Raw genomic sequence first — 72,089 nt, 5'->3', positions numbered from 1 at the left:
GAGTAACTGAGGCACAAACACACATTCTCACCTCCCCTGGGAGTGGTGAGCTCTGGCACCACTTCTCTGGCACCAACTTCTTCTCATAGAAGTTACTGAGCAAACTTCCCATTCAGGGCAGAATCAATCAGAAATAACTCATAGCAGAGACACAGCAATGTTATGGGCACTGTCAGGCAAGCTCTCTTGGACCTTGCTGAAGTGCTTAGGAAAATAAAGGTTTTACATGTAATTTAGTAGATCAAGACAACATCCTTTATTAATGAAGTTCAAGTCAGTGTACTAATCTCTTTATCATGGATCGATAACAGTTAAAAAATAATCTCTAAGATCTATCTGTAGCAATATATATAAAAAGTGGAAAAAAACCCTGTAACGCATTATTTTAAACATGATTTTTGTTTAAAAAAATTTAGTAAAAATTATGTTCAAAGAGGTGTCTAACTTTTCAAGATGAGTCCTTTATGCAGTTTTTCAAAAATCATGCCATATAAGAAGTACTTGTGACTGTTCTGAGTTTATTTGTTTAAAAATTCATAAACTAGAATTTCTTTCTCCTTGCTTATTAACAATCGCACTGCATACCTAAAATATTTTATATCTTGCAATGGAAATGGAAAATAACATATAAAACTTACTTTTATTAAAAAAAAATCAGAGTGGAAAGAGAACTGGCTAGCTCAATTGCATATAAAATTCAGAGGTAATTTCTTAATTTTGAGTATTACGTCACCTAACTACACAATAGTACGTATTTATGTGTAAGTATTTGCATTTAATTATGTTTTTTTCTAGTAGAATTGCAACTGCAAAACAGAATCACAGAATCACAGAATCACAGAATGTTAGGGATTGGAAGGGACCTTGAAAGATCATCTAGTCCAATCCCCCTGCCAGAGCAGGATTACCTAGACCATATCACACACGAACGCGTCCAGGCGGGTTTTGAATGTCTCCAGAGAAGGAGACTCCACAACCTCTCTGGGCAGCCTGTTCCAGTGTTCGGTCACCCTCACAGTAAAGAAGTTTTTCCTCATATTTATGTGGAACCTCCTGTGTTCCAGCTTGCACCCATAATAAACCCCTTCTCAAGATAAACCCTTTATCTTGAGAAATCTAAGGGAAATATTACTCCAGGTTTCTTTGCAGAGTATTAGTTCTAGTCTGCCTATTGAAATATGTGGATTTCAGGATTTAGCTTCATCAAATTTATCAGCAGTTTTATATATTTGGGTTTTTTTACCATGATGATTGAACAAGCTAGTCAGCTGTCATTCCTACACTATCAATACAAATGCAATCAAACCTTGAATGCTTTTAGCCCTTTTGTACAAGAGGAGGAAAGAATTTTGGATTAAATGTACAGTCAGTAGTAAATTCATAATATGATTTTCTACTGCTCATGCCCAGTCTATCTTGCAAACGCTGTTGTGAAAGAAATGTTATCTGAAGTGAAGCAAATGCATTATTTCCTTCAGATTTATCCCAGCTATGAAGTTTAAAACAGTTTGGGGGTATTCCTTTGAAATAGTATTCTATCTGTACCAACTATTTATACATGTCCTAGATTTTTCTAGCAGTGTCACGGTACAGAAATAAATGGCTGGGATTTCTATATTAAGCAAGAGAGCTAAATGTTCATGAATCAAAGAAATTTGACAAAACTCTTTGTCTTTCAAATCAGAGGAGGGAAATATGAACCCCAGAAAGTAAACTTCAGAAAATTAAAGGCTATACAAAAAGAACAGTGGTGAAAGATTTTGTTGTAAGCTTAGTGTTGCATTTGAAAACAGCCTGGTCACACAAAGTGTGATGGATTACTGGACTCAGCCTCTACTTTAATGTCTTCCTGTTTGATACTTGTGATCTGTGACTGGTACTGAGCAACTAAGGAACTTTTTCATTAGATAAAAAGACTCACAAACTGTGATCTATACCTACAATATTATACTTTGCAGGGAGGCATAAAAGGATTTTTTTGTCCTCTTCTGAAATTAGACTTCTTCAGAGTGTGTTTGTGTTTGGGTTCAGGGCCCAGAGAACTGCACAATTTTTTGTTGCTTCAGTCAGCTGCTCTGTCATTCTTTTCTTGCAACACAAAAACATGGCACAGCTTATACCAGATTTCCTGTCTCTGAAAATGTGGTGGACCATGTTCAGCAGACAATTCTTGGTTAAATATTTTAAATACATTTAAATAAATAAATATTTCAAATACATTTAAATAAATAAATATTTCAAGGGTGATTTTTATAAAGGCAAAGACAGATATTCTCTCCCTAACAAACCTTCCCTAGATTTTCTACTTGCTGTATTAGCAGGTAGATATTTCTACTTGTAGCCCAAGTTGTGACTTCTTTTATTTTCTCTCAACTCTCAAACTGAAGAGAGGTCTGTGCCAAGACCCTTTCTTGCCCCAAAGCTCTATTAGAGGATTGAAGAAAATAATTGGCTCAAAGACATGGCCAAGAAGAATTAAGACATCAGCTGGTGAGCCCATTAAAATGTCAGGCATTATCTCCCCTAAGTGACAGGAGAAGGCTGAAATGCTGCCTTTAATCTGTTAATCATTAATTTCAGAAAATGAGTCCGCAGTTCCCTGTCTAGCATGTCTGCGTGGAAACACACCTATCCGACTGGCCCTAGGCAAAGCATTTTTGAGGAGCACTTATCTCCTACATGACGTAATTCTTCGCCAACTCAGCTGATGTTCACGGCCACCCTCCAACTCCTTCAATCAGCAGCACAAACACCACTTCGCCACTTGCTCGGGGTTACCCATCACTCCCATCCAGGCGCTGCAGCAGCTGTGTGTGTCTGTATCGCTTCCTAAATCAGGTTGCTACAGAAAGAACAGTTTCCGAGAGGCATGTTTGCTTCAACAGCAGGGATGGAAATTAATCACCGCATGTGACACGTGTCAGCTGGAAGTTTAACAGGATGAAGAAAACATGGGAGATGACAGGAAGGAGCAGCGTGGGGATAAGGACAGGAATCCTTAACAGGAATAAAAGGAAGGTTATAATGGAGAGAAAGAGAGGGAGGGGGGAGCAGAGAAAGTCCAGCACTAGGTGAAGGAGAGGTGAAGATTTAAGAAACTACAGAAAAGCAAGAAAAATGGGTAGGAAAATATAGCAGAGTGTGACAAGTAAATTCAGAATTTATTAAGAAAAAGAAAATGGAAGAATCAGTCTTAGTGAGCCAGGTCCCAGCTTTTGGCCACATAAAACCAGCTTGCTAACCCCAGCTTTCTTCCTCTTCACTCCACTATGCCTGTGTCCATTTGCAGTCCTCTTTTCTCCCTCTCCTTCCCTGCTCCATAGCCCCTTGTGCTCTCAGACCCCGTGTCCCCCTGTGCTTCTCCATGGTGTTGCAGCCTGAGATGCTTTGTTCCATATCATTTCATGCTGCACTGTTCCTGCTGGCTCCATGCTCTCATGGGCGGAAGACGGTGCTGATAGATGCTGTGGTGATGCTATTCCATGTCAGGAGCCATGCAATCGAGGGAGAGGTTCACCAGAGGCCAGGAGGAGCTTTCTGGGGATGTGGGGACTGGTGATGTGCCAGTCTGGTGGAGCTGACTAGGGAGATGTACACAGGATTGGGGTAGGAGAGAGCTGTGGCATGCAGGGGGTGGGATGGGGTACTTCAGTCAGTGTGGGACCACTGTGTGGGGTGCAGTGAAGGAGTGATATGTGTGTTGTGAGGGACCCCACATGGGGTACAAAGAGAGGCTGCAGCGCAGGGCCCTTGGGGAGCCTGGCGTGATGCTGAAGCTCTGCTAGTGGCCAAGAAGGGAGAGACTCCGGCTGCTGAACATCTTATGCCAAACATAATTAAAAGCCTAATTTGATAAGCGATACAGCTCCCTTCTTCCAAAGAGTAGATGAATGGAAATGCTGATACCTGGAAAGCTTTTTTGGTAAGGAGAAAAGAATATAGTATATGGAGCTCCAAGCTATGTGACAGGAGATTTTGATGCGGTTCCCAACTGAGACACCTGTGCGACCTTTAACATTTTTCACTCTGTATAATGGCCTTACATACCTCAGCTACAGGGAAATTGTCAGACTAAAAACCCTTTTAATGACAGTGACCTGCTCAGGCAGTACGTAGTGAAAGCTGTACAGTAAAGGTAGACAAGTGAGAGTCCAGGTTCCAGTCTTGTTAAGGGAAAAGTGGTGGTAAAATTTAATGACTTTGGGTAATCTCTTCCTTTTTTTTTTTGTGGAAGGCAGTGAAGAAATGGATGGATGCACTCAGTCATTGTGCCATGTAGTCATACATAGACTGAAGAGATTATTTATTTAGGGAAGACTTTTTAAAGGGGAAAAAAAAAAGTAGTAGTTAAGCATTTGCCTCCTATCGAAATCTGATGCTTTGGATACCTAATTGCAGTTTGATCATCTGAAAATCTCTTTCTTTATTCCTATACAGAGGGAAATATGGAACAAAAAAGGATTTCTTTACCAGTTTTCCTGTCTTCATTTTCTGACAATGTTTGAAGATTCAATGCCTGTACTTTCCCTGTTACTCAGGTGATAGAGACTAGCTATCAAGACCAGACTTGGGGGTCAGCTATGCTGCATCTCATGGAACAGGGAGCAATTCCTTTGACTAGGGTAATAGGAAGCACTTTCAAAGGCAGACATACTCTATCTGGTACTGCAAGATATGACAGTGAACACCTCTCAGTGACCCAGAAACTTCCTCTCACTAGAATAAGTGACTAGAATGGACTCTAGAAACAGATAGTTAAAGCTGCCATCTATAACTCTGTAAATACCACAGTGTGCATTTGTATTTCAAACTCAGGTTGTATTTCTAAAATCCATTGCAATTTAAATTTTGAATGTGCATTCAGGCTTGGGAAGTTTACTCTCTCCTAAACCCCTTAGCAAAGTTACAAGACTCTGCCTGTGGTGACTAGCTAGGGTCAATGAAGATCTGTGTACTGCAGTGCTTGGGGACATAGTATTTAAACACTATTCTCCAGTGCAGTGAAGCTTTAATAAACTCCAAACATTGTCAGCAGACTTGGGAAATTGAGGATCCTGAATGCTAAATAGGAAAGAGGACAAGAAGGCAACAGACGTTAGTGTGTGCGGGAACAAAAACTCCAAAGTCTTGACAGCTATGGTATTCATAAAGATGTCAATATGTAAAAATGATACCTATTGTGCATGCTTTCTTTTGCTGTCACTTAACAAAATTATGCATTGCATTAATGGCAAGATTTTACACTAAACTCTGTTCAAAGGTTGACACAGTATTCTAAGACAAATATACCTTATAATATTTTTCTGGTAACAGTCTTGATTTCACACAAAATATTTGTTATACTGTGTTATAGTTCAGGCATATTATGATTGAAATGGGGCAGAAAGGTTGAGATTTTTGTCTGCTATGATTGTAATGACACTACAGTGTTGTGAATGCTTTTTGGGCAGGTTTCCAAAGCTGAAATGACAATTCTATTCATGTTTTGTTTTTGTTGTACAAAAAGTGAAACATTTATTTGGAAAAAAAAGCCATAAAAATATACTGCATATACAAATTCCAGCAAGCAGTGATTTGTGGAAATACTGTGTTCAAAGAAGACTTGCTGTATGTATATATTAAATTCAATTGATCATTTACCCTTCTTACACTTACAGCTGGATTCTCAATGAAATGCATGAAATTGTTTCCACTCTATGGAAGATGGGCAGACTTTTAATATGGAAGGTTATAAAAAATGCCAGTGTCTTGACCTCCACCCTGTTACAACCACCTTTTTGGAAGAGAGAACTCATTTCTGCAGGTGAATAATTCTGTTGAGGTCAAAGGCTCTTTAGAACTGTTACTGATTACTGGTATGTTTGCAGTGCCTGTGAGCACTTGTCATGGGCAAGTAATTGAAAGTGGGAATGCGAGCAAATTCAGAATAACTCTTGTCAAAAACTTTCTATTTGATCATTTCATCTGGTGGTGATGAAACATTTTGTTTTCAATATTTTCTCAACTACCTTTCTGAGCTGGAGCCTACAGAGGAAAGGACAAACCCATTTGGAATCTATGAAATCTCTGAAACAGAGAATTAAGCCATCTCTTCCTTCAACCCGTAATGTAGCAGGATTCTTTTGGTTTTGAGGATAGTACACTTTGACCATACTTCTTGCATTGTTTTCTAGATCAAACAAGTCTGGGCAAGCCTTGTACCTTAGATCCGTAAAGATGAAGGATCTGAGGCATTCAAGACTACTCTCAATCTATCATTTCCAAATACTGTCCACTCTTCTCAGCAGTTCCTTGGTTGCTTGCACTTCTCTAGCCATGTGCCACAATCATTGGAAGATTTTCTTCCTTTGAACAAGGACTGACTGTATATTTCTAAGAGATTTGTGGTAAAGGAATTGGGCCTATAGGTGAAGAAATGTGAACATTGGGCTGATAAAGCAGACAGCAAATATTCTTTTTTTCCAGTTATAATTTCATTATTCCATTTTCTAGGCTTTAGGACTGGGACAATCAGTGAGCGATAATCAGTGTCTGCTAAGATCTATTCATCATTGGATTTGTCATGAAATTTCATAACAAAGAAAGTATAACAGTACTCTATTAATCCATTCAGCAGGTTCTACAAAGACTTAGTGCTTTTGTTGCTGCCCTTTCTCTGTGTGACTCACAATTCTTACAAAGAATTGGTTCAGAGCCTGGCCATACCACTTTTTCAGAGAAAATCTAAGGGCATGAGAAGACACAAAAGCTCTTAGCTATAAATTCTAGACTTACGTGATGGGTGGGACTTCTTAAGAACGTCTGCTAATTTAGCTTTCATTAGTAAAAACACAAGAGTAGGGCCAATGGTCCACGGAGCCCTGTAACCTGTCTATATCAGTGCTGATACAAGATGCTACTTAGGGAGAGCATATGTGACTGGCCACAGTCTGTGGTATGCTTTGCTTGTACGTTCCCAGCTTCCAGAATGATTGGATTAGAGATTTTTGAGGGTATGTCCCTGTCTCTCCCCTTTACTACATATGTATGGACTTGTTCAATGTGTCTATCAGAGGGAAAATTCCATTTCCCAGGTATTAGCTTTTTATTACATTTATGTACGATGATTGTCACTATCAGAGCCTCTAGAAATGTAATATAATTAATAGTAATTTGTTATCCAATCCTTCAATAGGTTTTCTAATAAAGATGCAAAACTCAAATGTAGCACCTGCCTGTTTTCTAAGTACAAGTCTAAATGGAAATGGTTTTACCGCAAGCTTCGAGATCATGTTGAAAGAATGGTTTAAGTAGGATCTCTGCTATACCCAAACCAGAGATAGTCAGGTGTCCTGGTTTCATTGGGATTTGGTTTCAGTTTGTGGCCAGCCATGGTGATCAGGGCCATTAGCAGTTAAATGCAGGGCAGCTGACCCAGGCTGGCCCACAGGTGTATTCTATATCATTAACGTCAATCTCACTATAAAAGGGAGGGCTTGGTGAGGAGAGGTGGGCTTGTTTTTGTTCCTCTGTCTTCTATCTTTTTTTTTTTTTTTTTTATTAAATCTGTTTAATTTTAACCCAATGAGTCTCCCTCTTTTTCCCAATTTCCTTCCTCAGTTGGGAGAGGGACATTGGTTGATAGAAAAGCTATTATTGTTTAGCCCCGGGTGTGGGCTAAACAAAGACAACAGAGAAGTCTGGATAGGAACAAGGAAAGATGTAGAGTTCTATACTGCGAGATTTGTGCAGTGGATTATGAATGCTGGTATTCCTCTGCTCTGGAAGAGTCCTCAGACCTGATTTGAAGTCACTGAGCTAAGGGGCTCTTGTGAAGGAGCATTCCTCCCCATCATCCTGGTGTTTGTGATGATGTTGCTAGTATCATTCCTGAAGATAATGCATAACATGCTGTGGGTTAGACTTTGAACCATTGATCTCCACACTCTGAGCCCATCTGTCCAGTCAGTTGTCCACTGCATCATGATCTACTCATCTAATGTATTTCATTCCAAATTACCTTACCTAAGTAGTCCCTAGTTTCAGCCTCTTCTATTGTGTGTATCTTTCTTCTCCAGATCTTCCTGTGAGGCAGGGAGACATGGGAGGCCTGAGAACAGAACTTTCCAGTAAATAATGAGGCAAGAATTGCATCAGGTGCCTTTTCTGTTCCTGTGTTCCTCATCATTAGGTTGTCTGCCCAGGCCACCTGCAGGTTGATGCTCTCCTTGGTTTTCCCTTTTCCACTGATGTACTTGCAGAAGCACATATTGTTGCCCTTTCACAACCTTTGCCAGTTTCAGCTCCAGCCAGGCTCTGGCTTTCCCAGTTTCACTCCTGTAGCAATAATGTAATTCCACCAACTGTACTTAAAAAGCCTATCTCATTGCCCTCTCCCTTACACAGAATCACAGAATGTTAGGGATTGGAAGGGACCTCGAAAGATCATCTAGTCCAATCCCCCTGCCGGAGCAGGATTACCTAGATCTTGTCACACAGGAACGCATCCAGGCGTTGAACACAAAGGCAGAGATACTCTGTCTGGTACTGCAAGATATGACAGTGAACACCTCTCAGTGACCCAGAAGCTTCATCTCACTAGAATAAGTGACTAGAAATGGACTCTATTATTGCTCCCAAACAGATAGTTAAAGCTGCTATCTATAACTCTGTTGAAAGTATTTTAAAAATATGAATTTTAAGGCATATACTTTTACAGATTTCTCTCATATTTAGTCTCTCTTCTGATTTATTTCTTTTGTGTATAGATAGCTAAGGTTTTCTTACCAAAGCAACTATGAGAGTGTCTTGCTGTTTTGTTTCTTCTTTTAATCAAAGCAGACATTCTCATGTGCACATTTTTCTAATACTAGGGTGTTAAGGAGAAAAGTTTTTATGAATTTCAATAAAGCTTTGGCACTGAATTCTTCTACTATATTGGAATCGAAATATAAAGCTGGCTAAAATTCTGTAACTGTATGACCCACCCAAATGGGAATGCTGGAAAAGCGGTCAATGGCTCTGGAAGGTATTCTTAGAAAGCCTTGTAAAGCATTTCTCAGTCCAGAGAACTGTCATTTACTTTGATAGGAATACCATGTAAGTTGGATTAAATGATCAGCACTCTAACAGCTATTTCCACAGCAAAACACAGTAAAACTGAAAAGCAAGCCACAGACAGTGCTTCTGAAATTCCTATACTTCACGTCCTTCAAGGATAGGAAGAGTGTCAGGGGCAAAAATATGTGGAAAAGCAAACATAAATTCAAACACAAATCTTATTTTTAATGGAACAAAATTTTTATTTATTTATTAGGGTTTTTTCCTGTGTGATTTTTTGTTTATTTGTTTATAGCTGCAGATATTTACTAAAGCCTTGCTTTCAGCATGGCCATAATGCGAACACAGTTGTAGGTTTTATTATATGCCTGTTCCTACAGTCCCTCAAGCAGTCCACAAAGTCAAAGCAGAATTAATGCTTCCTTACTGCCTTCTTCCTTGCTGCCATGACCCTGAAGGAGGCAGGATCACAGCTCTGCTTTGCCTGTGTACACCAATAGACTTATTCTAATCTGTCAAGATAGATACACTCAGAAAGCTGAGGTAGCAACAGCACCATCATTTTCCTGTGTGTTCAGGCATCCTGTTAAGCATTCACTTTTACCTCTCTTACCTGTTATCTCTGTTGGGCAAGGCAGCTCTGCAGAGTCCTATTCTGTATGGGACTTTGTGCAAAAAAAATGATACTCTTAGGAAGATAAAACTTTCATTTATCTTAATTTTCAGAAAGTACCTATGTTCTATCCAAGTAATATCAGTTACAGAAATCAGCTGATCAGTATTGATCATAGCAAACTTGGATTTGATGTTGAGCACACATCAAAACCTCTCCTCCCTGAGATGCATTTGGTTCTGTATCTCAGTAGTCTTGAATCTCTGTATTAAAAAATCAGTCATCAGGTACAGGTGTCATTACATGCTTTAGTGTATCTTGTGCTGGCTTTAACGGCACATCTGTTTCAAGATTTCTCCATTATGCGTAATGCACTGTTAAGCCTAAATCAGACTGAATAACAAGTTCCCTGGCTAGGGAAAAGAAAGATCTCGAAAACACCATGGTAGTTACACATCCATTTCCTTTTTTATAGGAGTAAATCATAATGAAGCAGTTAAGCATTCAAAATGTTAAGCATTCAAAATATAGAAAACATGCAGTTTAGGTAAGATAACTAGGGGAGAAGAGAAAAAAAGAGATATCTGTTGCTCAATATACCACTGTCCTGCTAAGCAAGAACAATGAGACGATGACCATAAACATCTTAATTGCTCCCCAAGTACATATTACAGTGATGACCTGGTGGGACACCTCGCGTGACTGGAATGTGGTCATGGATGGCTATGTCCTGTTCAGGAAAGACAGGCCACTAAGGAGAGGTGGTGGAGTTGCTCTTTATGTGAGTGAGCAGCTAGAATGTATTGAGTTCTGTCCAGGGGTGGATCAGGAGCGAGGTGAGAGTTTGTGGGTGCGAATTAAGGGGCAGGCTGGCAGGGGTGATACTGTTGTGGGTGTCTATTACAGGCCACCAGATCAGGATGAGGAGGGTGATGAGGCCTTCTACAGGCAGCTGAGAGCAGTCTCGCAATTACAGGGCCTGGTTGTTGTGGGGGATTTCAACTACCCTGATATTTGCTGGGAGGCCTACTCAGCCAGCCATCCTCAGTCCAGGAGGTTCCTCCAGTGCATTGATGATAACTTTCTGATGCAAATGGTGGATGAGCCAACTAGGAGAGGAGCACTGCTGGATCTTATCCTCACTAACAAGGAGGGTCTGGTTGAAGAGGTGAAGGTTGAGGGCAGCCTTGGTTGTAGTGACCATGAGATGGTAGAGTTCAGGATCTCATGTGGCAGGAACAGAATAGCTAGCAGAATTACAACCCTGGACTTCAGTAGGGCCAACTTTGGCCTTTTCAAGCAATTGCTAGGGGAAATCCCATGGGACAGGGTACTAGAAGGTAAGGGGGCTCAAGATAGTTGGTTAGCATTCAAGGACTGCTTCTTCCGAGCTCAAGATCAGAGCATCCCAGCAGGTAGGAGGTCAAGGAAGGGTACCAGGAGACCTGCATGGTTAAAGAGGGAACTGCTGGGCAAACTCAAGTGGAAGAAGAGAGTGTACAGATCATGGAAGGAGGGGCTGGCCACTTGGGAGGAATATAAGTCTGTTGTCAGAGGATGTAGGGAGGCAACTAGGAAAGCTAAGGCCTCCTTGGAATTAAACCTTGCAAGAGAGGTCAAGGACAACAGAAAGGGCTTCTTCAAATACATTGCAGGTAAAGCCAACACTAGAGGCAATGTAGGCCCACTGATGAATGAGGTGGGGGCCCTGGAGACAGAGGATAAAAAGAAGGCGGAGTTACTGAATGCCTTCTTTGCCTCTGTCTATACTGCTGGAGGCTGTCCTGAGGAGCCCCGGACCCCTGAGGCCTCAGAAGAAGTCAGGATAGAGGAGGAATCTGTCTTGGTTGATGAGGGCTGGGTCAGGGACCAATTAAGCAATCTGGACGTCCATAAATCCATGGGCCCTGATGGGATGCACCCATGGGTGCTGAGGGAGCTGGCGGAAGTCATTGCTAGGCCACTCTCCATCATCTTTGCTAAGTTGTGGGCAACGGGAGAGGTGCCTGAGGACTGGAGGAAAGCGAATGTCACTCCAGTCTTCAAAAAGGGCAAGAAGGAGGACCCGGGTAACTATAGACCGGTCAGCCTCACCTCCATCCCCGGAAAGGTGATGGAACAACTTGTCCTTGGTGCTGTGTCTAGGCACATCAAGGATAGGGGGATCATTAGGGGCACTCAGCATGGCTTCACCAAGGGGAAGTCATGCTCAACCAACTTGATAGCCTTTTATGAGGACATAACCCGGTGGATAGATGATGGTAAAGCTGTGGATGTGGTCTATCTCGATTTCAGTAAAGCGTTTGACACGGTCTCCCACAGCATCCTCGCAGCTAAACTGAGGAAGTGTGGTCTGGATGATCGGGTAGTGAGGTGGATTGTGAACTGGCTGAAGGAAAGAAGCCAGAGAGTGGTGGTCAATGGGACTGAGTCCAGTTGGAGGTCTGTGTCTAGCGGAGTCCCTCAAGGGTCGGTACTGGGACCAGTTCTATTCAATATATTCATTAATGACTTGGATGAGGGATTAGAGTGCACTGTCAGCAAGTTCGCTGATGACACAAAACTGGGAGGAGTGGCTGACGCGCCGGAAGGCTGCGCAGCCATTCAGAGAGACCTGGACAGGCTGGAGAGTTGGGCGGGGAGAAATTTAATGAAATATAACAAGGGCAAGTGTAGAGTCCTGCATCTGGGCAAGAACAACCCCATGTACCAGTACAAGTTGGGGGCAGACCTGTTGGAGAGCAGAGTAGGGGAAAGGGACCTGGGGATCCTAGTGGACAGCAGGATGACCATGAGCCAGCAGTGTGCCCTTGTGGCCAAGAAGGCCAATGGCATCCTGGGGTGTATTAGAAGGGGTGTGGTCAGCAGGTCAAGAGAGGTTCTCCTCCCCCTCTGCTCTGCCCTGGTGAGGCCGCATCTGGAGTATTGTGTCCAGTTCTGGGCCCCTCAGTTCAAGAAGGACAGGGAACTGCTAGAGAGAGTCCAGCGCAGAGCTACGAAGATGATTAAGGGAGTGGAACATCTCCCTTATGAGGAGAGGCTGAGGGAGCTGGGTCTCTTTAGCTTAGAGAAGAGGAGACTGAGGGGTGACCTCATTAATGTTTATAAATATGTAAAGGGCAAGTGTCATGAGGGTGGAGCCAGGCTCTTCTCAGTGACATCCCTTGACAGGACAAGGGGCAATGGGTGCAAGCTGGAACACAGGAGGTTCCACTTATATTTGAGGAAAAGCTTCTTTACGGTGAGGGTGACCGAACACTGGAACAGGCTGCCCAGAGAGGTTGTGGAGTCTCCTTCTCTGGAGACATTCAAAACCCGCCTGGACACGTTCGTGTGTGATATGGTCTAGGCAATCCTGCCCCGGCAGGGGGATTGGACTAGATGATCTTTCGAGGTCCCTTCCAATCTCTAACATTCTGTGATTCTGTGATTCTGTGAGCACAGTAGATGATAGGAAACCATGCACAATGAAGCCATTATTCTTCGAATATATAGTAGCAACAATAAAACTCACAACAGTAAGCCTAAATTTGCTTTGACTGTTAATTGTTTTGCTTTCTCCCTCCACCCCTCCAGTTCCCTAAGGTCTCCAGGCTACTGGAAGGACCAATAGGTCTGCAGTTTCAGCGATGGTCTTTTTCCTAATATGGCCCATCTGTGCAGGGTAGCGATAGGTTGTCTCACAGCATCCTGAAGTGGGAGAGTGATAACTGTGCTTGGTAGCATTGTTAACGATACAACTTCTTAGGCAGGATAACTGCAGAGATCAGGGATAGGCACTTCTGTCCTTTAGCCTTCTGCAGGGGTGTAAAAATTCACCCCCATAAAACAAGGCGTCTCAACTAAAACTGCAAAATCCTCGAGCTTCATTCACTGTGAGGTGAAAAGACTTCCCACTGTTATGTAATAACTGTTTTGCTGCCAAACTTCTGTGGTTCCCTTGGACAACACAAGGCAGAAGAGAGAATCTAAGGCAGCGTTTCACCTACTCTTTCGCAAGTTTTAGCAGCCTTCAGGCACGTGCACCAGCATGCTGTACATGGGCAATAAAAATGCAGCAAGGTGGTTGCCAGGGTTACCACAACCTGTCAAAAAAACAGAAAACAAAAGTGAAGGAGCCACGCTGCCCAGTGTAATTCCTGTCAAGCACGTTGCCTCACATGCTGCCTTAAGCCGCGATAGAAGACAAGGGAAGTCTTTGACAGGCATGCAAAAAAGAGAGCTGTGTCACAGTTTACAGCTTAGTGTAAGAGGCTACTGATCTGCAGATTGGAAAGACACAGAATACCCATCCCTACAAGTGACATCACAGCATTGTATACCTGAACAGAACTATCTATCTCAGCTAGAGAAATAATTCTCTAAAAAAAAGTGTTAAACCACAAACATAAAGTCTAGAAATCAATAACCAGAGAGGTTAGTGTTGCTATCTCTTTTTTTTTTTTTTTCTTGAGAAGTATTAAAATGCCATTCTTATTTTGTAAACCATAATTGCATTTGCTGTGCCTTGGCTGCATTGCAACATTAATATAGAGAAGTATTCTAGACAAGCAGTCAAAAAGATAATAAGCCTTCATAAAAAGAAGACTCTCTCTTTATCCATCATTGCCACTGCATCACATAAGAGTAGGGGAAAGACATCTTAATTCTTCAAGGCAACAACTCCCTGATACTGACTTCAGAAATTCAGGAATAAAGTGGCAAAAAAATTGTCACCTACTAAGGTGTTAATAAAACCTCCAACCAAATCCAAACTGCTGAATCACCGCTTACCTCTGTAGAGCACTAAATTAGACCAGTGAATCCAATTGTCTCTGCTGACTTTAAGGGGACCTCAATGACTAGCTTGCAAGACTACAGAACAGACATCTAAAGCCGTGTGAGATGAATCTCACACTGAGACTTTAAAAGATGAGTAAAATCTAGTTGATAAGGTAATTTGATATCTGCCAGTCCATGACATAAACCACATTTCTTTAGCTTACAGAAAAATATAAGATTTCTGTTCTAAATATAAATTTTTGTCCCAGGGAAAAGTTCAAATTATTTGTAATTTTACAGGACTTAAAGGGGACAAGGATAAGGATGGGTTGATACCTTGGTATTTCCTTGATATATCTTTCCTTCTTTAGAAATCTTGGACCTCTTCCTCCCTGTGCTATCCTAACCTGATAATACAGAATTTTTTTCCACCTGTTTCTGGAACAGATGTAAATATTGTGTAACCAAAGGGAAAAGTGCCATTCCCTCGCTACAGACGTTTGCTTAACTGACAGAAAAAAAGACAACAATATCTGATTTTTTACTTAAATTAATGAAATCCAAGAGTGACACTGAAACGTCTTTTATTTCTAAGGCTTCATGAAAGAACTTTCCCTCTCGTACTAACTGATAGTGCCTGGTATAATATTTTTCTTTATTTTTCTCCAAGCAGCAGTTAGCATGATAGATGAACACAGGAGGAAGGAGAGAAAATGACGCTTTCAGGAAATATGATGAACAATACAATCGCTCCATGCCTTCAGGAAAAGAAAGTCTATGAAGTTCCTTTTCTATTGTATGTATATTTACTGGCAGCAGATTGAGCAACTTTATTTTCTCTTTAGTTTTCATTTCGAACTTGGGAATATTTGAAGCTGGGAATGTGACTGAGAGAGAGCACTGCACAAAATACAGAGGCATGCAAAACTTACTGCATCTGAAGCTCCCCAGAGATCTTTGTCAGAGGCCTCTATCTGGGAGAAAAGCACAAGAGATCATATCCATACTATATTGAAGGTCAAATTGGCCATAGACTGGTAGATTTTTCAAAGGGGGTTGATATATGTCTTCCCTGCATGATAATTTGTGAAATAGCTTCCTGAGATGGTGCAGCTAAGGTATTTCTGAAAGCCCAGCCAGTACCTGAACGGACATGCACAGCACTGTCGTACGTATGTATTAGTTCCTTGGAGTAAGATCACATGTGCCCGACATAGTTCAGCAGTATGTCACGCACTTTGAACATAAAGACTTTCAGTAGGAAACAGCTGCTCAGGTACCATAGTTTAGCAAACAATGTTGTTGTTTGTCTTACAGCAGTACTTCCTGAACAATGATCACCTCAGCTTTTTGAAGTAGCACCTGCCAAATATCTCACATAGTTGTTACCCTCATGGTTTTCATTTTCTACCCAAATATGAATGCTCCTTTATTTTTTGTATTTCACCCCTTGTTTGCTTGCTTGTGTTAGAAAGTTGCAATTTTTTTCCATTTCCATGGCCCATTTTTTGACACTCCCCTGAGCCTTTGAGTCATTCTTTAGATGCTTTGGCTTAGAGCATTATAAAGATAATGTATTGATATATTGATCCTTATGATACTTTAAAAAAATGGCTGCCAAATTTCTTATTGAAGCCACACAGCGGACTGAGCCCTCTGTTTTGTTTTGCATTTGTATCATGTCCTGATCTCAGAGCATTTAGGTGCTATATCTCAAAGCAAATATAATGCTCTTCTCACTCTGCTGCCTTCCATTTTACTATAAAGTAGCTATAGGAACAGATCAGTTAAAAAGCTACTTCTACTTGCCAGAGGTATCTTGATGTAGTGTAGTACATTTGGAATTAAAAGAATTAGAAATATATCAAAGAGGAAAACAATCACCATGTCATTGCTGGCAATATTAGACTCAAAGGCCATGTCTATGCTGGTAGATTAATCATAGCCAAGAAACATCCCCATGCATTGGCCTGCCACTGTCTCTGTTTCTAAGTTGTTGGATTGGTCCATGATATTATCAGCTCACACTTTCTTAGACACGTCTCAGGGATTTGGAACAGGTCAGGAATCATTCCCCATAGGCAGGTTGGAGGAAGCCATCCAGTTTTGGAGAGTGTGTTCAATAGTATGAAACTGGGCCAGTTCCTGCCTCATCTTTGTGCCAGAGATGTGTCTCAGGCACATCTATTTACCAATAGAGACATCATCAACGTGTGTGCAGGAGAAAGTCCTTGTTCTTTAACTTTCCTTACAGCAGCTTGAATGTGGCAATGCCTCTTCCAGATGGTAGATACGGTGTTGTTTGATACTCTTGACCAACCATACTTAGGAGAAAAGAAACTTCTGATATAAACCAGTTCTGACAAACCTTGACAGGCAAATTATCCAGGAGAAGAAACAGGAACGTTCAAGACATTACTATGTTGTTTCTACTTTGGAAGCATAATGACAGGAAATTATCAAATATATGTCACGTCACTACTTGCAGCTTAGGCCAGTTGAAAGAAGAGTATATATTCACCAAGATTTTTATTTTTCCTTTCTGAAAGCAAGCTGGACTCTGGCTCTGTGGCATTTTAAGAAAGGTACAAAGCTTACCTATAAATGGCATTTTTCTCCTTTTTCTTTGTCCAAAGATAGCAGGGAAGGTCTTCCAGCAAAAGAGAACGACCTTTATCTTTAACATTTCATTTAACATTAAAAAAACCCAGACGGATTCTTCCAACCAAAAAGTTGTTCCCGAGCAAGAGACATTTTTTAATCTCAAAAGATTTCCAAGTGATTATTTTGCTCAACTGTTTTCTGATCATATTACTCATGTACACGTTGAACTGAACAAACACTTTAACTTTTATTTGATCTAAGTTACACCTGAATTTGTCAACTGTTTCAAAAGAGTGCAATATAAGCTAGGGGTTTGGCACAGAATTTGATGAAGATTTCTGCAGAGAGCCTAGATGGAACTTTGGCTAATAGCAGGAGCTACTGCACTGTCTTCACCCTCTTAATACCATAATTCATACCCAGCCAAGGAAATATGTATTATATTGCAGATAGAAAGAATATCACATTTAAGATAGATAGAGAACTCAAGAGGAGGATGAAGGTCACTGATGAGACATTTAAAGTTCTTCTCTAAATAAGTAATCATGCACTTAAAAAGTCTTACTGGAAAATTAGGATGTCCTCTGGAAAAGACAAACAAACCATGGCTATTGAAAGATACACCTAAGTGTGAATTTTCTAATTCACCCTCTTGTGATATATCATTATGTGCAGGTAATTGTCTCCTATTGTATTTTTGTTTAGTTTTTTAGTTCCTACTATAGACACTTGATTTTGTATTTTTTAGATTCTTTGTGGGAATGATAAGTTAACAAATTATAAAACCAGAAAAGGCTCTTCACTGCAGTATAATTTTAAAACTCTCGGGGGAAAATAAATAAGAAAATCCCCTTTTAGTAGTGAGGTTTGACAAAACCTATTCCACTTTTCACACATTCTTTGAATATTAACAAAAACTCAACAGTATGCTGGAGTTCAATAAATGCAAAGATATAAAGATATGAGAGATTGTCCGTGTTCTTAATTCACCACTCCATTTCAGCCTCACTGTTCTAACTAGATTTTTCATGGAGATTTTGAAGATCTATGTAAATTGGCTCCTGGATTGAAGGATTGCAACATATACTGACTGGTGAATATCTACATCCTGTTTAAACAATCTTGAAAGGCTGATTCTGAAACGAACCATGAATTAGCCCTACCATTTTCCTGTTTATTACCTCACACAACCAACCTCTTAACTCAGTGAATAGTCACCTGTTTTCATTTATTAAGCATATAAGAGAATCTAATGTTGCTAGTTCTGAAAGTTAGTTTCTTCAGACTGTTTCAGACATGACACCTTCTGACATTATAGAAAGAGGTGTGAAAAATCCTCCTTTTCATGCAGTTACCAATTTTCATTCCTTTGCGTGGAATAAATGACTGAAGAGGGAAAAGGGTGGGAAAATTGAAAGAAGGATAATCAGAACTTGGGTGCCAGGCTTAAGCAGTTCTGTGGAAATATTTGCACCTGTGATTGCTTCAGGGAGGTGTGATCTACCTATGCTCATTAAGAAAAAAAAAAGCAGCTATATTTACTGGAATAATTATAGGAATATATGGCCCTTCTGAGGCCCAAGAGCTATGGACCAATGTAATAAATCCCACACAGTGAGGAAAAAAGCCACCAACTCTTGAAAAACTGAGGTCTTCTTTTCATTGCATGAACATTTAAAGACAATTTTCAAGTGACAGACAACAAGGCTGAAGTGTTTTTTGAAAGTGGCTACAAATGTTTATTCATGGATGCCTTGCAGTCTCCACAGCTATGCAGGGAAAACAGCTTATACATATGCAAATAGCACTGAACTTTGCATTTGTATGTGAAATTACCTGATTGGCATTTCAAATCACTGTATCTCATGCAGTTATGAGAGTTGTTCAATTGCCTCCATTTGAAAATTCAGCCTTAGGGCACATTTTTGCTAAAAATAAGAGTATATCCTAGTGTCCTCTGTCAAACTTTGCTTTCTTCCAAGACTCTTTAGCAACACCCTATATGCTATTTGATTGCGATCGTCCCTGTAGAGAGGTAATTGTGTTACAATTGCAAGGCACGTATTTCTTTTGATGTAGGAACTCTTTACAATAAAAATCATTAAACATAAATGACACTATAATCCAGCCTTGGTTGCAATAAATTATTCATTTTTTCTTGAGTACCTGGATTCTAACAATTTAAGAACTTTCCCTCTTCCTGCAGAATTCTCTGCAGTTTCCCAGTGCAGTTTCTTGGTCTTAAACTTATAAGAAGGACAGTTCATTAATTAACAGAATGTAAAATTATCTTACCAGTTTATATCTTTGTCCTATCAATTTATAATATGTAGAGATTAGAGAACATTGACATCTATGGTGGGGTTCACTCACATTGTCACATGTCTAAGCTTAGGTGCCTATACTCAGTGGAGAACTATGGTTCTACGAAGGTGACCACACTCAGGTCTCTAGAGCCACTTGAGACACCATGGGGTATCAGTAACCTGATACATTGCTGATAAATATGGCAAAGGATCAGTGGGAGGTCTGTTTCCTTCTGTAGAAACAGCTGGAGTCCAGGCAGGATGCCCTATCCTAGATAACTACCTGCCAGCAACTGAATCAAGTTTATCAGCAGTAAAATCAATGGAATCTGTAAAGGAACTTAGCTGACCAAAGATGGTGCCTAATTTCTCTGAGTGAGCAGTCATTTTTCTACATACCATGGCTGTATTGACCAGATCTTCAGTGATTGTAATGGTAACTTAAGCATCCTCACATACCTGTAGGCAAGGAAAAGCAGGTTTCTCCCTCTGACAACTGAAATCCATCCCCAATGCCTTTGCAAAAAATCTCCAAAATGAAGCTGTCAGATAAGAAATGCAGACAAAGAATTGCATATTAATGACCATTCACGTAGTTGCTTTCCTTTTCTTAGCTGCATTACAACTATCTGTCTTTACTTGTATCTCACCAAATGTCAGCAGTCAAACACAAAGGATGAAGTAAGCATTAATTTCCTCAACACTGTATATACATCCATTCTCAGGTTTTCATAGAAATAAAGAATGACTTTTATCTTAGTGCTGTTACATTAGATTTGGCTACAGCCCCTCTGAAGCCTGATCCAAATAGTACCCATGGCCCAAGATCTTCACATCCAACTTTTTCTTAAGTCATTGAAAGTCAATTGGAAAGAGTACTCAATCTACTCCTAGAGACATTGTCGTAGAAATATCTCTTCTTCAGCCTAATAGCTCAGTGAATTATCACTTTTACTATTTTATGCAAAATATTTTTATTCACAGATGTCGAAGTACAATATGAAGGTGGCCAAGCTTTATCATGGAATGAGTCATTAAAAAATATTTATTTAATGATTTTCGCCTCTCTTCTTAATTTATCAGTAAAGAAGTCTGCAAAATCCTGTAGCTTCTAAGTTATTTTATATCAACTTCACTCCCAAGCACTCACATACAGCTTTGTTTTCTTTAATTATAGGAGCTTCATTTATTAAGTCTGTGAGTCCAGGAAGACTATGCCTATTATCTTGCTCCAACAACTTGATCCTCAAAGATTAAATTACAGGTCTTTTGTGAGGATTTATATACATGCTTAAAATTTGTGGCAGCAGTCATACCTTCTGAACTTTTCAGTCATACTGTGTTCTACAAAAAATATTTCTTGGAAGTTGTCAGGGGCATTTTGCCATTTAAGAGTAGCTCCTGACCAAGCTTTTAACTTAGAGGACTTCAGCAGAAAGAACATGCAGAGACTCAAAGGCTGGCAAAGCATGTTAGGAAGTGTTTAATAAGTGGCTTTCCTTTAGTAGAAAAGGATTAGGGAATAGAGGAGCTGAGGGCGGATAATTGTCTCTGAGACGCCAAACAGCAATCAGTAATTGGTGTCAAAATAAAATTGAGTATAGACCTATGTGAACTGAAAATATTCTCAAGCTTTCCTTGCTACCTGCTAATTGGACTCTTATTGTATAATGTTCACTAGAGATGAACATTAAGCTGCAATCCACTCATGAGTTAATTCAGTCAGCAGAAGTCCCTCTTAGGAGTTCACAGAAGTGCCGTGAGTACATCTATCACTGCTTCTTACACCCCAATGTCAATCCAACTACATTTAGCTGTTCTTGGACTGGAGATTATTGTTCCTTTTTAACATAATTCATTTACTTAAGTAGGATGATATCACTTAAAGAGTTGTCTGTTAATCAGGTTGAAGAATACAACACAATTTGGCACAATTGTATCTGTCTGTGGTGTTTATCTATATGTTTTTTTATTGATGTATTACTCGTGGTGTTAGTATAGTTCCAACTTGCTTGCCAATGTTACTAAAAAACCATCTTTTGGGAGTCATTACTGGGACACTACAAAAATTGTCTCTTCTGGGACATCTGTCTTCTGCCCAGTTTTCTACAGGCTTTTCACTTGTAACAGACTACATATCATCTTTGGACATTTAAACATTCCTGTTGTCTTGTATTTTATGTTGGAATACAGTACAAACTACCTTCTGAGAACTATCAATGGGATCATTTGCATGGATTTATTTGTACTCTCTACAGATAAGGGAGATTTTTCTGCTAGTGAATCCCAAGTTAGGGTCAGTGCTGTTTTGCTGCAGCATGAGTGAAGATGGTATCAAGAACTACAACAATGCAATTGTTGCAGAAGTTAATATCACACTTGGAAGTCTACACTTTTCAAAGGAAAGAAAGATTTCCAGGTATTTCATAATATCCTATTACCTTAGAGTGTAATGAAATTGAGTATTTAACAGAAGAAGGGGTAGGCCTCACTCTCATAATAGTCCATTAGTAGTTAAAAACGTGCTATATTTATTAAAGAAGTCTTCCTAGAATTATGTAAATATTGAGTCAATCAATGTGTGTATTCATATAAGAATTGCACAAAATGCCGTTGATATATAGTAATGAAAAGTGAGAATTTGGCTCTGTATCTGAGAGATCAGTTAGTACACTATTGTAAGAAGGCAGATTAAATTTGTACCATCACAGTGTTTTGTTAAAGTCTTTATTGAAAGAATATTCATTCTTCTGATATTCTTGTTCATCTTCCTGTTCTTGCACTTGTCTTTGTCAGAAGAACAAGACATCTGAATTTCAATGCCTGACATGGGCTTATGAGGTATCACAGCATAACTAAGATGTGCTGCTTTCACCTTTTCAAAATTCAGTAGTTTGGCTGTCTGAGGCTGTGGTTCTTTCTGGCAGCTGTTAACACTTCAAGAAGAGAAGAGACCAGTCAATCAAAGTCTAGAATAACTAAAAGGTCAGAGGAGTCAATACATTGCTGTCCTTCACAGGCTGTGTGAGGTTCTAAAAAACCCATTCATGTGACACAAACGGAGAAAGTAACTGTGTGATTCATTGACACATCATGAAACATAACAGAAACAGGGAACAGCACCAGCTTAACCATTTACATTTCGCTTTTACCTTGGCAATATTATGACCCTCTAAGGCTCTAACAGACAAATGGACAGATAAGTGGTGTTCCTGGTAATCATAAAAATGGGTTGGTTTCCAGTTATGAAGGCATTTTTTTCTTGTTTCCTATTGTTTCTATCAAGTTTGACTATTGCCTTTAGAAATACAGCTTCAGGCTGGAAGTTGTTCATATGCTATGATGACAAGGCTTGAGTTAGTATCTACACGCACCATCAAGTTCCACAATGATGGGAAGCATTTCAAAGTGCTTATTAAGGCCATATATATTTTCCGTCTAGGGCCTTTTCCTTTAAAAAAACTAAAAAATATTCTGTAATTTTCTGACCCCAATTGTGATTTTGTGGTATCCCCAGATATTCCCAAACTCTTAAGTCATCTCATACAGAGAGCTAGTAACATCTGGCCAGCCTCCTGAGCAAGCTTGATTTCCATCAGCTGAAAGCCCCTGGGTGCAAAGTACATTGTCACTGTTGATGAGGAAAAATAAAAGCAAGAGGCTTAAACAGGGAGAATGTTTTCGTGCTAAGGCCAAACTTCGCAATCTTTCTGCTACCTTCTCCAGTCCCTACTTGGTTGTAAACTCTAAGTACTTGAAAACACCCATAGGAAACAAAGAGCAGCTGACAGTGCCAGGGAAAGGTGGCTCCCACCCTTTCCAATCTGTCTGTGCTTATGCATTCCCTTCTCAGTTTCCACACAAGGACAAGGAGCAAGTTGGTAACTAGTTGCTGCTTGTGTGTTGCCCCAGATACAGGTTACATCCAATGCCCACTACAGTGTGAAAGGCATCACGAGACCCTTGCTGAGCCAGCTGAGCTGTGCAGAAGAGTGTAGTGAACCACAAAAGAAGCAGAGGACAGGTGGAACAAACACCACAACATAATAGAAGAGGACACTAAAGAGGAAATAGAGTGCAGAAAGTCACATCAGAGCATGCCATGTGCCTACCCAACCTCCTCTGAAGACAGTGCAGCACTTGATGAGGCTTAGCTATAGCAGCCTAGCTCCAGGTCAAGGTAGATGCCTGCAGCCTAATATTGTGGAAAGTTTAGGGGGAGGTAAATAGGTCAACAGTGAGACAAAAGAAGGAAAACTGTGAAAGTGTGAAAATAGAGACTAACTTTTAGGCATTAAAAATACTCATATTTTATTTGTATCAATTGTACCTAGTTATTGCAATCAAGACTAGTTTTCTTGAGCTAGGTCCTGTGTAAATCCATTAAGAGTTTGATTGTATCCTAAAAGAATTGTATTAAAAGACAAAGTACATGGAAACAGGGTGCTATAAGGAAAGTAAATAATTTGTCAAAAGCTTCAGAAGAAGTCTGTTAGAAAGCAAGAAATGCAATATCTGTAATATTTTCTTCAGAAGTATAGTACTTGATGGTAAATAAGGCCTTAATATTTGAACAGCTGTCATTTGTGTCACGTTAGGTACTGTAACTATGCAATTCTGTAATGTACTGATGCTGGCTGTTGTTATTTCATTGGTGTCAAAGTTAGTGCCTACTAGTTGTTTAGGATTGTCCAATAAGGCATGCAGTAAGAAGGAAAAAATGTAAAAAGAAAGAGACACCATAATTCAGTAAAGATCCCTGAGAAAAATCTGTTAAAATTCACAGAAAAGTAGCAGAAAACTCCACTTTTGAGGGATTTGCAATGATGCTAAAGGACACAGGAAATAAACAAGTTAACAGTCTGCTGCAACTGGCAAGAACCACAAAGTCTGGTGTCACCCCTATCAGCCAAATTATTTTGCATTGTTGTCTGCAGAGTAATGAAGTTTACAAATTTCTGTGTTTGCACAATGTTATGCTTTCTGTTGATTCAAAACCTTAAATTTTTGTGTTATGTGTTTCTTGGACTCAACCAGTGCTGGGTGTTTCTGGAGGTTATGGCAAAAGTGGGTGTTCAGACAGGATATGAAAAGGAAAAGGGTAATAAGGAGCTCTGGAGTTGTCTGAACAGAAATTTCTATGCATGGAAGCAGCCCGAAGAAGTATTCGGAGAATATTCTGGAAAGTGCTGTCACAGGGTTAAATAGAGACTTGTTGATGGCATGGGTAAGATTGAAAACAATTCAGGAAAAGTGACCAAAGCAGACAGTTTGGGAGTGTCAGAGCTGTGAAGATCCCTCTTGATGTGATGACAGAAGAGGAGATTGGAGAAAGTCAGAGCAGATACAATGTCCTAATAGTCATTTCAGCAACATGTCTTTAGCAGCACAAGAACCATAAGTGCCTCCTCAGTAAATTCTGAGCTTTCACACCAATCTGACTTAATTTCCAAGGGGTAAGTCTCTTGGGGCAAAGTCATCAACTTTGCTCCAGGGAAAGAATGTCTTTTTTTTATTGCTGTTGGAAGGAGAGATTTGTCTTTATGAAAAAGGGGGCCTGCCCACACTAGAGGAAGCTAGCAGACTGTGTGAAAAGGGCACCAAAGGAACCACTATCAGAGTCTAAGGACCGGGTAAATAAAAATAAAAGGCAGTAAATATTACCTACTACACATAGAGTAGGAGGAATTACTTCAGGGTGTTATACAAATTACAAATGATTGCCCTAAATAATTTTTCCGTGGTGGAGCCATGGCAGTATTACCTTCTCTACTCTCAGATTATTACATTTTTAATTCTGAGCTCATGTTCAGGATCTCTTCCGACAGCAAAGCACCTGCTACCTGACTACATGATAAATGAAGCACCATCATCTTAAAACAAGCTGAGCTCATTTGATGACATTTGCTGGCAAATGCAATGAGCCCTTCATTGTAAAATCTCCTGAAGTTTACTTTTCATTTCTTACCTTTATTCAGCTGTGTGAGTCTGAGATAGAAATTTGTAAGGTGGCAGCTTTTGAATACATATCAGTATGGTTGCTTCTCTTCACAGTTGCACAAAAACGTGCACACAAGTGCTTTTGGAGAAAATCTGTTCATGTTGTGTGAGGTAGAGGCATCACATTACTGAGCTTATCCTGGGCTTTGGGGATGTTCTTTCGCAGAATTTGAGACTTTCATAATCTGTGTGGTGGATCTATGGGATATATTGTTGGATTATTGAGGATTATTAGATCTTGTCTTGGCTTTTGCCATAAACAGGTTATTTTAACGTCTGTAAACATGAGGCTTCCACTGAAATTTACATGTTTTTACATGGATAACCATAACCATAACATTCATTTATATGAAACTGAAGAAAAATGTCTTAGGAATATAAATTCAAACCTGAAAATCACAACACTTAAACAGAGCTAAGAAGTCACTTTTCATGCAGTCACGCTACTATATACTTAGTAGCCACTGTCAAAACTGGGACAGTGAAGTAAGTGAATCATTGCTTTGTTCTATAATGACAAATTTATACTATTTTTCCATTTTGAAACTGCTGTGCAGGCTAATCTTTCCAAAAAGCAAAGCTAAAGTAACGGCTCCAATGTTACACACACTGCTGACAGAATGGTGTGGTTCCCATTCTCACAATATTGCTGAGCAACTACTTATTAGAGTGATAACCCCTGTTTCTAGAATTATACATAAAAATTAGGTTGGAAGGGACCTCTGGAGATCATTTAGCCCAATATCCTGCTCAAAGGATGCCTGAATTCGAATTTAGGTGAGGTTGCTCAGAGCCATAACAAGTTTTAAAAGCTGCAGGTGGACATTCCAGATTGATGGAATGATCAGATTTTTCACTTATATCATTCACACCTCAGATAACTTGCATCCCTTCAAAAATATTGCTCCTTGGAGATAAGTGCTCAAATAACTCAGATGTTTGTTAATCAACACCGAATCAGAGGAATAAGCTAGGGAGATCAGAGGTAGACAGACGCCAAAAAGTCCTGAGGAAGAAGGTGCAGATGAGGGCAGGGACAGGCAGAACAAAACGGGAAACTACCAGGGAATCAAGGAATGAGAAGTAAAATTTTGCTTTTATTGTCTGCACATACATACAACCTGCACTGCTGCTGGATCACTAGATTTTTTTTAAATGGGCAGACTGCAGGATACATATATCAAAATATGGTTTTCTGAATAACCAAGGCAGACCTGTGTCTGTTGAACTGTGCTAAATGTTTAGGCTATATAAAAAATGACTGTGGTCAAGAACACCTCTCACCTCGGTTCCTGTCCCCAGCTCCTTTCCCATTCTCTCTTTTTGAGTGAGTTTATGCAGCATAGTGACTCTGGGAGTTACTAAGGCAGGTTTGGATCCTCACTGAAGGAGAAATAAAAAAGGCAAGTGGATGCTGTGATTAAAACAGTGAGAGGGTTGGTATCTGCCAGCACAGGGACCAGCTCCCACCGCTGGGACTCGTCGAGGGAGAAGGGGTGTGGTGACTGCAGCCAAGGAGGGGTGTAGTCACCCACAAAGCCTACCTGTCCAGACTATGGAGCTAAGAACCATGACCATGAAGGATATCGTCATTGGAATTAGAGGAGTTACCAGCTTTAAAAGAAACCTTTAAAGGTTCCCCTTGAAGAAAAAAATGGTTTTGAAGCCAAGAGTGAAAGAGCTGGTATGGTATTTCAGAAAGGAGTCCCATGGGAGTGCACATGGGAGGGAAGAATTATAATCCATTTGGTTAAGCAAATCCTGGGAGCTGACTCTAACTGAACTTCTGAGTGCTTCCATGTTTCACAATCATTTGATCACTCTGTATAAATAATCTTATTTGAATTTGTAAAAGGCAGAAAATTTAAAGACTGAAACTCCATCCTTAACATCTGTCTCCTGCTGAGCCTTTTTATTTCCTCCCACATGGTACTTTGGATCAAAACACTTTGGAAAAGATGAGCAAAAATATCTGGGCATGATGACGAAGAAAGAGATGCCTGTTCCCAAACTGACAATCAGGACTGTGTGTTTTTGTTCAAACAAAAGACATATTGGCTACTGTGAGACTCAAGAAGCAGCCTCTTAATAGTCTGCAGGGGCTTTTGAAGAGTGTATAAACATGAAAAAAGGCAGTGACTTTGTTTAGTGAGCTAGAAATAATTCAATGGTACAGATGAATCACGTTACTTTGGCTGTAAGAGGAACAGAGGGGGTCTTACTAAGGAAGAATGCAATCAAAAGTCTTTTGCACTGAATTTTACTAAGCTGAAGCAATAATATTATTTTGAAACAGGTAGAACGCAAGTTTATATGTCACTTGTGCCATAGTATTATATGCTCCTCTGCCCAGAAAACCCCACAGTAGTGTTTGCTTATACGTTTGGATAGTTTAGAGTTCAGTTAGGCAGTACTTGGCATTTTTTTCCAGAAGGCAATGATTTTTACCCCCCAAAACTGCCTAGTAAATATTAGATAACACTTCTGGAAGTATCTAATTTTAATAGTTTACTTAGTACAGCAAATATTATTTTCTTATTTTCTTATTTCTGTTCTTGTAAAGGTAATGATTGTTTTCAGTCCTCCCCTTTTTCAATATTTACATATAGAACTAGTGTATTACCATTTCTATGGGAAGTAAAAAGTGATGTATATGAGTTAACAGTAAGATTCTCTGAGATGTGCCATTGCATGTTGTACTCAGCTGACCCTCGTGATGGAATAATCTCACATAATTTTATCCATTTAAAAGCTAGTTCGCTGGTTGTGTATTCTCTCTCTGGAGTCACTGGATAAACATAGGCAATTCCAGGTGACAATTAATCTAAATTAATCTAATCTATTTTAGACACTTATCCTGTGATTAAATTATTGTCTCCAGTAGTACCTCTGAGAATAGAGGGATTCGATATTTCAGCCTTTCAGACATCTATATTTAGGTGAGGTGAATCCCTTCTTACGGCCTAATGTGTCTTTTTATTTTCTTTTTCTACACTCCCATTTTATGCCTCAAATTTTCCACTTATAATGATTGAAAGTGCAGGAAACCATGGATCCATGATAGCATGTTTTTGACATGCATAGTCATGATAGTCCAATATACCTATGCTCTCCTTTCAGGAGTTATTTAGTTCGTACAATAATTTGCATCAGAACTTGCCACTAAAAATATTTACCTGAATAGAGCATACATTTTAGTATGCACTAACTCTTCAACACTTGCCTTGCAATGAGCTCATTCTTTATTTTTCTTTACCTTTACGCATATTTTCCGTTATTTCAGTCCTTGCACTCTCAGTAGGTAAGGCAGGAGAGATGAAAGAGGTGCTTTTCCTGCTGCTTCCATGATATTTTTGAGCAGCTGTGAACACTTTTGCATACCACTTTCTCTGCCTGATAGCAGAGTCAGTGTTAGCTGTTGCCAGCTCATCTATCTTGCTGCCTTGCTCTTGCACAACAATGGGGGTTTCATACTGTTTTCCTTTTTCCTGACCCTGACTATTCATCATGGAGGTGGAAATAATGGCCCTAATGGCTATCAAGTCCCTCCCCTGCTTCCCCCCTCATGCTCAATGTGACTCATTCTCTTGACCACGCAGACACAAAAATGTCCCAACGGCAAGTAACTGTCCACTCCTAAACTCACTTGATTTTGATTCTCTCCCTTTTCTTCCTCCATCCTTGCCTCAGAGCAGGAAAATTACAATGAAAAAAGCATCAACCAAGTCCAGTGAGTTTCCATTGTCCAGGATGTTCTTGAAGCAGGCAATTTCCCTCCCCCGCCCCTTATTATTCATTTCATTTGGATGATTAAATAAAGCAGAAAAGGTTATTTTGTTGGAAAAGAGCCTGTATTAATTGTATAAAAGCTGTCACTGTTCCGTTTTGGCCTAGCCTTCTCCCTGGCTCCCAGTAGCTAGCTGCAACTCCTCTTTCACTGAATTTCTATCTTCAGGCACCTCTCTAGTCCCCAAGATTTGTATCTTTTTTGCTTTTCAAAAGCGAGCACCACATCACTGAATCTGGAGCCATTCCCCTGGCTGTGAAGCCTTCACAGTTGTTTTGACATTGCCAGCTTGATGAAGACTGCTTTCTGTTGTTTCTCCTCTTGTCTGCCATGACAGTGGGAGGTGCCTGAGGCTGGGGGAGCTCGAAGGTAGCACACCTCACACTGGTACCTCCTTTGTGTGAGAGGAGGGATGGTCCTGCTCCAGGGAAATGGACTTCCCTGTCTATGAGAAATGAGAAACCGTATTAATTGTTTGACTGACCACCACTGTCTCCTTGTTTACTTGCACAGCTCTGTCGGTTTGCAGTTGTCTGTGCCTGCTCCACCAGCTCTGTTGAGCAGGGATGGTCTTTGTGTGTACACAACTATTGATTAAATACTGAGCTCTTTAAAACAAACACATTAGTGAATGTAAAGACATCAAATAAGAAGTTATTTTATTTTGAAATGCTGAACATTTTTTAAGTGTGAAATATCAAAACAAATGACTTGAGATAGTTGCATAGTGCTTTCACTCTCTTAAAGCAGAATAGAACTCATAGGGCAACAGAACCTGATGTTTACTAGTTTGCCAAAACTTTTGTAATTACATTTTGGAGAAGAAAAATTAGTCTGGCTCTTTTGTTCCACTCAAATGGTAATGATGTCATTAGAAAAAAATAACAAAAAATAACTTTAGGAAGTATTTTAATAAAAATAGAAATAATTACTGTATTGGATGTTGGCTGGAATTTTCTATCTCACTAGATTATTTACAATTTAAAGACATAGACTATTTAAGAGGTAGGTAGCATAGAGAAAAGATATACTCTTCCATCCCCAAAATTATAATGCAAGAAGCAGATTCATAGATGGCTTAGCAGAAACGACAAGAACATGGATAAATATATTGTTATAAGTTCCAGGATACTTATATATAACTATATATATATATATATAGTTATATAACTATATATATAACATATATAACTATAAGTTCCAGGATACCAGTTTTGGTTGCTTTTTTAATTTACTAACTTCAGGATGAAGGAGAGCTGCATCATTAAGGAGAGCAGTGTGCCCAGGTGGCCAAGAAGGCCAACAGCATCCTGGCTTGTATCAGAAATAGTGCGGCCAGCAGGACTAGGAAAGCGATTGTCCCCCTGTACTTGGCACTGGTGAGGCTGCACCCCAGATGCTGTGTTCAGTTTTTGGCCCCTCACTACGAGAAAGACACTGAGGTGCTGGAGCGCATCCAAAGAAGGGCAACAAAACTGGTGAAGGGTCTAGAGCACAAGTATTATAAGGAGCGGCTGAGGGAACTGGGGTTGTTTAGCCTGGAGAAAAGGAGGCTCAGGGGAGACCTTATTGCTGTCTATAACTGTGGGGTTCCCACGGGACAACGGTCAAGTACTGAACAATCTATGTCCAGACATGTCCAGGGGGTGGTAATGGGGTGGTGATGAACTAGCCAATCATAATACAGAACGAGGGTCTTGGCTATGAGACCAACAAGATATGGGGGAAGTTGAGGACCTTGGCTATGAGAAAAATAAGATATAGGGAAGTTGAAAAATTAGAAAAGAATGCTGCACCTGCAAGATATAACTTTTTAGCATAAGCCAATCAGAACTAATATAGAGGCGTGTGAACAAAGCATACTAACCAATCATAATAGAAATGACATGTACACAGAGTGTGTACAAAAATAGAACAGTATAAATGTACCCTCAATAGAATAGTATAAATGTACCCTCAGATACGTAAATAAACGAGATCTGCTTAACGATCATATTGGTCTGCGTGCATTTACTCCGTGCCCTCTCGCGAACACTGACATATAACTACCTGAAAGGAGACTGTAGCGAGGTGGGTGTTAGTTTCTTCTCCCACGTAACAAGTGATAGGACGAGAGGAAATGGCCTCAAGTTGCACCAGGGAAGGTTTAGATTGGATATGAGGAAAAATTTCTTCACTGAAAGGGTTGTCAAACATTGGAACAGGCTGCCCAGGGAAGTGGTTGAGTTACCATCACTGGAGGTATTTAAAAGATATGTAGATGTGGTGCTTAGGGATTTGACATTTATGTCTTGACTGGTGTATGTAGTGGTATGTAGATATTGCCTTATTATAGCCTTATTATAGTAATGAAGGCAAAGACCTTTCCACAGCTTTCTCAAGTGGTTGACATATTGCCTCTGGCCATGGAGTTGTTTGCAGTGCCAACACGCAATCTATAGATGGATCAATCAAGCATGCTAATATGCAGTGTTCCCGTATAGAGTAACTGGACTTAGCCTGAGAATAATAGGTTTTAATGATGTACATTTGACATATTATGAACTTGCTTACCATCCCCCTTGCCAAAGAGGAATGTCTGCTCTCCTGCTGCTGCATGGCATTGGCTCTCTGCTGGGACAGGGCAGAGGGCATTTGAAGGTTTGGCATGACCTATGAAGACAAAAAGGGGGGAGCAGCCCAGCCACACTTCTGTTCAATCATTTCCCTGCTACTGGAGTGGAGGGCAAGGGGGTATACACGAAAGCAGAACTTCTTTTTGTTTTGGAGGTAGTGGTGAACAGAAATATGGTCTTCAGTTTTTGGTCATTGTAACTACAGAAGGTCTGTTCTGAGGATGAATCTGAGCAAATTTAGTTAACTAATGTCTTGCTATGATTTTGTGTTTTAATTTTGATGTGAATGGAAAGGGAAAAAAATTTAAACACTCTCCAAAACTTTTGACAGTATAAAAAAAACAAATGATGAAAATGTAATTTTTATCTTGCACAGAACTTTCAATCCTGAAGATATAAATATTCATTTCTCAAATAAAATGACTGTGAAATAAAATTCCAAACAGTCTATTTAAAATATTTCAATCTAGCTTTCCGGCAGCAAGTTAAAGAGAATGAATACAAATCTCAATTAATTCAAGCATGCCATTTTGAAAACATTTTTTGAATCAACATATTTTCTTTTCTGTACTGGGGACTCAGTTAATCAGGCAAAATAAAATTGTGGCCTAATGACTCTTATACTGTATTTTTTTCTGTTAATGAAATTTATATGATAAGGTTACTCAGATAAATTCAACATAACCAAAGATGAACTATTCTTAGTTCTCTTAATTTGGTAAGATTTGATGTTTGGTTTTGATATTTTTAAATTTATTTTTATTAGACACTGATAGTCCAAATAAATGAACGTGGCTGCTCGAAAGAGTTTACTTTCAGCCTTCCAATAGTTGTTTTGAAATTTTCTCTTGTTTTTTTTTCACAGTTTTCATAGTTTTCACAGTCTATGAATTTGAGTTATAATGCAATGTAAGACTTTATTTATTAAGGACATAACAGAGATTAATAGAATGCTGGACAAGCTACAACTGATAAGAATTTTGAAAGCTTCACTGTAAAATTGAATGAAGTGGAGATAGAAATTGAAGACATGGAGATAACAATTGATGGACAGAGTCTATTTCAACTGAGAATACCAAAGAAGACTGTACAATGCTGTGAAATTGAATTGATCACCTGGAAAATAAGGTTAGAGTAAGAAATATCAGGTGTGAGAGCAGGAGAAGCTGATCTAATCTTTTCTGAGAGGATTATGAGGGCCAGAAAGTGGATATCTTTCAGCTTTTTTAATGTATGCCATACATTGCCTCTCACAGCTCTAGTGTCATCAATTAGACAACACACTGACATGGTGTTTGTACAGTGTACCTCTTTTGGCCTCCAGCAGACAAACTAACATTAAAATGTGTATAGGAAGCTGAAATTAAAAATGGCCTAGTTTTAAGCAATTAAAAGTGGTGAAATTACAAATTAAGTGAGGCCTATTGGCTGAACCAGAAATCAGGCAACAGAGCTCTAATGGAATATTTAATACCATATTGTCAGCAAAAGCCCGTATTCGACTCTAAGAAAGCCAGAATAAGAATAATTCCCTACTTTACACTTTTCTACACTGTGTCAAAGTTTAACTTGTTAAGGTTAACTTGTCAAGGCCTTGGATTCATGCATTTCTTCTGCCTCCAGACATGCAGAGCATATAGATAAGAAGATGGCCTGTGTATGGACTGCAAAAAATGACTTTGATTCAGCCTCTGAAGGGTTTATTTTCTATAATGTAGATGATGATTGTCGTTGCCTTTCCTCTTAATTCTTAACTGCTATTGCCACAGAGCTCATTTAGCTGAATTTGTATGATGTGATAAGTTAGTATTGCATTTAGTGCCATAATTATCATGTCTGATTAATCTTGCTCATTCTGCAAAGTCGTGCAAGTTTCTTACCGGAGGGCATACTTGCAAGTTTTAATATTCATGTACAAGGCAGCTGACCTGAAGATTGAAAATAATTAATCTGGACTAAAGGTGTCTGTGGCAAATTAAAGACAGGTATGCTGGGATGGTTTCAATATCCAGTGTTGACTGAGGCGGGATGAAGAAAGATTTAGTGTGAAGTCAGAGGGCATGGTGATTGCTAGAACTGTACCCATCAGTTCAATACCACCCAATGAGATTTTAAACACTTTACTTTCAAATTTGTCTGAAATGATACAGCACTTTTTTTGGTCTATGCCCAAACTCACTTAAGCACCCCTACAGATGTAATTTGTTCTGGCCATGCATAGGCTCTCCAGACAAAAACCTGCTGAAATGAGCTCAGTGCAGGATTTGACTAAATAAAATTCAGTAATATAGGCAATGGAATTTTCTCTAGGTGATCACAAAGGTCCTCCAGCCATCCCAACCTAATCTATGTGCTAAAATAATCATTAATCTATCAACATTATCTGGTGTTGATATTTCTATTTTTTGCCATTTGGTGCGTCTTTGCATAAATTCTAATGAACATGTGTGTTAGTATGAGAACAGAAAGAGAGTATCTTCCTCTTCCATCTGTATTACTGTGTATGAAGTGGGGAATTCCTAACTGTGCAGGCTAATTTCAACTCTGTTTTCACTGACAAGAAGAAAAAAGAGAGAGATAATCAAAGTCGTAGTTTACACTTACAAAGCACTGGAGTGTTTTCCAATGGAAGTAGCATTGCTTGTAATATAAAACACAGGCTATTTATTAAGCCTGATTTTTGTATTGCATTTTAGTAACCTTATTCATTTGGACAACACTAACTCCTGAACTTCTGGTAGGTGTACTCTGAGCCTATATGTAGACTCTCCTGGCTGAAATTTACTCAGAAAAATCCAAACAGCACCAAATTTGACCAGAAGGAAGGAACTAGGACATAATTGCTCAGTAGCTATGTGTTTGTGGCATCCTTATGAGTGCATTGCTCACTAGCAAGCCTACCTAGACTAGCAGAGAGGAGAAAAACTGATAAATAGCAATAGGAAGAAAAGCAAAACCACAGGCTAGTTGTGAAGAGGTTTTGATGTGTTTTCTTCATTACTGTGTTTTTATGAAGAGTGAGTTACCTGAGTATTGCTACATGTTGTTTCACTTTACACTGCTTCTGCTCTGTGTGTTTTGAATGTATTTCACTCCTTTTTGCAGGATTCTCTTGGAAAACAGAAAGAAACTGCTTACTGTCCCATTAGTATTTATTTTATTTTTATGACGAGAATTTTTTGACAGTACTTATTACTCTGTTTAGTTTTGATTTGTTTATTTTGCTGTTTGCTTGTGAAAAATTAGGCTTCTTATGCTCAAATGGTTGACTTACAAACTTTGTGCCAGTTACAAAATATATGTACCAAAACAGGAAAACATTTGAATCTCTAATGCTGTAGAGAATGGTTTCTATGTTTTTTCTGCTCCCCATTTTAAAGTACCAGTGTATACAGGCTTACAAATTATTTTAGTGATGGTTTTATCTGTATTCGTTTTCTGTGGCTGCTAAAGATTGAAAATGTCTCCAGACAATGATCTTACAGGCTAAGAAATTCAGATTGACTGCAGTAGTAAATTTCAAGATCGTCACTCAGATAATTTTCTCTTCTTGTTACATAGAAATATAATTCCTTTTTCTGAGGGTGCAGCTATAGATCTCACACACATAATATCACATACAAAACATAAGGTGCTAACTAGGTATCAGTGTTCGCGAGAGGGCACGGAGACACCGCACGCAGACCAATATGATCGTTAAGCAGATCTCATTTATTTACCTATCTGAGGGTACATTTATACTATTCCATTGAGGGTGCATTTATACTATTCTATTTTTGTACACACTCTGTGTACATGTCATTTCTATTATGACTGGTTAGTATGCTTTGTTCACACGCCTCTATATTAGTTCTGATTGGCTTATGCTAAAAAGTTATATCTTGCAGGTGCAGCATTCTTTCTTATTTTTCAACTTCCCTACATATCTTGTTGGTCTCATAGCCAAGGCCCTTGTTCTGTATTATGATTGGTCAGTTCATTACCACCCCATTACCACCCCCTGGACATGCCTGGACATAGCTCGTTCAGTACCTCGTTCCCACCATTGTCTCATGGGAACCCCACAAATCCCCCTTTTTGTTTTTGAACGAGCTATGTCCTGTCTCGTCCTTTTTGTCTTTGTTTCTTACTCAAACCCGGTTCCCTGTGTCTCGCAAAGCCCGGTCAGAGAATCCCAGCCTTGGTTACCCATAAATCCTGCTCTCTGTTGTTGTGCCAAAAAGGCTGTATTGACCATTCGTTGTACAGTTCTCTGCAAACATGCAAACAAACAGGGTAACACAAGTAGGATAATGCCTATTATAAACATTCCCATAAGCAGACTCTATCTACAAAACATGCAGTTTACTTCAGAACATACTGTTATTCTCTATTATTCTAGCTGAAAGGAAAATTACTGACAGGAAAGCTGATTCTGTATAAAGGTAACACAGAGCAGGCCTTTTAGAGCCTACTCTGAGGCCTACTCTTGCTAAACCGTTGCTAAACCATCCGGTATCAATTTCCCCCTTTGGAAATAGTTAGATTTATTATCTCACTATTTCCATATACTCTTCTCAATGATTGTCTTAACACAACCCACGAAGATCCCTATGATAACTATAATCACAACTATATAAACTATTCCCTCTAATAATGTGGCTAACCATCCTTTTAGAGACAATCCACCTAATTCTTGCAGGATTTTGTTGAACCAACTATTTCCTGCTGCATCCCTGATTGCCCTGCTGTCTTCTGCTACTCTGTCGGATCTCCGGATCTGGATTCCACCTCCACATATGGTTTAATACATTTGATCGGAAACCATCATACTCCTGTGCCTGTAGAGACAGAAGCATAACCTCGACCCATTAGTAATAGTTCCCCTGGTCCTAACCACTCGTTAGTACCTGTTTCCCTATACCACACTTTGCCTTTGTTTTGCACATATCTTGCTCCCTGTCGATCTGCCTCCCAATGTATTACAATTGGGGGTCGCTCCTTATCTCCTGCTAAAGTTAAATGGTTAAGTACATAAACAGCTTTTGCAAGTCTCTCAGAAGGTTCAGTCACCTCTCCCCCTTTTTGTTTTTGCAGAAGCTGTTTCAATGTACTATGAGCACGTTCCACAATCGCCTGACCTGTAGGCGAATGAGGATCCCAGTGACATATGTAATACCCCATAGTTGACAAAACTGATGAAAAATCTGTGAACAGTATGCTGGTCCATTATCAGTCTTAAGTTGTTGTGGAACCCCAAGACTTGCAAAGCAAGCAAGTAAATGTCGTTTGACATGACAACCTGTTTCCCCAGTTTGTGCTATTGTCCATATTACATATGAAAACGTATTAACAGATACATGAACATATTTGAGTCTTCCAAATTCTGTAATGTGAGTAACATCCATTTGCCACAGTTGCAACGCACTCAGTCCTTGAGGATTTACCCCTGTTCCAATTCCCATGCCAATTTTCTGACAACTAGGACAAACACTAACTAATTCACGTGCTTGTGCCATGGTGAGGTGAAATTGTTTCGCTAGCATTTTTGCTGATTGATGAAAGAATTGATGGGATAGGCGCACTTGTTCAAATAAATTTGGTAATATTTGCGTATAGGACACAAGTGTGTCTGTTTTATTATTGCCAATGCTCAAACCTTGATCAAATTGATGACTACGAATGTGAGTAACAAAATAAGGTACCTCTCTGAGGTTTATTGCCTGATGCAGCTGTAGCAAAATGGTGTAAAGTCGTATATTCTTCACTGGTCGTATAACAGCTCTCTCAATTCGATTTACAATGTCTGCTGCATAAAGAGAGTCTGTTACAATATTTACAGGTAAGTCCTTCCAATTTAAAAAGACCTGGTATATTGCAAAAAGTTCAAGTGTCTGCAATGAGTCCTCAGTTTGCCCTGAGAATTTGTAATGTTTCCATTGTCCATCCTCTTGCCAGGTAATAACTGCTGAATGTGATCGCTTTCCTGCATCAGTAAAAACAGTTAGTCCAGTCACAGGTATCTCTGATCCGATAGGTTTTTCTTCCCAATCCTGTTTGCAAATAAACTGTAGCTTTTTATCTCTTGGCAAATGTGTTACCAATTGTCCAGTAAAGTCCTGTAAGGCCATTTGAAAAAGAGTTGACTGATTTGTTAACCACTGTAGATATTCCTTTCTCATAGGTAAATAGATAGCATCTGAGTCTAGTCCGGTAATGTCTGTAATCCTTTTATGTACTTTGATAAGCAATTGTGCTATTGCTTCCACTCTGGTACAAATTGTTGTTTTAGGATGAAAAACCAAAGAGTCCACTCGAGCATTGCCTTCTGCAATAAACCCAGGCAAATTAGTATGATTTCTTACATGTAAAACATAAAACAATGCAGTTCAGATTTGAATTTCTTGCCACAGAGCTCGCAGCAATTCAAAAACACACTGATTACATGTATTGTCTATAACAGATCTATCCAATTGTTTTACAATGCCAGCTACATATGCTGAATCAGTAACCAAATTAAAGGGAATGGGAAAATTCTGAAATACTTCTAATACAGCTCGTAATTCTACCACCTGAGGTGAACCGTTTTTTTTTGTACTACCATAGATTCCCACTTGCCGTCAGAATACCAGACAAGGCCCGCCTTGCCTGTGTTCCCAGATCCATCTGTAAAAATGGTAATTCCATCCACGGGAGTGTCTGTACACCACACTCCCGTGGCAATTGGAAGTTCCGCACTCAACAACCTGTCCCGAGAAATTCTCCATAGCTGTTTGTAAAGCAAAGCTATTAGCCATACACCACTCAAAATACTGAGCTGCAATAGGAACAGTTAGTGATGCAGGATCTCTGGCCACAAGCTCCCAACATCGCATCCGTCCTTTGATGAAAATCTGTGCCAATAGCTCTGTAACGAATCTGATCATTCTGAATTCCATTGACCAATTATTGCATACAGAATTTGCCTATCAAACAAAGTGATAATTTGTATTTCCTGATTCAAATCAATACGATGTACAAATTTGGAATGTAGCCTGCTTTCTATTTCTGTAATCAGTTGCTGTATCTCTGAAGTAGTGTGTCGTGGTGCTGTTAAAGTTGTGTCCCCTGCTAATAATTGGAATAGAGACTGCAATTGTGACAACGTAAGCCCCAAGTACGGCCGCAGCCATAACTTGAGCCTTATGTTCCACAGTACCCACTTTTGCACATGCCTTTATCATAACATTCAAATCTGTTTTTCCAGGTAAAGCTTCAATGATCTTTTGACAATCAGCATTAGCATTATCCCTGTTTGCCACAGGTCCAAGGTTTGGCAGCCGCACAGGTTAACCCCGCGTGGAAACACCAGCCCTGCGCTCTGCAGCTGGTTGTTATCAGCTGACCTTGAGCATTATACTTAGACCTGCACAGCTTCACAAAATGCCCTAGCTTCCCACAGCAATGACACATCAAAACAGAGTTGTCTCTCCCACTCAGCTTCAACTTCTTAAGGCAGTTTTTCTTAAAGTGACCTTCCTGCTCGCATGTATAACAACAATGAACTACCTTAATTGCCGCCGCAAAAGTTTTTGTTAAATGCTCCATCTGAAATGTAGTGGTTCCTATTTTCCCGCAAGCATCCATTAGTTCAGTTAAGGTGGCATTACGATTTGCCATCCCTGCAACAACTTTTCTGCAGTCCTCATCTGTGTTGTCCCTCGCTAACTGTAGTAACAATGCTTCTTTTACAATTTTCCAATGTAACTGTTGCCAAATATTTCTTCCCTCAGGACCCGCACCCACAATCACCGGATATGCTTGTGGAACTATAACTCCTAATAACACATCTCGAATGACCCCTTTCCATTTTACTCCTCCCCCACCTTTCCCTGTATACGCGGGCGGACGCTGATTCTCTCCCTCACCTCCACATTACCAGATGGACGCAAACATCCCCCCCGCCCTGATCTAAAGGTGGAGTAGGGATTTGCAAAGGAGGTTGAGGTGGCCCTAATACTTGTCCCGAACACAGAGGGGGGTTTTGGGGAGACATAGTCACGTGTCCTGAGGCGTTGGCTGTATGATGCTGCTGCAATTCCGTCTTTAATTCTTCCAGTCGTCTACCAAGCTCTGTCATGTCAAGTTCATGTCCATTTCGTGATGGTAACGGTCCTTTAAGTCCTTGTGACTCTGGTACTGCTGACTCCGTAACTGGAGACTTTAACGGTGGTTGTTTAGCGCTGGAATGTAAACTTTGTTCAACAGACTCAGGAAACGGCGAATCCGGTAAAGGTGGATACGAAACAGTTTTACCCTCCTTCTTGTCCTCCTGCTCAGCCTCATCCGTAGAGAGATCAATGAGAGGGAGGGGGTTTCGGAGGGGGTTTCGGCCAAATCTCCTGTTCAGCGTCTGAGTCAATTAGTCCAAAACGAGCTCGTGTTTTAGGGCGCACTATCAGTCCTGATGGATCTGTATCTATTTTACTTGCTCCCTGCTCCTCAGCTTTTTTCGGAGCCGTCCGTACCCACGGTGATAAAGGAGCTGCCACCGGTACAGCCACCGGGGCCATGGGAGGTGTTGGTCCCGCAAACAGTGAGGGGGTAGTAGGCGCCTGTGGTCCTAAAGCCATAAAAGCTGTATGTGTGACTTCTCTCTCTGCTTTTATTCCCTTTAACGCTTCACTAACCAGCTTCCATGTAGCAGACAATTTAAAGGCTTCCTTATCACCACTTGACACCGCATTCCAGAGAGAGTCACCAATCTTCTCCCATAAAGGCACTTCAAAGACATCATTAAAGGTTGTAAAATGTCCTTTGTCTTTTGCCCAAAGCAGTAACTGCTTTAACGCAGCTTCGTCATATTTAATTCCTCTCTCAGAGAGTATATGTTGGAGGAGTTTCACCACTGTCACTTCTGTCTTGGTCAGGGTAGACCCCATTCCTCCCCCAGCTGCCTGGGAAGCCCTACCCAGGTTTTCCTTTGCTAGCAACACTCGGGCTTACCGCATCCGTTCCTGCCGGTGCGAAAATCCAGTGCCGGGGCAGCACTCTACAGCTGGCTTCCTCTCATCCCCCTTTCAGTCCGCTGTCCGCTGCTTCTCCGCAGTCTCCGGGCCGAAGAGTCCCTGTCCCGGGCGCCACTTACCAGTGTTCGCGAGAGGGCACGGAGACACCGCACGCAGACCAATATGATCGTTAAGCAGATCTCATTTATTTACGTATCTGAGGGTACATTTATACTATTCCATTGAGGGTGCATTTATACTATTCTATTTTTGTACACACTCTGTGTACATGTCATTTCTATTATGATTGGTTAGTATGCTTTGTTCACACGCCTCTATATTAGTTCTGATTGGCTTATGCTAAAAAGTTATATCTTGCAGGTGCAGCATTCTTTCTTATTTTTCAACTTCCCTACATATCTTGTTGGTCTCATAGCCAAGGCCCTTGTTCTGTATTATGATTGGTCAGTTCATTACCACCCCATTACCACCCCCTGGACATGCCTGGACATAGCTCGTTCAGTACCTCGTTCCCACCATTGTCTCGTGGGAACCCCACAACTAGGAAGAAAATTCTCACTAAAGTTCCCTAAAACCTTTCTTCTTGTGCCCAGTGGAGAAGAACTGGCTACGGGGACATTGTACCTCCTTCCCATCTGGCTGGTGCAGAAGTATCTAAGATGGTTACTCCTTAAGACTTTCTGGAAAGGGAAGATACTTTGCTTTACCAAATAGGGGGAATATCTTTGTTCACAAGGATAGGACAGTACAGAACAGCTCAAGACCTGCTTGTCAGCCTGGGTTCTTGAATGCCTCTTGAACTTGAGGATTTACAAAAGCTAATAAAGAAAGCTAATCTAAAATACATATGTGCGGTATTTTGTGACTATTTCACACAGCAACAGGGCTGAACTAAATATTGCAAATTTAAACTGGGGTTAGAGATCTGTCATTTTTTAAAAATTCAGTAATTTTAACCTTGGTTCATAAAGTTTTCATGCCTACTTTTAGGTGGGATCTGAAACAGAAATGCAGAGTATTCAATGACACTTATTCTCCTAAAATCATGAAACAACGGGATTTTCAAAATTCTTCAAGGCCTATTTGTAGACAGTGGAAATATGAATACCAGTTCAGACAGCCATCCCCTGCTCTCGTGCCTGAACTTCTAAACCTTTGGCGATTAAGCTATTACTATCTTAAATTAGTCATAACAAATCAGTCCTGAAGGTTGATAGAAGTTGAAGTCACCATTTTGAGGGAAGAATGGATACCATGAAAAGAAAATGGGTATATCAAACCCACTGTACATCACATATATTGTTAGTATTCACTGTTACACATCTTTTGCTCAATAGCCAAAGAGAAAAAGCTAAAAAAGTAGCACAAAGTTTTAGAACAAAATTATAATGTGCTAGATTAGTTTGTAACAGTCCACTTACCTTCAGATTTTATTGTAAGATGGCAGCATTTTAGCAGAATGCTTTTAACTGAACATTGGAATTCTGTGCTGTGAACTGTGAAACATTTATTTTAAATATTTATTGCTCCATTAGAAAAAAAAATGGTGGTAGATGTGTTTTAGAAATTGTCAGTTCAAATAATCAGCTCTGCCTCTTTAACAAGGAATGCACTATTGCAAAAGCAAAATAATCTGCTGTGTGGCTGCCAGGATGCTGAACATGGCACTTATGTGGGGTGGGAGCCTGTAGTGACACTCGTACACTGTCAGGTTCCTAGCCCCTTAATTCATCGTGGTTTGCCACTGTAAGGGATTTGCCATAGCATTTTCTGAATAAGAAAGCACTCAATATTATAAGGTCACGTTCTACCCCTTGTTATATTTGTGTCAGCACTTCGCTCAACTCAGAGCAAGACAATATTAGATCCATGATACACCTTGCATTGTATCAGGGGTTATGCCAAATCCTTGATTCAAATCCAGTTTTAAATGCAAGAGCCTTTGGCAATAATGTTGACTTTTCAGAAAACTCAGATCACTGTCAGTGACCCTAGCAAGACTTCAGGGTTTGGCGTCTCCACTGTGGCACCAGGGATGGCCCCTGCTCCCATCTCTGAGGGGGTCATGCACTGTGAGGAGACACTATGTACGGGAGGAGATGCACTTTGAGGTTGCTGCTATTGTGTAGGAAACCCTGTCTGTCCCAGTGTATCATCTCCTCTGCTCATATACTGGTCCTGTGCACTGGGATGGAGTGTGGTTAAACATCGGTTTGCTCTGATAAACCCCCACTAATGTAATGGCCTTCTGGTAAGACAGTGCAAGCTGCTGCCTCTGAGACTATGCCTCAGGCCAAACTTCTGTGGTTGCTTCTCAGTAGAAAAGCTGAAAGAAAGCCACATTTATTATTCACCACCAGTCATACCAGACTGAGCTATTGGTGTCCTTCTTGTGCCAATTAACCTGGATATAGTTTCCCTTCACCTTACTGAAGCCAAAATTTGTTCTTCTGTTTGGGATGTAATAAATTTGTAAGGCAAATAAATCATAAATACGATAGCTATGCATGAGGTTTTCAGAGTTATTTAGTGCATTTTTTGACAGCAGATTATTTGTGATATCCCTCTTTTAATCTACTTGGGTTAGGAGCTATAACAACCTATAATTAAAAAGCATAAAGCAAAAGGCCTACAGTTAAAAAGTATTGTGTAAGATATTTGTTATGAAAATAATAACAATAAAAATCTCTGAGTAAATGATAAAGTCTCTTGTGTATGTAATAGGTTCTTGGTTTGATAAGCAGGAAATGAATCTAATTAAACATAATGGAAATACATCTTTTACCCCTGGAACTCTGTCAGTCAAAAGGTGAGAAATTTGTGCAGACAATAAGAACAGTAGCTAAGAGAAAAGATTGAAGCAAATCTATTAATAAATGGAATGGAGCTTATAAAATCCAGTAGCGGTGCACAACCTGGCATAAAGGTTTATTGAGTTCATGTGTTGTCTTTACTTCCCATCCCTTCCTCCCTTCCTCCACAGATGCTGCATGTTATTTTAAAGAACTATCATAAATAATGAATGAGTAATTCTCATGCTGAAGGACTTCTGATCTATTTTTAGGTGTAAAACTGAAATATAAGAAATTCAGATAAAATCACATGGGCCAACGTTCATTTTACCTAACTTTAGGCACTGACACAATGGACACAGACTCCAGAACATCTAACATTAGCTAGAGTGAGTGGAGAAAGGAGGTTAGTTTCAGAGAGTGATCAAGACCTTAGGTGGGGTAGGTGATTATAGGATATATCTAGCTCTTTCCATAGACTCTATGAGAAGACTGAAGTCCTAATGTTCATGCTTTGCTTAAGCATTTAAAGTAAGGTAAACCGAGTACTCTGGTCTAACTTAATTTTGGACTACATGTATGTCTCTCTATTCTCTCAGTAGTCATACTCTGATTGTCCTTAAAATACTATTTCTTCATAGAATATAACGTATGTAGGATCATTCTCTGAATACACAGAAGTAACTTGGTTATACAAGGACTTTGAAATTAAGGGAACAAAGAAGACATATTCAGGGGACAAAGTGGTTGGAGGGAAGGTGGGATTGATAACATAATACTCTACATATTTCCCTCATTAGTAGTAAGCAAAATCTATGGTGTATCTGTGCAAAATTTGAAAAGAAATGTTGATGACACTATGGCTTCAACTTCTTGAAAATTTCTTCATTTCTTTTATCATGACCATGCTTTTCTGAACGAAGCGAGAAATCCATCTGTTCAGGCTTCCTATCAATCAATAACCAATATCAAGTCTTTCACAGCAAGGTACAATAAATTTTTGGTGGACCATTACATACTATTGTGCCCATGGATGAACTTTCCTCCCAATTCAATTACATATTGTCTCATATTTTCATGCAGTCCTAAGCTTTTGTTGTTGTTGTTGTTGTTGATGATGTTAAGGCAGAGCATCCCAGAAAATTTGAACAGTTGATGTCATTTTCCTAGCAGAGGAGGCTGCAAGTTGAGAAAACATGAGAACACGTTGGGTTTTTAAACTTAGTATCATATTTTGAGGAATAGGAGAATGTCAGATGTGAAGTAGAACTCACCTCTCCCTGTAAGTCTTCTAGGACTTTCTCAATAATTTGAGACAAGCTTTTCCACATGCAAATCTCAAACAAGTATGATTCATAGAGGAAGTTAGCAACTGTCACTGTTCATGTTTCTGCTGTTCCATTCAAGCACTTTCTGTTAAAAAAAAATCGTGTTCTGTATACACTTGAAATAGACCTGCTCAACCAGCAGAACTAAATGTATAATAAAAAGCAAAACCATATAGACAACAGGTTGTCTGGTCACTTCAGTATATCTAATGTCCACAACAATGTTACACATTAAAAGTAGCTCCCATTTTTAATGCATTTTTTGCTTATTTGCATTTCTGATGCACATATACACTTTTTGCAATCTTTACAGCATTGTCTATGTATTTACAGGTTACTCTTGCCTTTAATCTCAACACTTCAGAAAAAAATTTCTATTATTTCTATGTCTATATGAGGTAGGATGCATGTAGGTAGGTGGTGTTACAAAAAGACGTGTTTGTCACTTTCATCCATTTTAGGTACATATTTTTGTCTGGCATAAATTATTATGTCATCATAGACTTTACTTTTGATGAAGTTATTTACTTCACCTGGGGCTGTTGCTTTTATGTTGTTTTTTTTTTTTTCCCAGTGAGCTGTTGGCTATTGGTAAGAGTATCCATCGTAATTTCACTTCATGTGTATATCTATACATAAGGAAAATATCAAAATGTCACCAACCATTCAGAACTGCAAAGCCAGAGCATTCAATCTTAAACCTATGGTATTTTTTTAAAAAAATTGCTTTACAGTCTTGGATTGTAATGTTCATCTTCAATACTTTTTATTTTCTTATTCTGAGTAGCAGAAGGTTCTGCCTTCAGTTACAGCACAAATGAAGAATAAATGGATGTTAGAAGCTGGGCGCAGGAAAGGAGATGAATTTACAGAGCATAATGAAATAATCATTTTGATGGAAGAAACCCACAAAAAATCAGTTCATATTTCCTATTGTTAAATCTATGAATGTGGGATTTAAACCCTGTTGCTCTGTCTTGAATCTGCAGAGATTCCTTTAAGTTTTTATATTGAGCTTCATTGGCCTTAGCATCTAAAAGCCATAGCCCATTGCGGAAAAATTGAGGAACACTGTGGCAATGTGACTGATTTTCATTAACTCTGCTGGTAGCAGAGTAAAATGTATAAAAATCTCCCTGTTTGCAAAATTGTAACTGGATGATCAACTTTTTACTCTGGTAGTTCAGAGCAAAGGGCTAGCATGTCTCTTGTCAAATGATACCAGTATACTCAGAATCACAGAATCAGCTAGGTTGGAAGAGACCTCTGGGATCATCGAGTCCAACCTTTGACCTAACACCACTGTGTCAACTAGGCCATGGCACTAAGTGCCACATCTAGTCTTTTCTTAAACACCTCCAGGGATGGTGACACCACCACCTCCCTGGGTAGCCCATTCCAATGCCTAATAACCTTTTCTGTGAAGAATTTTTTCCTAATGTCTAACCTGAACCTCCCCTGGTGCAGCTTGAGGCTATGTCCGCTAGTTGCCTGGGAGAAGAGGCCAACCCCCACCCCACTACAACCTCCTTTCAGGTAGTTGTAGAGAGCAATAAGGTCTCCCTTCAGCCTCCTTTTCTCCAGTCTAAACAATCCCAGTTCGCTCAGCCGCTCCTCATAAGACATACCCTCCATAACCTTCACCAGCTTTGTGGCCCTTCTCTAAACTCGTTCCAGCACCTCAAACTCTTCTCTGTCCCCATTATGACAATCTAAATAAATCTTGATATCATACCAAAGAGGGCAATCTGATATCAGAACAGAAGCACTGAAAAATTCAGCTGGAAAATACATGAGTACCCTTTCACAATGCCATGGTAAACAGTTCCCCCACTACCTGTAGAAAAGTTCAGAGAGTAAAGAAGAAATACTCCACTATGGTGGAGACGAAGCTATCACAGGTATCAGCTTAAAGCATTAGAAACATTAAAGGTTCAGATGGAGCCATGATTTTAAACTCACTGGATGTTTCTTGAGTTATTAACATCCTAAATAAACTTCAATAAAATTTATGTTATATTAAATAGAGATGGGACTCTGGAAAATGATGCCTAGTGTGGTACCTGTATTGGTAAGATATATTAATATGCCTTTGGGACAGTGAGAGCATACATGACAACGGATGTGTTTAAGCCTGTGCCTGGGACAGAAGCTGGAACTTGACTCTAGCAGGGATTATTAATACCCCCCCTAGCTAAGGTCTTAACAAGACTCACACAAATCACAGGGAAAAAAGTCTTACACATTCACAAGTTTTTGACAAGTCAGTGAGACAATGGGGATCAACAAACCTACAGCACTGAGATGGAGGGTGAAGAGCTTCTTCTGGTTACTTTGTAGAACTAGAAAAAGATTGGTGTAACCTGTGCATTTCAGTGGCTTCTGCAATAGCAGTCAATAAAAATGGTTGTTGTACAGTTGTCATGTTTGGCCTTGAGCTGAACACTAATATAGGTTCTTCTGTGGAGCTCCTGGAGTACAGTAGGGATCTTTGCCATTGGATTTATTCAAAAGTAACTCTGAGAAAAGCCAGGACTATCTTGTAGAGAATTTGTGAATTTGCTCTGATAAAGTGAAATGGCTGTAAAGTGTAAAGTCATGTGGAAAAACTCTTAAGAGAGTAGATTTAGTATGGTTCTGCAGTTTTAAAAGACAGGAAAAGATTCTAAAGCTAGATAAACCTTGTGATGGACTCTATACAGCCCTGATAAATTACGTGCTACATGGATTACAGTTTAGTCCATTTTTTCCATAGGGACCTCTGCAGGAACCATAAGGTGAAGAAAAGTCCATCTTGCTTCTGTCACCAAAAGCCAGGAATCAACTTGGGCAGCTGGTACTGTGGGAAAAAAAGTGTCACAGGATGGATATACAACAAAGACAAAACATGCAGAATTTGTCTCCTCAAACATGCCTAAGAACAATCTTTCATGACTTTTGAAATAAAATCGTGAAAGAACAACAACACAAAAGCTCTGAAGAAATCTGGATGGAAGAAGAAAAATAATTTTTGTGATAACGTGAAACTATCTTGATGGACTCTGTGGGTATGTAAATAGTTAAACTCATATCAGACTGAGAAATCCCTCACTAACCTCAAACTTTAGCCAGCTTTTCTTACAATAGCTTTCCTGATGGTGAATTTCCATATCACTGGAGCTTGCTTTAGTTTCAAGGCATAATAAAGGCTTCCTTGTGCATATTGGATCATATTTCTGGCAATGTTATAAGTTGCATAATACTTATTGCAAATAATAGAAACAATTTTCTCATGGAAAACATTACCCCAGGGACTATAGATTGCTGCAGTTAGATTTATCTGTAAAGTCTTTCCTCCCTGCAAACTAAGAATATTTCTGTTTCCTACAAAAGTCTGAAATTTACCATTCTACAAGGAAACAGCTTGATCAAGAAGACAGTTATAAACCATGGACAATGTATTAAACTGCTGAAAAAAGCTTTCTGAACAATAGGATTATTATGTTCTGAGTCTGTTACAAGTTATTTCAGCCTCTAGGTAATGAGATCCAGCTTTAGCAGGACTATCACAGCACACAATAAGGAAAGTCCAGAGAAAATCAGGGCTCTAGGCTGTCACACAGAATGACAATCGCAGAGCAGAGTCAGCTGGACCAATGTGAGGGAGTTAGGGTTGAGTAAATTGAGAGTGCCAAAAAAAGTTACTTGAAGGCAGGTAGGAAGTGACTTTAGGAAGTGCTCTAGAGAGTAGTGGTGGTGCAGCCCTGCAGCAAGGATAGAAGACCAGGGTGATGACAAAACAGTTCAGACCTTGTAGAATGGGTGTTCCACCAGGAACACATTAAAAAGAGTAAAAAAACTGCATACGGGAGACAATGGAAGACTTAAACTGATTATACAGTATAGAGGTACAACAGCTGTTTTTTTTTCCTCTTTGAAGTGCTTACTCTTCAAGGAATGGCTAGTTCATGTGTGAACTGAGAAAACAGTGGATATAACAATGATCAGAAGTGCTGATGAATGTAGTCTTGGAAATATTGGGAGTGAATAAGGAAAGAAATAAAACTTTTTCTAGAGTTCTGCTATGTCTAAAGAAAATCATTAATTAAACAAGTTGGCTAAGTATATATGAGGAAGGGACCTGCAAGTGAAGAAAATCTTTTATGTGATAGGTTTTTATCTGCTGATTCTGACAACTACAGCTTCAATCGAGAATGTTCTTTCCCCTTGCGGGAAAAGCTATTCCTACCTCTGCTAGGAGAATTTTGTGTGACATCTCTGTGAGAAATTAAAAGCTTATTGTCCAAATGGGACAGGAAGGAAGAGATTGGAACCACAAATGTTTGGAATGATTGGAATTTAATAATAATGCAATAATTAAAAATACTTCTTGCCTAAATAATACATTCCATCAGAAAATCAGAAAGCATTTTTTTCAAAGAGCAGTGAAGCATTTTTTAACGTTAAGAGGTTAAAGAGATTTAACCTTATTTACCTCTAGCTGGCACTGCCAAGGAAAAAAGGTGTTGTAAGACATCTTTCTGTAACCTAACTCTCTGAATCTTTTCAGGTGATTTTGAACTATGTTTTTCCCTTTCAGAATGCCCTGCTGGCTAAGAGGCACCAGATCTCCCCAAATTCCCAGGCCTGTCCTGCAGCTAATTATGTGGAAGGTAAGGAAGTGTCTCATATCTGCCCTCCCCAGGGATTCACTGTCTACTGTCACCCAACACTGCCCATGAGAGGTCCAGGGACTGGCTTTTAGGCTCCAGTTTATTTGCCTACCCCTGTATACCTATTTAATTAAGGTCTCTAAGGCGCTTACCTGATCAGGCAGATCACGCAGCCCAGGAGCTGTGGGATACATATACTGTCCAGAATGACAGTTGAAGGCCAGGTAGGATACTGAGAGCATCATATAGGGCATTAGGTCTACTCTTGAGCAACCAGTGCTCCTCGTTCAAGACCACAGGGAGCAGCATCCTTTAAAAAACCTCTAATTAACATTTGAAGGGTTTGTACTGAGCTTCCCTAGCATGTTCAGTGTATCTATTGTGATGAGGCTAGTGTGGTTCTTTGCCAGTTTTTGGAGTTCTTCTATCATGTTTATATTAGAAACTTTATATCAGGAGAAAGAAAAGAAAGTACCTGAAGAAGAAAAATGTTCCTGCTTAGCTCTGCTAGGAATTTTTCATGTCTGTGGCACTTACAGCAGTTCTATTGTTTTGAGTCCTCATGTTGTAAGGAGATAAACAGTAGAAGTCAGTAGGAAACCTTTGCTACCCTGAACATCAGAGGTTTACAAATGCTTTTCAAACAGATTTACTGGTGAGACAAAGAATCACACAGAATCACACAGAATCAACCAGGTTGGAAGAGACCTCAGGGATCATCGAGTCCAACTGTTGCCCCTACACCACCCTGTCAACTAGACCATGGCACTAAGTGCCATGTCCAGTCTTTTCTTAAACACATCCAGAGATGGTGACTCCACCACCTCCCTGGGCAGCCCATTCCAATGTCTATTGACCCTTTCTGTAAAGAAATTCTTCCTGATGTCCAACCTGAACCACCCCTGGCGAAGCTTGAGGCTGTGCCCTCTTGTCCTATCGCTAGGTGCCCGGGAGAAGAGGCCAACCCCCACCCCACTACAACCTCCTTTCAGGTAGTTGTAGACTGCAATAAGGTCACCTTGGAGCCTCCTCTTCTCCAGGCTAAACAACCCCAGCTCCCCCAGCCGTTCCTCATAGGACAGACCCTCCAGACCCTTCACCAGCTTGGTCGCCCTCCTCTGGACTCACTCCAACACCTCAACATCTTTCTTGAAGTGCGGGGCCCAGAACTGAACACAGTACTCAAGATGCGGCCTCACCAGTGCTGAGTAGAGAGAGACGATCACTTCCCTAGACCGGCTGGCTACACTATTCCTAATAGAGGCTGGGATGCCATTGGCCTTCTTGGCCACCTGGGCACACTGCTGGCTCATGTTTAGCCGGCTGTCGATCAGCACCCCCAGGTCTCTTTCCACCGGGCTGCTTTCTAGCCACTCTTCCCCCAGCCTGTAGAGCTGCATGGGGTTGTTGTGGCCGAAGTGTAAGACCTGGCACTTGTTCTTGTTGAACCTCATGCCGTTGATCTCGGCCCATCTATCTAACCTGTCCAGATCCCTCTGTAGGGCCTTCTTACCCTCCAGCAGATCGACACTCCCACCCAGCTTGGTGTCATCTGCAAATTTACTGAGGGTGCACTCAATCCCTACGTCCAGATCATCTGTAAAGATACTGAACAGCACCGGCCCCAGAACTGAGCCCTGGGGAACACCGCTAGTGACCGGCCGCCAGCTGGACTTTGCCCCATTCACCACCACTCTCTGGACTCGGTCATCCAGCCAGTTTTTAACCCATTGAAGAGTCCACCCATCCAAGCCCCGGGCAGCCAGTTTGTCCAGGAGGATGCTGTGGGAGACAGTGTCGAATGCCTTACTGAAGTCTAGATAGACTACATCCACAGCCCTGCCCTCATCTACTAAGTGGGTCACTTTATCATAGAAGGAGACCAGGTTGGTCAAGCAGGACCTGCCTTTCATGAATCCATGTTGGATTCATGAAGGTGCAGTTCATACCCTCCTTAGCACCACTGACAGCCGGATATACTCTTCCTTTTCCCCTCTTATTTCACTTCATTCCACAGTTTCATGCAGCCCTGAATTTCCTAACTAAGGTAATCCACATTATTTTTTTTTCTCCCCACTTCCCTTTCTCAAGGAGAGTACCTACAAATAGATTTGCTGATGTTGAGCAAATACATCCAGAAAGGGGACTCAGCAAAGAGAACAGGCAGCATCAGTAGGGAAGAAGCTGCAATGCAAACAAACGTGACTTTTAGCTCCATTAGCTTATGAGAGGGAAAAAAATCAAATACACTATATAGGAAAGCTCTCATTTCCAGACTAGTAAATCAGTAACTAAGTATTGCAATTAAAGAAGAACATTCCCTTGACCAGAATCAACTATGGATCTTAAAAGAGGTTTTAAAAAATTAAAAATGAGGAAGCAGCTGTGGCTAGCAAATTTTTTCCTTTTAGCTACAGTCACAGATTTGCTTACTACATGGCATTCATACTCAGCTCACCACCTGCTGTGCTGCAGTGGTTTTTTCACCACTAGCTAAAGAAATCTATGCAATAAGATGAATTCTGAGAGGTTTGATTTTCCCCAAAGTGTTCACTAATCTTTTAAAGGTGCATGAATCTTCTTTCACATTTCTCATAGTATAAGCTCAAATGACTGACCGAAACAAAGTTGGGTGGGAAACGATCTTGCAATACATGCTCCAATGGCTGAAGAACATCCAGTAAGATGCACAATCCAAAGAGCACAGTAACTGAAGTATCTTCTTGGTAATCTTCAGTTTTGCTGTTTTGTTGGTAAAGGAGTTTGATCCACTGTCCATTGAGGTCATCTAACTTCAGGTCCTAAATTTAGAGTAACCTCATGGAAATTAATGAATTTAATTAGAGATTTCCAGTGGAAAAAGGAAGAGCAAAATGTGCTCCTGTATATTTGGTGAATCAGGCTGCCAGATATATCAATGAATTGTAAAAGCAAAAATGTAATTTATGAACAACCACTTAAACAAAATGCCAAATTAAGTATTTTGTCTTTCAGACATGGCTGTCCTATTCTGTTTTTTGAGTATTTTCTTTGTTTGCCAGACACTAAGCAAATATTGAGTCAAACAACCCTGAGTTCAGCATTTGTGATGTTATGCCTTTCTGTTCCCTTCTTATTCTCTGGTTGTTGAGTTTACTGGTGGCAATGTTGCTGAGCAAGGAAGAAACATGTAATGCACCTGACATGAATGTCTAGCTTGGTAGAGGGGTGGAGAATTAAACATGATTGAGACTAGGTTATTTTTTATTCCATAGGTAGAAACAGGTGGGAAGTCATTTGGACTCCAACACATTTTTATTTTATTAGCTTTTGCCCTGTGTGATAGACTTTAAATAAAAACCATTTCTGAAGATGATATTATAATGTTCCCAGCTGCATCTATAGCTCATATAAAGCAGTTATTGAAAAATCCTGCCTGGATATAGATTATTACCATTGTTTTAGAAGCTATGTCTTTGTGTAGTCATGAAATTAAATGTTTCAAGTACGTACATGCAGAGGTGCTGTGGTTAACAGTGAGAAAGACAGGTTTTGTGATATAAAAAAAATCCTTACTGCAGTCAAGCCAAGATCTCTGGAAGTTTTTCATAGAAAGCACCAGAACTTACAATGTATTTCAGCTTACCAGGATGAGGGCCATATTACAAAGTGTAAACACGTGTATACATACACAAGGTATATATGTATAAAGATATGTGTATATAATACATAAAAATAGATATATATATACACATGGTATATCCATATACAAGATTATCTCAAAAATTATTTCTGTTTCCAACAATGACAAAAATACTTGTAGAAAAGCAGCATCCACTGAGCCCTAGTAGTAACAGAAGCAGCACCTGTTTATTGAGGCTTTTTTCCTCACTTCAATCTTATTTTGTACACAGGCTTAGGCTGTACTTCCTTTCTGGCATGCATTTTCATTACAAGTAATTAAATGGTCTGTAAGACATAAGTCAGATTCACAATCTGAGGGCCAGATTCTGCTCAACCCTTCCACAGCCTGTCAGGAAGCTTCCTTTTCCCTCTTTCTGTTTAGGCTCACCCAAAACTAGGCAGTGCTCAGAAAGAAACAAGAGATGCTTTTGCATCACTCCATGGGCAGGACAAGGAGAGGATTCAGCAAGGGCAGAAGGCAGGTTTCCCTTCCCCCAGGCACAAGGGCAGAAGCAGGGGCAGGTGCAGCTAAAGTGCGAGCAAGCTGCGGTGGGGGCTGTTGAATTGTGGTACATGGCTGTGTGGGACGGGACAGTGCAGGGAGCAGACACTAACCTCGGTGGGGTATGAGGAGGGTTTTCCTTCTGAATAAATGCTGGAGAATTAAATTGTACCTTAAAGCACCCTTGGGGGGCTCACGTGCAGGAAAGTCAAGGAATGCAGACAAAGCCCCTGCCAGTGCTCACCACTGTATCCTGGTGTCTGATGTTTTGCGTGATGTGTATGATACGACATGACCCAGCACTGGGTAAAGGTGAGCTGAACAAAGCAGACACAGTGCTCCCTACTGATGAAATATTCCTTTGTAGGTGTGTGTTATTTTTTTCAAAGCTCTTTTAGCTTTTTCACACTGTTTTTATCCTTTCAGATGCTTTTACTTAAATAACAGAAACTTAGATTTGGCATTTTTCAGGAAAATGTATCTTCATGCTTCAAAAATTTTCTTTAGTAAGTCAAAATAAATGTCAGTGGATTCCCTAGGATTCATTTCTTTGCATAGACTGGAAATTTTTTGCCAACAAAAGCAATTTCATATTGCCAGTGACTCTGGAAGGCTGCTACTGAGACAGCATAAAGCGAATATTAAACATTCACCAAGCAAAGATCTAAAGGCCCACATTTAAAGCACAGACAAGTTATAATCTGATAATTAAAGTTTGCAAGGAGTGTGTGTGTGGGGTTGACCCTGTTGCAGTCAGTTTTTCACTCCTTGACAGCCTTAATTTCACAAATATGTTATCTTTTTAGACATTTTAGCCCAACAAAATAACTCAACATGGTTACAAATGCAGTGTCTCCCCAAGAAAATCATTAAGAAAGAAATGGACAGAGGAAGCTTCTTAAAATGTGACCTGGTCTCGGGCCATCCAGTCAATCATGGCAGAGCACTATTGAAAATACTTATTGGTAAGATACTTATTCAACAATAAAAGACTTCACATGACAACAAACCAGCAACAGTCAAAGGTGTGCAACAGCAGTCACACAATATGCATTTTAAAAAGGGAGCTAGAAGTCTTCATTGTTAACTTGCATTTTCTTTGTGTTGAATGAATTAATTATTTTAGAGAATAGAATTCAACAATAACATTTCTAGCCCATTAAGAGATGACAATATTTTTCATAATATAATTATGCTTCTTTTGTAGTCAGTACCTACTTAGCCTTTTGTCATGCCTATTTGTTCATAGAAAGTATTTGTTTTTAGGTTAAGTTAACATTAATTTTATGAGGCAGGATTTTGGACTTCAATAGGACAGAATCATCAGGCTTCCACAGGTAACCTATTTAAAGTAAAATACCAATATCTTCTCAGACAATTCATTTTGTTAAACCTTAAAATACATTTTTTATTTTCTAAAAGACTCCTACATCAGGTTAAAAAAACTTAATAAAGTTCTAGAAAGCTCTTCTAGAGAGAATTTCAGTCTATAGATAGCAAGAGCTTTCCAGAGCTGATGAAAAGCATAAGGAGGAGCTAGGAAAATCAATTCTTATTAAACGCCACAATTTCTAAGTAATAGTAGTATTCACTCTTAGCAGGCTGTGGTTCAGGACTCCATTCTAAGCTAGCTATGGTATAGTTTGATGGAATGCTATTATAACCCCAGAGCAATAAAATACTGTTACAAGACAGCTTTTTAATTTTAAAACTAATTTTAGAGCTTTTTATTTATGAATTTTATGACTAACATAAGAGCAAGGTTTAGATATGTCTCAAGGTTACTTTTAATTGTAGATTTGCTCTTTTGCATATGCAATAATTTGTGTCTGTAAAAATCTGGAATGCATAATTCCTTACTGATGTTCTTATTTTGTCAATCCTTTATACAAAGTAGATTGTCCAGCCCCAGCATGACCTTTGTCAGGAGTCAGCAATCTCATGCCGATAGCCAAATAACATTTAGTTCACTAAGAATATTAAATCAAGATTGTTGTGCATCTCCACATTTATGAAGAGCTTTTTAAAAGAGCTTTTATGACAGATAATAGACGGCTTAAGCAGACAGCTGGGAGAAGAGGAGGAACTGGTTTCAGAGGAGCAAGGATTAAGTCGGTATGTAAAAAAAAAAACTTTGAAGCATGAAGTCTTAAAGTATGTATTGCACGTATTAGAATGATTGGATATTCCAAAACTCCAAACTGCTGTTGTGCTACTTTCCTCTCCTTTCCCCATGCCATTCCTTAATTCTCCATTCTCATAGCAAGTGGGTGTCTCTTACCAAGATCAAATGGTGACATCACACGTAAGATTCTTGGCCGATTTAGACAGTAATGTGACATCAGCAAAGTGGCTCAGCAAACCCCTCAAAAAGCAATATGAGGAAATGAAACCCTCTTTTTCAGAAAACTCTATTGTAGCTTTTATTAACTTTAAGAATTTGCGTGACTCAGTTGCTGCCCTGCAGGACCAATCCTGAGCATCCGACACTGATGTGATGGTTTCTATAAAAGAACAGCAACACTTGCAGAGTGTAAAATACCAGTATCCAGCAGTGGATTTAAATGAGGATGCAGCAATTGGAAAGAAGTTAATACTCCAAGGTTTGCTGTGCAATGAGACTGTATAGCATCCATTCAGTATGCACTGCTACACCTTAGTACCAAATCTTACAAATTCTGTTACTCATATCCAGCAGATGCTAAAAGGCTATGGCTATATTTCTACAGCTGAAATATTGTATGTTAGGTACATTTCAGTGTGATTCAATTCCAGCTTCAGGCTTCTTAGACTCAGGAGTGACAAAGCGCATATCAATTTCAAAACATGTATAATCCACCCACCCTGTTGTCTTCAGGAGAATTACGCTGGAATGGCAGGCATCACATATGAGTACATCAGCACTGAAACTGCAGTAAACAGCACAGACATCAGCACCTACAACTTCTTAACATAAACTACTAACATTTTTTTCCATTTTCTTAATCATTTAAACCAACATTAGGCATTCTCCCAAATAGATGTCATCCACAGATGGACCTTCTATCTGAAACATTTAAATAACATTTGTGTAGTCATTTCCAATGATAAGTTAGAGGATAATATCATGCTTTTCTCCTGCTCACAAATTATTATAACCACTTAAAGAGATGCCCACAAAGATTTGAAATTTTGGTTGGAAACTTCCAGAAGAATCATAGACTTTTGCTATCCCTGTTATTAAAAAAAATAAAACAAAACAAAATTTAACCTAACTGTAAACCTCTGGGAAGCATAACCTACTCATGCTTAAAGGGTTTTTTTTGTGCCTGACAGGACCATACATTTGAACAATACTGCACATGTTCTGTCCTCTCATAGTGCTTATGTATTAACTAAAAGACACTTACTCCATTTCACAAAAACAAGGACTGAGCTATTTTCCAGTGATTTCTCCTTCTTTCAGTTGTATGCTACTGTGATGTCCCACACCAGATATTCTTTCTAGTTAGGAGATGTCCCACAAAGGGAAAGTTAAACTGCTATGGCTTCTAGCAGTTTAACTCAAGCGGTAAAGCTCTGTGCTATAGATCTGAATCAGTCCTCATGACTATTGATAAAAAGTTTAAAACACTTATGTACTTTTTAAAGGGGTTAATTTAAAAATTTTTTAAAAATAATTTTCAAGAGCAATAAGGTGTCACAGTCAAGAGTATTTGTTCACAAATCTTCTGTTTCGTTTATGAGAAAATGTAGAGGCAATGCAGAAAATGAGCCTAAAGAGAAACCATGGTCTTTTAGTTGAGACATCCAAACATTGCCCTGAAGAACTAGGCTCTGTGTCTGTCCCTCAGAACACACCAAGGGATACAAGAATCCTTTGAAATGTGATTACCTAATTAAAAGGCAGCATCATAATTCAAAGTCACAGAAGGGTGGAATTATGGCTGTAGAGGGAATCATCGTGCGTGTCTATATTGCTGATAATCTACTGGGCACAGTTGTAATGAAAATTTTCTAAGGTAGACACGGTATTTCTTGTCAAAGGTTGTTTTTCTGCTGACATGACTCCGTATTGCTTCTGTGGCACATAAACTAAAGTAGGTATAAGTAAATGAGGCATCTGTAGAAGGTGAGTCGTAGGGTCTAGACTGTATGAATTACCTAAGGAGATGCTACTTTATTGGCAACAGTGGAAGCCTAGGCAATCATTTTGGGCTGAGGATAGAATTCAGTTTGCAGATAAAAGCCATTTAAATGTAGATGTCTCCTTGTCCATTAGGTGTCTAGTCTCTTGTCAAAGTTAATGAAGTTTCAGTTAAAACAGTCAATAGACCATAGAGAGCAACCTAGCTAATCTTGAAGCAGAGGTCCAGCACTTATGTAAATATTAGTGCTATCTGAGATGCCCTAAGACATCACACCCAGCTCCACCTCCTGCAATGTCTGGCTTTTCTAGAAGTCCTGAGTTATACTTGCCAGATTTAGGTATCATTATAATCTTCAATATTGTAGGGCACTTCAAAGAGTATCTCAAAATCCTGCTCCTAATGCCTATTTCTTACAGTGCTTTCCATGAAATATCTACTAAAGTGTAGCAGATTCTGGACTTTCAGCTATAAATTTAACTTAATATAGTTTGGAAAAAAGTCAGTCTTTCATTAAAGAGGAAAAAAATATTACATTTTTCATTTCCCTTATCAAGATATATTGTCACAAGAAATTGGAAAATATTAACATCTCTGTCTAAAATAGAATAATATACTGGTCTAACAAGAACTTTAGACTTTTAGAAAATACCATAAGAAATGATATAAACAAAGAAGGAAGAAATACTATCACGGGACACCTTTTAATCCATGCCTTAGGGTGAAATAGCTGTTGAAGAGCATAATAGACTAAAGCAAATGATCTGATGTTTTCATTCCATACTTATTACATGTTTAATACAGTAAGAATCCCTGAAAATAAGTTATTTTTAAATAAATGAAATGGAAGGATATACATTATCCTCCATACTTGAAATGATTAAAAGATTTAAAATATTTTTAAGGTATTATTATTATTACTACACAATACCGCCCTTTTTTCATGGAACAATGTAATAATTCTTTTGTGATATGAAAGACAAACCAGATTTAATTGTGATAGAGACAAGCTTACTGTATGGCACAAATGAGTGTGAGTTGTACAGCTTTTTACCCTTTTGATGGCAGTTCAGATCCTGCCCAAACATCTGGTCTTCTAATTCCTGTGTGTATGCAGAAGTCCTGCTGAAGCCGGCAGGAATTCTCTGCACAGAAATTGCTCAGTCTGGCATCTCAACTCTTCCTTTATTGGCAATGAAGAGCATTATGACTGTAAACTGAGTTCTCAGTGAACAGTTAACCCCATTTACCTATTTACTCATCCCAATAAATTTAGAAGTCCCAGAGGAAAGTCCTGCTGCTTTAGGCACTTGCATACTAAGAAACAGACCCATTTTCCAGACTTTATGGTGAGAGACAAAAGGTGAGAAGGTAAATACATGATGAAGTGCTTTAGTCAGAGACTTGCATAGGACTTGCATAGGACAATGATGTAGTTGAGAAGTTTAGTAGTTTAGTGGCTGGATGGCCACATCCAAAGAGTTACAATCAATGCCTAGTCACTGAAAGTGTTCAAGGTCAGGTTGGACGGAGCTTTGAGCAACCTGATCTAGTGAAAGACGTCCTTGCTCATGTCAGCGGAATTGGACCAGATGATCTGCAGACGTCCCTTCCAACCCAAACCATTCTATGATTCTATGAGAGGAAATCATGAATTTCCTGAGTCACCATCCAGCCTGGATGCTTACTGACTGTCTTGTTAGAGAGACCAAAAATGGAGCAGACAAAACCCCTTTTAAGGATGAACCTTTTAAGTCTTACGAGTCAGGGGAATACGTCTGTCTTTTCTACGAAGCAGAAATGCTGTGCCCACATGTAAGAAGTGAAATACTCTGATAGTGGGAGGCAGTAGCAACAGTAAGACAAAGAAATTACTGTGCCCACTCGCTGTTCAGGTGCAACTTAGAGGTGTCTTTACAATTTTCAATGATACATAAACTTATCCCCCTGCCATTGCTTTTTCTTTTTTGGTGATACTTGAATTTAAAATATAAATCCCATACTAATTTCACCATTTAACCTCTCTTTAGCCTGAATGACTCTATCAACTTTCAGTGCTGGACATAGAAAAAAAAATTTACATCAATGATGGAAACTCTTATGGGTGGATGAGTTATTATTTTCGTCTTGGAATATGTTTTCTATTTATGCAAAGGCAAGAAAACTGTTGTGAGTACAATACAAAAAAGATTTAGAAACTATAAGTCTCTAAGCCAATAACTGATTCAGACTGTTGGTTTCTTGCAGAGGAATTAATCCCTTCTACCTTTCAATATCTACAGTGCTGATGTCTACTTCTGAGCTGTCATCAAGGTTCCTCTGGTAGTCAATGAAAAGAAGTCAGCACTTTTAGGGCATAATTCATCCACTGTATTTTAAGCATCCTAAGGATGAGATGCAATGCTCCCCAAGTTTGATCACATAAATCTTAATACATTACTGAAGAGGGCTAAGAAGCTTATCAGAAGTTAATGGCAGTGACTACACATTGAAAGTAAAAAGTGCCAAGAGTTCAGTGGTTGTCGTAATAACGTGGTCACATATTTAGAAAGGATGCTGAAAATCAGAGTTTAAAAAGCCACCATAAGGATTAAAAGTGCAGAAAAAACACTTTATGGGGAGAGTCTAGAGAACTTCAATCTGTCCCTGTCTTTCCATAAGAAAGTTAAAAAAAAATTGACTTGTTCACAAAAGAGAAGTAAAGAAAATTGTAATCGCTGGTCATCAGGCATGCTACTATATAAAAAATAAGACCCTCTGTCTAGAGTGGAATTCAGCTCAAGTTCAGCCTGGATTTTAAGATAGTATAATTTTGAGGGTAATTAATAAAATGACTGGAACAACCAAGAGTATAAAATATGTATTTTTAATATATGCCTGTGTTTTGACTGAATGTAACTCAAAAATTCAAATTTCTTACTACAGAAATATCCAGGAAGTTGGAATGCTTTTATTTCACTTTGTTATAGTATAATATGAAATCAGAATTTCTAGTGAAGCCATTTCAAAACATGAATACTAGAAACACGTCTGCCTGAAACTCTTCTCTTACCTGAAAAAAAAACACACCACTCTACAGCATTTTGTGAAGCACTTTGATTTCATAAGAGAGCACTTTGTTTGGGGGAATGATTCTGTCAACATTTTTTGCGAATCACGTTTAGTAATTGACCACGGGAACAGCTTACTAATGATACAATTCATTCTTTGTCACTTTAATTATTTAAATCTGTTCTGGATGTGTTTCTGAAATATCTGTCATAGTGTAATCAGAAGTTATGGGTTTGGTGTAGGGATGATTAGGTGAAACTGCAGGAACTGAGTTATTCAAAAGGTCAGACTAGATAATCATAACTGTTCTCTGTGACCTCATAGGCTATTCATCTTATGGATTAAGCCTTCTGCATTTGACTTTAAATATGCTTGGCTCCCTTAGACAGCAATGGAGATTATTAAATATATGGCTAGAATTTGAAATTCCATTCTCTATGCTATTACTATTGCTGATCATTTCAGGCAGTGTTACCTCATCTGAAATTTCCCTAGAGAGGCTAGAGTAGAAGTAAAGGCTTGGGAAAGGAGATACACAACAAGAATCAAGGTTTTTATAGATCTGTGATCACCAATGAAGGGCTGCTCTGGTAACGTTAGGGACTCCTATACAACTGCATCTCAGGAATGGCGATTTCCACTGAGTGATTAATCTTTCTCTTACCTGACCTTTGTCTATCAATCATTGGTAAATGGCATCAAATACAGTAGTTAGAAGAGAGGAACCAAACTAGCCTTAGGATATAAAGAAGTGCTTTAAGCTACAATTACAAATGTTACCTTGCCTACAGGTCAGATGTACCCCACCTGAACAAAGACCTCATTTTCCCCGATGTACCACTCGCAATTATTGGCACTCAGTCAACAGCAATTCAAATAAAGGACTGTCAAACAGGAAGAATTGATTCAGAATCTAACTTGAGCAAGCAGAGGGAAATAAGCATGAATGTGAGCTGCAGGCTAATTTGGCCCATTATCTTCCCTAGCATTCTTCTCATTATTCGCCCTTGCAAAAAAGCAACCTCCGCAGCCTTGATTTCAATTTACTATTCTTAACTTTTAGATAACATTCTCCACGTTGCACTATTATTGCACTCAAGTTTTTTCCCCCACATGCTGCTCATCAACCAAATTTATTGACTCATAGAGTTACTAAGGAGATGCTTATCAAGCAGAATAAACACCCCGGTGCTTGCCAACTGGTACTGTGTAAATTGGCTTTGCTTCAGTGTCCAGCCATATTTTAACAAACCTTTGACGGTGCCTCAAAATGCTTTGCTTTGTGTCTGGATTTGCCAGCACAGAACATTTCTAGTGGCACAAAAGAGGTTTGTATTTTCAAACCCTGTTTTTTTTAATTTAATTTCAATACTTGGGTTTTTTTCATACTTTATCCCCAGCTCACCTCATTGTAGTCTCTAGCAAAACATTTTTCACAACTTCCTATTACTGTGCTATCCAACATCATTAAATTTGTTCACTGAAGCACATATGTAAATGTAGTTTGTCACGATGACTATTACCAGATTGACCTGGCAACCAAGTGGTGTATTAGAGCTGAGCAATTCTGAGTTACTGAAGTACACAGGCGACTTAGTGAACCTTTTTTTCTCTAGTATGTTGATGGATTGTTGCTGTGAAGTTTCAGTAGAAGTATTGTGTTCATTGATTTTATTGAAACTGTTCCCAGATGCTTCATTATCAAACTTGCAAACTCTGAGTACTAAAAGGACAAATGAGTTATTCCAATAAGCAGTGCACTCTGCCATAGTATATATACTTTGTGACTGTAAGGAGTTTTTTTCTGAATAGCTCAGTGCCCAAGCTCTGCCATGCAGGAAGAAATCATATCATAATATTGATGGTCATCGAATGCTTGCTCACTTTCCTATTCCAATACTTTCATGTTCCGTTAAAACAATCACTGAATTCTTCACAAATCAGAGCACACAAAGTTCACTGGCACCATGGGGCTGTAACAAGGCCTTTCCTCTCTCCCTTTTTCTTTCGTTCTTGTAACACAGCTGTTTATACAGAAGGGAGACAATGTTGCGTTTGTTAACAGCTGGCAGTTAGTAGTAATTTATTATGGAATGGGTCTTGAAATGGCCCAGTCTCCTTGACGATACAAAACCAAAAGGCTATGTTGCTTTCAAAATCTTGTTTTGGGACTAGAAGTGGAGCTTGAGGCTGTGCCAATTCCAGACTGCATAGAAGGAAGGGAGCCAATTCCTCAGCTCCTGCTTAAAGCAAAATGAGCTTTGTGAGACAGGATTTGTTTCCATCTATTAACATCAGTATGTTGTGTTCCACCAGCACCCATCAAAATTACAGTCTTACTGGGACTTGGCACATCTCTTTTCCTCTGTTTTGAAACAATGGAATTAGCTTGACTTCCCCTGTCGCTCTGGGCCTTCACACTTTTCATTCCATCTATTTTTTGTTCTTTCGATCAAGAGATACAGGAGGAAAGATACTCCTCATGGTAAATGGTGGCATATAGTAGGCTAGTGGACACCAGCTTAAATATTTCAGGAAGAAAAAATGAAAAAGGTTCTGTAGAGATGTCCCAGAACAAAGATTCAGGGAGAAGAGGGGTATAAGGATAGCAGAAAATAGGGGTAAAGCTATTAAAGCACAGACGCATTCACACAGAGTGAGAGTGTTAGCTTACTGAGAAATAACCCCTCCAAACCAACTTGATGGATGGATAAGATTCTGCCTGTCTTTTACTGCAAAAGCTCTTCTGGCAATATTTTTTTTCCCTGACACAAGTTTCTAGCACTATGGGGGAGATGCTGATAGTGTAAAATTAATGAGGTTTTTTGCCAGGACCTTGGAGAACATTCTGCCACATTCTCCACTTCCCAGCTGAGGAAGGCTGTGGGGCTTGGAAGAGCACTCCTGACCCTGTGGCCAGAGCCAGGGAGACCACACTTATCCCTCATTCACAGCACAGGCAGTATGCGGACGGCAGCTCCACACTGTTTGTGCAAATGCTAGGGGACAGATGCATTTTCTGATGGAATAAAGGACTACACAGAGAGAAGCAACTGAGCAGGTTTCAAAGGAAACTGCTGTTAGTCACAGAGATGATAGGAGGAGTATGCTGGAGCAATTGAAATTGCAAGATAATAAGGATCAGGGCTCACACAGAGGTTATCCAAGTTATTCACTGTATTTTAATAAGACAATTTTCAACAGATAAGGTTACTGTATATTATATAAAAATATAATGAGGAGCAAACTTGTGAAGTTTCTTTAAAAATATATTCGATACCTTGGGACTTGAGAGCATCATTTAAACAATGATAAAGAGTATAAGGAAGGCAGATACTAATGACTGTGTATTTAAAGATGTTTAAGGAACAATTCAATCGTTATTTCTGTGGTTTGCCCAGTAACTTGTTAGTGTGAAATGCAGGTTTCTGACAGAAGAGATAGCTTTACTGAATCAGACCTTTAATCCTTCTGTATCCTCCCACTCTATACAGCAGAAATAACACATTACTGCCTCAGGTAGGTCTCAGGCCGTCTCAGATGAGTAATCTTAATATTCATTCTGGCAGCTAAGAGCTTCCAGTGAGGAACAAACTTATGAGGAAGGCCAAGGGAGCCTTCTGTCATCCCATTAATTCTCACACTCTTCCATTCACTACCTCCTCTTGTGTTCCCCCAGTAGCAAAGAAGACTGGACAGCTTGCTCAGCTTACTCGAATGGTGCATTATGGCACCATGACGCAGTCGTGGCCCACACATCACCTAATGCAAAGACCTTACCTCATCACACAATAAACTTGAAGGCCCTCTCTGTAGGGGCTGTCAGTGCTGTATCTGCCCATGCCACCAGCTGTGTGTGTGTTCTTTGCTTTGAGGTGCAAAACCCCTAGACATCAAAGGGAACTGCAAGTTCTGTCCTAGCTCTGTGCCTTCTCTATAGATCCCACATTTCAGAGCCTCAGCAAAACATTTTGTTTAACCCTAATTTTTAAATGTGTGTTTGTGCACCTGCCTTGTCTCAGGGTATTCATCCACCTTTCTTTCTGCTCTCTGTTCTTGTTTACCACAGTATGTTTGTTCCTATAAACCGCTACTGTACCTCATCCTTCTGTCTTGTGTGTTTAACATTTAAACTGACCTCAACCAGCCTGCACAACTCTTCACAAATCCTCTGGCTATTAGGTACTAATTAATTTATCAATCAATCAATCAATGAATCATTTTTATTATGCTGTTAAGTGTGGTGCTTTATCTAGATCTCTAAGTACTTACTTGCCCTACAACGCAATGGAATAAAAAAAGGTAAATTAGACTGCTTTGAGTCTAAGAGTTCAAAGCAGCTCTTGCCAAAGTACAAACCTGCTCTTGTCAAGGTCAGCAGGAGTTTCACTGACAGAAAAGGAGCAGAGGTGGGGGCTCTGTAATGTTAACAACCAGGAACAGCAGTGGGATTTTGCAGTCATGTTCTCCAGTATCTGATGCAGGATCATACCCTTCACTGTATAACTTAAATGATGGACAGGTTAATATTCCTTTAGTCCACCAAATAAATCCACACTTGCCTTTTTGTCCTTTGTCATACCATTACTCCTTTAAGTCACATTTCATGCATCCTCAAATTTTATTTCCCAAATCACTTATCACCTTGCAAAAAGTTAGTTTAAGATCTCTTTCTGTTTTCAAAGGTGCTGGTTTTACCGATGTGCTTATCAGTAGTGAATTCAGTGGTGCCTACTTTACACTGGGGTGAACACAAAGAGACTCAGGCCTGGAGGCCGCAAAATGTCTGGCAAAGTATCAGGTCATGAAAGCAATTTGTTACAGTATCAATATACAGAATAATACAAATACAATATACAGAATAAATCATGGCTGACATATCTGCTGGAGTTATTTTTAAAGGAAATAATTCATAAAGCAGAGAGGTGTGAAACAGTGAACATAATCTACATTGACTGGGGAAAAAAAAAAAAAAGCTGTATCCCAGAGGAGACTGAAACAAGAGGTTAGCAACAAGTTCAGAGAGCATCATTCTGGTCAGGATAAAGACCTGTCTGAAGGGCTTTGTGCTGGTGATATCACTGCTGTGGGAGGGAACAGCTCAGGGAGATGATAAATGGAGAATTATACAGCTTAATTTTTCTCCCCACTTACAAATGACTTAATCATGCTGACAGGATCTCCACTAACTTCCACCGTATATAGAGTACCTTATACTGGAGCCAAGCAAGTGTCACTCTGATAACTCAGTTTTTCCCGTCCACTTTATTCTTGTGTGTCATTGGTATAGATGGCTGCATGAGGCATCTGGCAATTTGGGATTATTGTATTAAAAAAAAAAAGAAACACAAAGAAAAAGGCTGATTTTAAAAGTGAGATAAGTTTTAGTCCTCAAGGCCAAAGGCAGAAGGTAGGGCTTGGTGTTCTCTGTAAATACAGCAGGGAGATGTGGTGGGTTGGAAGGGCAATTAGAATTCAGGTTGCAAAGGACCAGCTTCAGCTGTCATTTAAATCAGCATGAGCAGCACCTAGATAAGTGAGGGTGGAAATGGATCACTGGGCCGGAATCTCTTCTCACTCCCACTGCTGTAGATCAAGAATAATCTCAGTTTTTATTTTTTACAAAATTGGTAAGGGAAGAAATAAACGCAGTGAGGAACTGTCTGTGTGTTACTTGAGTGTCAGAGAGATCAAAGACAAATTGGAGCAGAATGCTGCTGGTACGACAAGAGGAAGAACAGAAATGAACAGAAATTTCTTTATTTCTCAGCAAAGGACATTAGGCCATGTTCTGGTTTATATGAGCCTCTAGGGAAACAAGCCCAGACTCAGACACACTACCGTGTCTAGCTAGGGCCAGCTTAGTGTCGCAGGGACTCTGCAAAAGAAGAAAAGGGCACAAAGAAATATGCAAAAATTATGACAGTGCTCAAAGGGATGAATCAAAAACGGAAGCTGGAACAACTGTCACTATAATATATTCATGCATTGTGTCATGGCTTAATGTCAGAAAGTAATAAGGACAAAAATATAAAATATCAATTAAACACTGCAAATGAGCTAAACAGTTCAGAAAATGTTTTTAAAAGCTCTTACACTACTAGTAAAAATACCTTAACAGATGCACAAATGCACCTTGGGATGAATGCATTATGCATTATGGATTCAGGGCTGCCATTATAGCCCTCATAATCACTTTTTCACTTGCTCATGTGTTGTACATCTGTGACTTGTTGGCAAGATATTGCAATGAGGGGAACTTGCAATTTTAGCTAACCTTTTCTCTTTGGAGAGCCTGGATGCTGGTTTTGCTCTTTTCATGCTTCTTAGCCTCTGCAGTGCAACCTTTTCAATAGCATATGCTGCAAATGCGCTATTAGTGCTCTTTTTAAAAACTGTTATATCTCAGTATCTATAAATAGAAAAATGAGACCACAACCGACAAAAGAAATCAGCTCTATGGCCTCATTTCAAACAACATAAAAAGCCAGCAATGGATTTACACCAGTGGCATAAATATCAGAATCTCATGAACCACAGAACATAAAAAAAACTTTTAGCAGTTCTGAGAACGTTCCTCTGCTTTTACAGTTTGCCTGGTTATCCAGGGTATAGACTGACATCTCCCTCTGGCAACATCTCTAATCATTTCCAGTGAGGAGACAACACAATAGAAGCAATAGGTAAAATACATAGGATGAGCCTCCACTTGCCATTGAAAGTTGAGCTTTGAGATGTCAGCAGAAGGGAGTATAAGCACACAGCCATTAGGGGAAAACATATGTTTGCAGACATGTGACCATGAGTGTGGCCAAAAGCATTGCTAACAACCCCCAGGCAAATGCTATGACAGCAGGAGGAAAAAAGACTACAGAAAATAAGATGAGTTACCTGTCCATGATCCACTGTGAGAAGGTACGTTTTCCCTCTCCAGCACCAGGAGATTTGATAGTTTTGAAAGTCCCACCTCACAACCAGCACTGTCAACTGCATATCGATATGCACTATCATTTTAGGTGTAGGGACTGTAGGGACCTCTCTCCTGGATATGGCTTGGACACAATAATGCAGCACTTCTATTGATCCATTTTACTAGTGTCCAATCAAGATAAAAAAGAAATTAAAAATACTTTTTTTCCCTGATAGTCTTTCCATGTTAGCTCTGATGTCTAAATAATCCATCAGTACCTGGGTTTAGGGATAAATAAAACATGTAGAAATCCACCACAGTGGGTAACCTAATAAATTCTCATGGGGGTCAAAAGGAAGAATAGGTAGATCACATAATTAAACAAATTTCAAAAGGCAAACTACTCAAAAGGCAAACACTGTTCAACTTAAAAATTATTAAGATGAACAACTACCCATATTTTTGGGAAAAATTAGGTAGTTAATAGAGAGGGTAGCAAAACTTTCCTCGAAAATAAATTTATTTTGGTGCTATGTGAACTGTCACTGTCTTGTCATGCTTGGTAAAGTTAAATCAGAAGATGGGATTCACTTCACCTAACATCCAATGTCAGCCATAAGCTGATCATTTCAGGTGCTCTTTATAGTCAACAGAAAGAAAAAAGCAATTTGAGGACATGGCTGCTGTGATGTTTTTAAGGCATCTACTTTCAGAGAAGATGAATTGAACCATAGAAGTCTCCATTATCTATAAAAGGAACCCAGACAACAAAGCCAGAAGTAAACACCTCCTTCAGAAACAGGATGGCCTTTAGTTTCCTGTCCTTCCTGCCTTATATGAGACAAGACCATCTCATAAATTCCAAAGCACAACCAATTTTGAATAACAAGCATCCATAAAATAACAACTCAGTAATAATATTAGATGGATCTCAAACTCTTGTCAAGAGTAGGCAAGATGTCCTTATTACATTTTTGCTGAGAGGAGAAGTGTGACAACATCCAGCCACAGTTGTCATGCAGGTCAGTGCCAGAGGCAGAAACATAAGCCAAGTCTCCTGCCTTCCCATATGCTCTTTCAGCTCAACAAACCCACCCTTAGTTTCTGTATTCTACTACGAGATTTAACTTTATAGCTCTAGTTAATATTTCTGAACTTTCATGAATGTCTCCATAGACAGTCTCTGAGGGAACATTATCTGCCTTTCCTGCTGATGTTTAGAGCTGTGAATACAACTGCATCACCTCTTCTTTTCACCTTGGAAGGCATATCCATCTCCCAAATGTCTGCTTTTGGGGCTATTTTGAGAGTTGTCCCACCTACTCCTATCTGCAGCAGAAGCTCAGCTAGAGTCTGCCAAGAACACCAACATCTACAGGGCTGGTTGCGTTGTCAGTCTCTCTGGTCCTCTTTTGAAACACAAAACTGGACACCAGAGAGCATCTGGAATAGAGAAGACATTAAGAAAAAAGATGAAAGTAAAAATGACTAAATGATGACGTTCTTGTTGGTCAAGACTTAGTATTGCAAGTTTCAGAAAACTTTCAAAGGCATATCAAGGTTGCTGACTTGTAAGGCTGTATTCACAAATATATGATTTAGGTAAAAAAAACTCCGGAAAGAGAATGCATTATTTTATCTGAAATTTATAGTTTTGTGATTATATGAGGGTTTCTGAGTCAGAAGTCTTGACACAGATTTGAAGCAATTCTCTGAGACATACAGCTTCACGAGCTGTGCCAAAGAGATTCTGGGGATTTACAGTGTACACCAATTTTAATGCAGTGAAACAAATTCTATTCTGCTGCTTAGATATGTAAACTCCACTAAAGTCAGCAGTGCTCCAACAAAAGTGTGCAGAAGACACTCACGCACAGTGAATGATATTTAAATTCTGCCCCTCAAAGCCCCTTACTGATCAAAGAGGATGGAGTCAGTAGTCTAAAGACAGGCAGCTACTGTCAACCTCAGTGCCTGAGGGTGGTGGGGGTTGCAGTAGGACAGTGAATCCACTGGAGACTCCTACCCTCCTGGGGTAGTGGCTTGGGGGCTTGCAGGGCACCCAACAGCATCTCACCTGGCACTAGGGATCTAAGCTTGGGCAACTGTGTCCCCTGTGACAGACACTCCATTGATTTCAGCGGGTATTGCTTGACATCTGTCACATCTATAGAGGTTGCATGCAAAGTAAGTAGTGAGATTGTAAGCATCAGGTGAAGACAGGATGAGAGGATTTTTTTTAAATATACAATGGACATGGAGAGCAGGTGTAGTAAGGGGAAAACCGGGGGAGGCGCGCTCGCAGGTGCTGGGGAACGGTCCGGAGTAAACTAGACAATCTCAGTGTGAGTATGGAAGCTTCTCGTTTATTAACAAAGAAAGCAGTGGTTATATAGACTATGCATATGTTAATCACGCGCCCCGATCGCACTTGTGATTGGTCCATAGGTTTACATATTCAGAGCCGTGACCGCCCCCCCCCTCCCGGATGTAGTTTTGCTTCCCGCGAAGCAGGCACCACAGGGTTCTTTGTTCTGCACCGTGCAAGGGGAGTCCAAGGTCGCTAGCTCTGGGCTTAACTCTTGCTCAAAGCCTGGGTTGCTCAGACTGCTCAGTGGCACAAGATCGTGCCCCTTCTCACTCAACCAAACCTCTACAGGCAGGACATGTGCTTTTCAGGAAAAAGGGTTATTCACAGATTTCTAAAGACAGAAAAAAGGTTTTGGCCAATATCATTCCCAATTAAAAAGACCGAGGCAAAACCAAACATGTGTGAGAGACAGAAATGTAAAGTGATTGTCCCAAGGTTTGCTTGTGTGCACTGGCTTGACTGATAAGATGGCAGAACTGTGGAATCCACAAGCTTGTTGATGCAGCACACCACTCTTCTGCTTATCGTCGCTGACCATTGTCCAGGCTGAGAGAGCAGCCCACCAAGAACATCCTGTTTACTCCAAGTGATAAGTGAGGCCTAAGGTGTATCAACAGCGCATGAGCCATATGTGCATATGCAAAATTATAACCACACCGTTGCCCAGACACCATTGTCAAGATGACGAAACCCACTCCCTTACCTACATGGCATAAAGGAAGACCACCCCCAACACACGGTGCCGGACCACCACCAGAAGTCTGAACACCGAAGACGAACAGAGGACCTGCGGGATGCTGCTGGATCCTGGGTGGTGACTATCCTATCCTTGCTATACTGTCCATAATCTCAGCCTATTTTTCCTTCTGTCTCTTGGTTTCTTTTCCGTGTCTTTCCTCCTCTTTCACAAAATATCGTTATCCACTTATAGAGTATCATTCTCCAAGTAAACATTGCCAATTGTGAATCAATACTGTGCCTCATTTGTGCCTTCATCTCAAGGATCGACTAAGAACCTTTCATAAGGGAGGGGAACCCCTGCTCCCGAGTGCACCTGAAGGGAAGCGGGGTGGAAATTATTTTTAGGGGGCTCTAACCCATATGGGTGGGGCTGACCGCGGAGTTTTTAGGGGGCTCTGACCCATGACAGCTGGGCAGGGCTGATCAAGGAGGGCTGCGATCTGATCAGTCGTAGCTGGCGAATGCCCGCTCCAGTGGAACCTTATGGGTTCTTGACACCATGTTCCCAATCTTTACTGTTGCATTGATACACAGAAGGTAATTTCATTTATGGGCATGTGAATTTTTCTCTTCAGATTTGTCAACAATGTTATTACATCCAGACCTGGACACAGTCTGCTACAGTGGTTTTGTAAAACAAATAAAAAGCAAATTCAGTTCAGCATCATGTCAGTTTCACAGAATCACAGAATCACAGAATCAATCAGGTTGGAAGAGACCTCAGGGATCATCGAGTCCAACCGTTGCCCTGACACCACCCTGTCAACTAGACCATGGCACTAAGTGCCATGTCCAGTCTTTTCTTAAACACATCCAGAGATGGTGACTCCACCACCTCCCTGGCCAGCCCATTCCAATGTCTAATGACCCTTTCTGAGAAGAAATTCTTCCTGATGTCCAACCTGAACCACCCCTGGCGAAGCTTGAGGCTGTGCCCTCTTGTCCTATCGCTAGTTGCCTGGGAGAAGAGGCCAACTCCCACTTCACTACAACCTCCCTTCAGGTAGACTGCAATAAGGTCACCTCGGAGCCTCCTCTTCTCCAGGCTAAACAACCCCAGCTCCCTCAGCCGTTCCTCATAGGTCATACCCTCCAGACCCTTCACCAGCTTGGTCGCCCTCCTCTGGACTCACTCCAACACCTCAACATCTTTCTTGAAGTGCGGGGCCCAGAACTGAACACAGTACTCAAGATGCGGCCTCACCAGTGCCGAGTAGAGAGGGACGATCACTTCCCTAGA

Source organism: Nyctibius grandis, chromosome 5 (assembly GCF_013368605.1).
Source record: "Nyctibius grandis isolate bNycGra1 chromosome 5, bNycGra1.pri, whole genome shotgun sequence".
NCBI classification, from domain to species: Eukaryota; Metazoa; Chordata; class Aves; order Nyctibiiformes; family Nyctibiidae; genus Nyctibius; species Nyctibius grandis.
Note: the sequence above shows the minus strand (reverse complement) of the source record.